Source organism: Acipenser ruthenus, chromosome 25 (genome assembly GCF_902713425.1).
Source record: "Acipenser ruthenus chromosome 25, fAciRut3.2 maternal haplotype, whole genome shotgun sequence".
NCBI lineage: Eukaryota > Metazoa > Chordata > Actinopteri > Acipenseriformes > Acipenseridae > Acipenser > Acipenser ruthenus.
Window position 1 is genome coordinate 4,762,740 of NC_081213.1, and position 72,089 is coordinate 4,834,828.

Below are 72,089 nucleotides of genomic sequence, written 5' to 3' on the forward strand. Positions count from 1 at the left end.
GGTGTTCCCCCATGGATCCTATTGTGAAGCAAGATGGTGGACGGCGAGGATAGCGGTATAACAGGGCAAAATAGCATTGGTTTATTTAGGTGCACATCAGTTCAGAAGGAATGTGACAGTGTCATTATAACGGGGGGTACATTAACTACATATAATTGCATTTTAGTTACCATTCACTAATATTTGCACATGCATTTGGCAGCACCCCGTTCTGTGATAGTGCGCTTGAATCCAGTCTGTTAAACTCTATAAATTCTATGGGATCTGCAGCTGGTTCCATCCTCAGAATACAAACAACAATCCAATGTGCAAACCACAAAACAATGATCAACATAATGTATCACGTTTTTTGTGTATTTGCGTGTATAAATTAATAAACCAACCTCCAATATTATAACATATTCAAAGCCTTCATGTTCAGCCTATATATTTTTATTCTGCAACCTGAATTGAAGAAAACAAACAAATCAACAAACAAACAAACAATTCCAATCCCAGAAGGGACGCTCATTATTAGATTTTTTAATGGGAAACTCCATTGGGAGGCACACACTCTTCAGATCAAATTAGTCTTGTCATTGGTGATCAGCAACACACAGAAGCAAGCCTCTCGATAGCAACATGTAAACAAAAGAAACATGCAGCAGATTAATCTGAAGCTTGCTTGATTTGAAATGTAAAACCCCTCACAGAAATAACACATTGTAAATAACCCAAGGTAATACATTTTTTTTTTAAATGACAGTGGTTCATAAACGTTGTCCAATTATCATCTCATTAAGGGAGCTAAGTGGCCCAAAATTAGGGTCAGTGACCTTCATCTGCAAGTAAAAAATAATTGTTAACCTTCATATTAGCAATAAGCAAACCATTAACTAAAGCAATGCTGCAACAAACTCTGCAATAAATTCCTGTCAGAAACGAAGCCGTCCCATTTCTCATTCTTGTCTTGATATAATGAAAAACAATGAATCAGATTCAATTCCATTGGAACAAATAGAGATGTACTGTACTATATACCTATCTTTCAACAAGTATTGGGGCACATAAATAAATGCAGAGCAACTGGTTATCAGTCACCAAAAATATATTTTTTCTTCAACTTTACGGTAGCCTTGGCATTGACTATTGCAGAAACACATTTTGAGGAGTTAATTTGAAAAATAAATGGCCCATCAAGTCATGAATTTGTGGTAACTGGATATAATTTGGGTAACACTGCAATTACAGCAAGAAAGTGTTCTGAGTTGGTTAAAAAAAACAAAACAATGAATGCCCACCCATATTTGTTTTTTATTGTCACACTGTTTTTTTGTGGATTCATGTACATTAGGATTTGTGTCAATTCTGAAATATTTAAGCTGTTTTTGGTACATAAGGTACTACAACTTTTACTTGGTGGATTTCTGAGTAAAGTTGCTCATTTGTATTCATTTGTAAAATGTATCATTCTGTTTTGCTTTTGCATTGTAGGGCAGCAGTGTGGAGTAGTGGTTAGGGCTCTGGACTCTTGACCGGAGGGTCGTGGGTTCAATCCCCGGTGGGGACACTGCTGCTGTACCCTTGAGCAAGGTACTTTACCTGGATTGCTCCAGTAAAAACCCAACTGTATAAATGGGTAATTGTATGTAAAAATAATGTGATATCTTGTAACAATTGTAAATCGCCCTGGATAAGGGGGTCAGCTAAGAAATAAATAATTTCAAAACAATGCAAGGCTTTGTTTCAGTTTTATTATTGCTGATTTACTTGTCGTAATTGACCACATTTGGAGCTTAGACCCTAAATGAGTACGTCTTCCTTAATAATTTGTCGTGCATAATTTTGACAATGTACAAAGAAACCTTTGTACAAATTCTTCGACAAAAGTTTCAACTAGAAGTCTTTCTCAATGTCTTTCAATTGACTTCTTGTCGAAACCTTTGTTTCAATGTTGAAGCTTTTGTCAAAGAAGTTTAACTAAGTTTATTTTATTATTACTACGTATTCTGCCACTGTATTTTTTAGTTATGGATGATATTTTTGGCAGTGGATAATCGGTTTAGTAAAATTCTAAACGTCAAACTCATGGCTGACATGCAAGGACTCTCACACTCTAATAGTATCCCTCGTTTGTATTATTATTATTATTATTATTATTATTATTATTATTATTATTATTATTATTATTATTGTTATTATTATTATTATTATTATTATTATTATTATTATTATTATTATACTAAACACTAAAGTGTAGCACTGGACTTGGTGGTTCATCAGCCTGACTGAAACAGATACAGGTATCAAGCACCATGCCAACCTATTCCTTAAAAAAACAGCTTCTGTCAATCAAGCCCAATACCAACAATGGTGAGAAATTCGCAATTTTATTTCCGCATAAAAAGTTAGAAAATTAGATCAGCCAAAATGAAGTGATATCGCCACCCCAAACATCCCGATTCATGACTTCTCTTTTTATTCACTTACAGCTTTTAGATATTCTATAGAGATTAGGTTTGCCTCCTAACATCTTGATTTTCCTTTACATTACAGAGCCAATTCATTTTAAGGCTCAATGTAGCGCTCATTACACCTCAAAGCTTTTATTAAAGGAGACACTAACATTACTGCTGTCACCCCAGAGAGTATCAGAATCTAGCCCCTAAGTAGGCTTTTTATTCAAAAATATTCCAAAAGAAGGTATTCACTTGTCAATTGTTTTACCTGCTTTCCCTCATAAACACATTTTTAAACACACACCCACACCCCCCCCCACACACACACATATATATATATCACTTTATAAAAAGCAATACTGAAGACCCAGCAGATATCAGATTTGATCTATATATTATTTAAGAAGGGCCTGAGGACTTTGACCTCACTTCCGACCTCCCAGTGTCTTATTATTCACTTGTTAGCAATGACCCAGTACATCTGGGACATGCCCTGTTTAATAAACTCAAGTTAAGGTACTGTCACGCTTAAATGTTCATACTGGGGAATTGAGCTGTGGTATTCTTAATGCGTTCCTTCAAGACAAGCAGTTCTCTAACTTCCGGGAACATGCGACAGCTATGCAACAAACTTGTGTCTCTATTAGAAAACGTTGAGTTGTTATTAAAACATCATGGATACAACATAATGCCAAACCACTGATATTTCCAGCTTCTTCTGTCACCTTGTGGTTTTGAATTCAGTTGCTCTAATACTAAATTTCATATTTTTTCTCTGTAATCAGAATCTGCCCACATGCCAGTAGAATCCTAGTAGTAGTCACCTTCTTTTAAGTACTTCCTGTTTCCAAAATAATCACATGATCAAGTGAAACTCTGCTGGGCGCTCGTCACCGGCTCTTTTCTACAGCATTATACTTGAAATGGAAACACTTTACATGAAGTTGCTTTAATTACTGAGTAATGACATAGTAGTTACTTAGTAAATACATGTGTACTTACACATAATTACAATGTTATTATGCATAGTTACAGTGTACTTAATGTGTAAATCTTTTTGCACCACATAACCCTAACCCTAACCAGTTTCTGATACAATTGTGTACTTACATATATCATGCAAAAAGATGTACACACATTGTAACTATGCATAATAACAGTGTAATTATGTGTAAGTACACATGCATTTACTACTATGTAATTACAGTTAATAATGTAAAGTATTACCCTTTCAATTTGGCTTGGCAAATTCATTTTAACAAGCTGCCAAATAAAAGTGTTATCCAAAGAGACCACATTTCAAGTACAGTGCTAAGATAGTCAAAAATGTTATTTTTCAAGCCAGTAGTGGTGCAAAATAGGTATTATTGACTATCTTGTTTTTGTTAAACTGAAAACATTTTACTCGGAACACTTACAGTACAAAGCATAAGGCAAGTACCTCAAGAAAAAACTATTTTAAAAAACCTATAGCGCCTTTCACACCTATATATAACCTTGCTATTCCAGTCATTTTGAAAAAGGCTGCTGGGGGAAACTGAAAGCTCAATTCGCGCTGCCAGTGTCTTTTTTCCACTGGGGGGACATGGAGAATATAGAAATCATGACGTGACCTTTTCTGCCTCTGTACCCCTCTTCGGATTAGCAAGCGGTCAAGAGTCAAGGTAATTTTAATCCCTATTCACTCTAGGTGCAGCAAAACACTGCACACTCACTTCCCCGTCTCACTGCCTAACTTTTCTACCCAGAGATTATTAACTATTTTAAATGGTAATTTATCTCAGGATAGCTCAGCTGTCAAACAAAATATGTAGATGCTGTGTCAAGGGTTCACGGAGGCTGAGGAATAATATGATGACCTGACCAGGAGATGAATACAGAAAATAAGGTGAGTGTCAAGTGATCTAATTTGGAGGAGGTCATTAGAATTAGAAAAAGCAAATGCCCCAAGCAGAAAGGGGAAAGGGTACTGATATTGGGAAACATGAGATGCAGTGCAGACACTGCAAATATGGCAGGTTTCATATATATATAGATAACTTTGCTTTGTTACTGAGATGCTGATTAAATTGCCAGAGTGGTATATATTTAGGTATTGTAGATAAATATCACCTGCGAGTACTACATTTGTTTTGTGACATTATGTCATGAAATGTTAAAAAGCTGCATTATGCATGCAGTGTATTTGAAAAGAAACAGAGTAACAAATCTCACAGGTCGTGATGACATTTTTGTATAAGTTCTTTAGAAATTTTATTGGAATTGCTCTATGATGTCTCGATGATATTAGTATGCAATTCAACATAAATGTGTTAATATTACTTCAAACTTATCATTGTAAATTCCCATAGAGCTATGAAGTTCCAATATTCCACATTTTCAGAATTGGATTCTAGCAGATATTTTAGAGTTTGGGTAATCTTCTGTTCTGTATGTTGATTAATAATATGGAACACTTATAACTGTAGCTGATATTAGGGTTATTGAATATAATGTAGTCGTAATATTAGTTTTGCTTATTTTATTTTAAATAGTACTTTCATTTTCTTATATGCCACAATGTTTAAAGTCTTGCATTAGGGTTCGATGTACTATAAAATACTCAATGGTGGAATGTGGACTACTAAATACTAAAATAAACTATAATTATTTGTTGTCAAATGAACACATTGAAAAAGACTTCTAGTTGAAACAAAGAATTTTTGTTTAGTTTACAAAACTGAGAACTGTAATTAGTAAGGCTGTAAGAGTTCAGTTCTTTTAAAAAAAAATCTACCTGTTTGCTCCAAAATAAGCAAAAAATCAGAACAAAAAAATGCAAGTGCACTTAAAAAATTAATGAGTGATGCAGCATGCTCTTGTGTTTTATCATGGTGCCCCTCGATGGAATTACAGCCTTACTTTGAAGAGATGAATGTACATTATTTCATATATTATTAGCATAATGCAAACATAAATATAACTCCTCTATAATGTTCATGGTTTCAATAAGTGTGTTCCTTTGAGAGGTATGTTAGCTACACCAAAACACTGACAGACAGACTGGCTGCTCTGAGTATTATTATTATTATTATTATTATTAGTATTAGTATTAGTATTATTATTATTATTATTATTGATGTATTTAAACAAGCTAAGCACCCACTGACATGTAGCATATTCTATTTAATAGAGCCACCCTGTTGACATCTGCTTTAGTTGCCAGTTCATCAAATCAAATCATAAAATGTATTTAAATGTTGTATTTAAAGCAGGTGCAATTTAAGCAGGCACATCTGATCCCAAAATCAAGTTTAAGTAAATTAATTTATGGTTTGACATGCAGAAGTGTTTAATAAGTAGTTGAATGTAGTTATCATGGAGTAATATGTAAAGCAGCGAGCAGGCGGGTTTGGAGGTGTCATCATACATCATGCTGCTTCTGCTAATTGAATTGGAATTCCACTTTTTGGGGTTTTTAATGCATTTAGACACAGTTATATTTAAATTTGTGTATTCTAGGGATGCAGCTTGCAGAGATCTCCTGTGTGCTATTGTGCTTTATCCACTAAAGATTTATAAAGATATAGAAGTATATGAAATAAATGATATATAATAATCATAGATTTATAACAGTATTATAGTACATTTTTATTACATTGTATGACATGTAGGACCTGTTTTTATGGTCATCTGAACCAGCCAGTAAACACCAAAGTAGAATTTCTTTTTAATTGTTATGTGTGTGTGGGGGGGGGGGGGTTGAATTCTGGTGCTTCAGTCAAACTGGGCAGTCAGAGACAATAATATCGATATATTATTTAAATATATATAATTATTTTTAGCAATAAATAAATAAATAAATAAATAAATTGTTAAAGCTTAGTAAGTTTCAGCTTTCCAGATTTACCATTATGTTTTTTTCTTTAAAATTGATTATTAAAATTCAACAGGAGATTAAAACGGATTTTCTCTATGCAACAGAGTTGTGACAAAGTGCCAGGGACATATTGAATAATATATTGTATATCATTATAAAAGAGCACTTACATCACATTTAACCAGACAGAGCTCCATTGGCAAAAAATATTATTCTCACATATAAGACAATTGTTACTATATTGAAGCTAAAGCACTTGATATTACTTTCCACGCAACTCATCATCAAAGTAATTACGACACAAACAAATTATTGTGAAGAAAAACACTATTTTTTTGTATTATTATTATCCTAGAACCAGTAGCTCATGTCTATTTTTGTTTTGTTTTGTGACAACCTAATTAGTTATAAAGAGAAAGAGAATACAAATAGGGCTATCATGTCCATGCTTTCTTTCTTTTTTTTAGGAAGCCTACAAAGAAGAGATTGCACACCAAACTGAAGTGGTCTTTGGATGAAGCGGACCAAAGGCGGCCTTAAATATGACCGCCATTGTGAACGTCTAATCATGCCCAACTAATGTAAACAATGTCATTTTTATGCCCTTAATGAGCCAATTTTCCTTGGATATAAGAGGCTAACAATTGGTGCACTGCCTTTGATGTGATTCATTTGAAGCTTTGTTTGAGATCGCTGGCACTTTTGTTGGAGGCTTGGAGCCTTTCATCTCATTGTGAAAGAAAGAAGACTAACATCTCAATAAGATGGACCACATTTTAATAAACATCCTCGTATCAGCTGCCCCCAAAACCAGAATAAAAAACAACACATCCGCTGATACCTAGTATGATCAAATACAAACTCATTAATACACATGCAAGCACTGTATAATTCAGTGAATGGCGGTTTTAATTAATATGTCCCAGACAAAGGGGATGGAGCCATTTCTCACAAGGAGAAAAATAAAGAGGAGCTCTTCGTTCAAAGAACATCAATTTGCCTCATTGAATCGATACATTAGGATGTGGTGTCATTTAAGTTTGAAAATAGATTCTCTGTCAGTTCATTGAATCGACTGTTGAAGTATCTATTTCACTAAGCCTTTGTGCAAAATCTGTTTTTAAAAAACCTGATTTATTTATTTTTGGGGGGAGGGGGGGAGGGGGGGAACCAGACACACCAACTGGATATAGAAGGCCAAGTAAAACCAGAGCCCTCTTTTAATTATGACTGTCCCCCATTTTAGATCATTAAAATATAACCTCCTGTGTATTTTCAAAGTTGTATAAAAACAAAAACTTCAGTTGGTGAGAAAATTGCATTAAGTTTTAGTTTAAGGTGCTGTGCCATAGAGTGCAAAATATTGTGTAGGGTTCTACATAATACAAATTGATATCCACCTACAGGCGGTCAGAGTGCTTGTCCAGGGCTTGCTGGGTGCTCTGACCTTGAGTACACTTAAAATCAGCTTGCATCCAACAGCACGCTAGGCTGTATAGTTTCAATATATCATTTAAGTAAATCACACTAGTATCAGGGTCTATTGTATTTTATAACACGTTATCAGTACAACAAAAGAAGATGATCCACAATCCAATTGCTGGTTTTCTTTCTGAGATATTAAAGAAAAATCTTCCTTTATAACCTTCTACTGCTGCAAGTCATAGCAGGGTTATGCCTGTCTGGAGAAACAAAAAACATAGTGCTCACACTTATGCTACAAAACCCTGAAGGTAGCAGAGTTCAAATCAATCCCTTCATTGTGATCAGTCTTCGTCTAATTACCAATTACGAACTCTAGAAAAACAAACCCTAAATATCTTAATCAGAGGCAACAAGAAGGCTAGACCTGTCATTGACAAAAAAGGTGACATTTTCTATTCATCTCTTCACGGACAGTTCTATAAAATGGTTTCATTGGAATAGATGTTCAAGGTCAATGGTTTGGTACCATGCAAATATGTTTAAAGCGGATTGATCTTTTTAATGTGTATCCCTGGGATATAAAAACTATTCAAGACTGTGAAAGACACACAGGAGTATAACCTGTTTGTGGGTAATCAGCAATGTGTGCCCACTAACCAGCATGAAGAGTGACAGATTTAATGGTTAGCCAAAATGGCATTCTGTACAGACAGTACAAACTGCAAATGACAGCTTTGCTGTATTCTTGAACAGCCAGTGTAAACTAGGGCTAAATTCTCAAAGCTATGTACTCGTCATTAACACATTTGTATTCAATAAGGAGAAAGACACCCAATAAAGTTACCAAACCAGATAAAAACAACTAAGACTTTTAACATAGCAACTTAGAATTAGTTTGCTATTTGTTTTAGAATTGTAATGGTGTTTTTGTTCTCCTTTCAGATAAATGATGATTTAGAGTAAATAACTTTGGGACTCTAGCCCTGTGTTCTGGAAGAAGCACTACATGAGCCAAACAAATAAAATTTTTGGTGTTTAAAAAGGTCAGAACAGCTGGCAATACAGGTACAGAAAACATTTTAGAAACAAAAACAATGGCGTGATATGGAATTTGCATAAGAGCAACATATGGGCTCCTTTGTCATTATCTAAGTGGATTCATTCATTTCAAACAGACTCATCTTTGTGTTCAAGTGTGAAGAGGCGCTAAGTGCTGTGTAATGATACCGTGGTACATGTGTCTGTGTTTGTGGATCCTATTCATTGTCAGGCCTTGTAAGTGGCAGCTCAACACTTCACCATCTGGGGCCACTATGTGTTACATGTTTGTAGGCTGCCATTCAGTTTGTTTTCGGTTTGGATTTTTTTTATCACAAAAATATTTCTCGATTTTAACCCTTTTAGAGTTTCAAGGTGTTATCCCGATATACTGTATTACTTCCAATTTAAAACGCCCTCGAATTTAAGACGCAAATTTCTCACCCTCAATTTGAGAAAAAAATAAAACATCAAATAAATATGCATTTACAAAGATACAACCTTGATTACGCATATGGATGCAGTTTGCGGCTGTCTGCTATCACACAGAGCATCACAGTTATGAGCTGCTTCTCATTTCCAGTCGCGATTACTCACACCTGTTTTTCTGCCAATTTGTGAACTGTGGTATTGCTTGGCGTGTTGAAAAACACAGGGGTCTGATCAGCATTTCCGATCTGTCCAAGCTGGTAGTGTTTGCTAGAAACGCTGAAATTGTAAAAGCTTCTCTTTGAATTCCTCAGGAAGCTAGATGCTTCTTTAAAAATGGCTGCCTGTATGTCATGGATGATTCGAGATTGGGCAGTAATGTTTTTGTTCGCCTTTTCTCCGCAGTCAGTCATGTTGCTGTTTGTGTGCTCAGGCAGTCACATCTATTGTTGACGATTTTAATGCATGCATCACTGTACTGTACTCGAACTTAAGACGCAGGCTATTTTTGAGAAGAAAAAAATGGATTAAAAAGTGCGTCTTAAATTTGAAGGAATAATAACACCCAGAACCCCTCAAAGGGTTGAAATCCAGACATGTCTGTTGGCAGGTCTTGTAAGTGCTGTATTTTATACAACATGTTTAGCCGTGGTCAAACAAACTGTGCTGGAAACCTCTTTAACTGATTGGTAAATTAAATGTATTATCAATTTACAGCCAATACTACCATGTCAAATTATAACGATTGCTGTTTTTAAACTACCACTGGAGTTCATCACATACAAGGCCTGGCCTCCGTTTACCCTGAGCACGCTTTAACATAACGTGGCATAGACTCCACAAGGTGCCTCGAGGGATGTTATAATCTATTCAGTCATTTATATTTCACGCAGTGGAAGAGAGTTAGAATGAGGATTGTGACGATTCAAGTTCACCCCAAACACCCTCAATTGGAATGTAGTGGCCATGGAAGATGTTTCTAGTCTCCTCAAACATTTTGTACCCAGTTCAGGTACGGTGTTGGGGTGACTTATCATCTTAATAGTAGCCATTGCCATCAGGGTACAAGTGCAACATTGTTAGGTGGACTTGATCTCCACATGCTTGATGAAAAATCCATTACGACTAAAGGTAAACAAAATCACCTTAAAAGGAAAGAGAGTTATTAGGTTTTTTGTGTGTGTGTTTTTTGTCCTTACACAGCCCTCTATTAAATTCATCAATCTTCCTGGATGAACCTAAAGCTGCCATCGTGCCGAATGAGGGAATCTGCTGCAGTCAGTTTCCTTGTAACCATGAGAAGATCATGTTGTCTGTAAAGCTATCATGCACTCATTTCTTCTAGGCATGCCGTTTCATGTACATGTCAGCCCAGACAACAGGAGTTCGGCTCAAAGACAGATGATATACCTCCCGCTGTGAGCTTGCAGCAGACGCGCAACAAGACCTGACTTTCAATGCTAACAGGCATGGACATGGAACTCAATCTGTGAAGCTAGCAAATGCAGCGAGGCTGAGGCTTACGCCCCAGCACTACAGATCTCATGTTAGAAAGAATATTTAATAGGGCAACACACTGAACCCTCTCTCCATAACAAGATCTCAGGTTTATTTGAAAAATACCAAATACAGAAGGGAAAGTGCTGTAATCCATTCTGTGGCTGGTATTTGTAGTACCGACGGTAGTATTTTGAAATTGATTTTCTGAATGGACAATAGTGCAATACTATAAACAAAAGCATGCACCTCTTTCGTTAGGTTCAAATACATTAGTCTGCCACAACAGGATTTGAAACTCAAAATAACAATGTTTGTGTTACAAATTTAAGAGCGAACTACAGCAGAAGATTCATCAAAATCGGTGCCTGGATAACTCTATGAAACAAGATCTATGAACTCTATAAAGCTCAAAGTTCTCTTTGTAAATTAGCTTTATTACTGCATTGCCGGGTTAGAAAGATACGGTATTAGTCAAGCTGACCAGGAGAATAATTGTTTATATGGAATAAATACAAGACAAGTAACCACGGTAACCTTGGTAAGGTCAATAGGCCCTTTTTTTAGGCCACAGCTGGCTTGAAAAAAAAATCATTCTTATGTTATTGATAGTTGACAATAGGTAGAATCAAGAACATGCAGTAAACCTAGCCCTGCACCCCCACAGTTTCAACGGCACAGTTTAACCACTGCTGAAATAGCAACTGCACTTTCAACACAGTTTATAAGACAACTGTAGGCAACGTCAGTGCGGTTTGCCTTGTGGTGCCAACCTGTCAGCAGTTTACTCTGCTTTGTTTATCGATAAAAGTCTGAGAAATGAAAAGTTTGTTTGGGTCCCAGCTGGTTAAGCCTGGTGCCACACACCCTGAGGCGAGCTGGGTTCAGATCTCGCTCATCAACTGGCTACTGAGTCACTTTGAATTGAGCTCTGAACTGCGCTGCCAGGTGCCAACAAATAATTTAACAGTGCCGTCAAGCCCAGAAAATGTACTACCATGGGCTGGATGTTGCTAAACTAAGAGCACTGCTGAATGTAGTGAGTCTACAAAAGACACAGTAAAAAGTTTAGATTAAAAAGTTTTGGAACACCCAATATTACCATTATCTCTTAAAGGAGCGCCAAGGCATTCAAAATCTAATTTCATACATTTTATAAGGGTTAAGTGTGTTATTGCTGGTCTTTTGGTGAAGATCCTTTGGGTAGTTACTTGGTTTTTTATACTTGAATTTAGGAAATACAGGTTTTTCAAGTACAACAAAAACAGTTTGTTCCTGCAATCCAATCATTTCCTGCAGAGAAAGAACATGTAGTGATGAAACTAGCTGAAATAAATTTGGTACTAGTTATAAAATTACATTTCCTTAGCTCGTTCTATAGAGGCCATGGTCTATGACAGTGGTACACAACTCTGGTCCTCGAGATCTATTCCAGTCCTGACCTTTATTCCAACCAGGTCCTAAATTAGTTTAATTGCCTCTTAGAAGCTTCAAGTAACTACATTAGAACCTGCTTGGAGTAAAAATCTGGAGTTGAGTACCACTGGTCTATGACTAGGTTACTGAACAAGCCCAGAAGACCTAATGGTTTTTTCTTTACTGTAATCAATTTCAAGCACACCAAAAAAAGAGCCTTTTCTCTTTTAAATCAACAGTACATTTTGATATGAAACTTCTTTCAATTCACCCTGCAGCTCAATCTAGTAATTTCCCTCTCATAGGAACGTGGTCTTGTTCTAGCTTGTGGATTGAGCCTTAGAAACGTGTGTTTAGGCTCAGTGTGTATTAACTGCATATTAACTTTCTCCTGTCAAATAAAACTAGACAGTCATTGGTCATCTGCAAAGTAGCTGTGTTTAGAAAAGCATTTGCATCAGTAGTGCGTTTTCATTCACCGTTCTTTAAAAGATATTGTTACTTTTTCCCATCCCCACCAGAATATTAATGTTGCAACTTTATCATTCTAATACATACTTATTGAATTTTGAGATTGCTTGTATTAGATCGAAATGCACACAGTGGGGGACAGTCTTAAATTCATGTGATTGAGGTATTTTGCCAGAGTTGTTGTGGTGCATTCTTATCACGTAACCTGTAGGGGGCACAAACCTCAAACGTGTTCAGTTTATTTCAGGTGTTTGGAGTGTTTAGGAAGTGTTTTTTTTTTTGACACAAAGAGATTCTCAAAGCAGTTCACTCCAAATCGTCATTAACACATAGACAGAAAAAACATGCACAATAAACATACCAAAAAGCAGAACTACACATCTCAGACATTTCATATACTGGCCTTTAGGGAATTTTATGTTGTGAATTATTACTTTTAGAATTGTTATTGGGTTTGTTTGTTTTTTCTTCCCTTAAAAAACAAATTGCGCTAATGACGATTTTGAGTAAACAGCTTTGACAATTTGGCCCAAAGTGGTGCAAATAGGAAAAGTCTTAGTACGCTAGCATTTATATTTTTTGGTCTTTTTATGTTTTGATACATTTGTGATTAGAATAAGGTGTAAAAAAAAAAAATAAAAAATAACAAGCAAACAATTTTCACCACAGGCAACACAATAATTGAAATTGCACAAAAACTAATAAAATAAGATGTCTATTGCCTGTGATGGAGATACAAGTTGTTATGCTTATTTTACAGTAATGTGCATGAAAACAAAATGCATTAAACTAGTATGAATCTCCTAAACTGTAAGTGCCTTAATCTCATTTAAACCTCTCCCATTATTACACCGGTCTCATTATCCACACCAAATGCAGGGTCCTCAGGACAGTGTTGTAACAAGTCAGCAAAGCGATGACTTGTGTTCAGTATGCCTTGGGTGTTAGTGCCCTCAGCATCAAATTAATTGCAGCATTACAGAGCGCTAATGGATAATAACATATAAATTGGTGCTCTGTCTTTTTTTGAATTAACAAAGGCCGGGGAAGATTTGAAACCAATTAATACATTCAGCATGAAAACAGCTCTGTGGCGGTGCCTTTCAATTGGAAAAATGAGGCACAGAAAAAATGTTTTATTATTTATATAGCATAAAGGATTTTTATTTTTTATTTACTGAACATTTTTCTGGTCAGATGGTTCTACAATTAGGGGACCTGTAGAACCTAATTTAATGTTAGAGCTATGTCTTTAATAATATAAAGACGTTTTGAATATCCTATCAGGTCATAAAATGTCCTGTAAGTCCTGCATTTGTGTTTCTTTTTTTACTCTATATTGCTGATGTTATAAAGTGTATGAATGACACCCTTTTTAAAATACACTCCCTTGTTAATTACATGTTTTGTTACACAGTGAAATCTCAATTTTAAACGGGTTTAGTGAAAAAGCTGCTTTTTTTTCCTCTGCTCTTTTTAATTTCTATACTGTGCTTAAGGTTTCATAGGGAGGGGGGTATAGGCAGGGTCCTTTATCTATCACAGTTTTTAATTACATTTTTAGACATTAAGGGTATTTGGAAAAACATATATGGATTATAAACAAAAAGTATAGACACTTAACATGTTACAATACAATGTATATTTTTACACCATATGTAGCTTTTCTGTTTATCAGTTTTTTAAATGGTTATTTCCTACAATTAGTTTGCCACCTTTGTGATCCAGATACCCTTTGGATAAAGAGTTTTCAGTGCATGTAAACAGCTACATAGGCCTATATATGACACTAAAAGGTTGAAGAAGTCTATATCTTCATTTAAAATGTAATTACAGTACATAACTCTACTAGCATTGACATCTCTCTCTCTCTCTCTCTCTCTCTCTCTCTCTCTCTCTCTCTCTCTCTCTCTCTCTCAACATTTAAAGACAATTAATTAAATTCCAATGGGACTGAAGAGTTATGTACTGTATTTTAATTTAAAATAAGTATTTTATATGGGAGTCGATCAACCATTTTACAGAAAGGTACAACTTATACTTCTCAAATTCCTCAAGAGTGCTGCATCTTTATCTTAACAGGAATAAACTCACGGAAACACTCCCTGTATTTAATTCTGTCAGGTAGGGGCTGCTCTGTATACAGGCATCAGTGAGACATTCCCCCTTTCTTCCAGCAAGCAGCTCTGGTCTGGTCCGGGGATGTGACAGTGACTTTCCAGTCGTGGCCCTGTCTCACCAGGAGGCAGCTGTCAATCAGCAGGCTGGCTCCCAGTCCCGTTGGAGTTCATTGTTGCCCGGAGACGGTTGTGGAATAACTGCTCGGAGGCAGCGGGAGCGGCAGATGGAGTGTAGCTGTCAATCATTGTCACTAATTATTAACTTCTGTCACTCAGCCCGTGGCGACGCACTGCTGGCAGATCCTGGGTGATTTGATTTGGTATGCCACCTCGAAGATAGAGAGTTCAACCTTTCATTATGTGTCACACCCAACACTTGGGAGGGTCAGTCCCCTTGACTCTGCGCTTCAGCAGAATTGTGTTCTGCCTTGCCACCAAGTATTCAGGAAAGGGAGGGGAGGCTTGAGATGAGTGATGGGCCTTAAATGTTATTAGATTAACTAACCCTTAATTTGAGCAAGCTCTTTTGTTTAAACAGATTAAACAAGGACTTGACCTACCTTTACTGTACTTCACAAGCGCTTTTTTTTCACCAGGGTCACCCTTAGCTGCTGCCTTGGTGGAATAACTCCCCCCTCTTTTTTATTTTTGTTACCTGTCTCTGTTCGAAAAATATTCATACAGAATCGTGTAACTTAAACCTTATACTCTCTGAATCTGCCTATTTTGTATTGATTAATCAAATCAAGTTTCACAAAAAAAAAATACAAAATTGATCGAAAATAAATAAATAAATCAAATTACTTTAAAATTGCAATGCCCCACAAATAAGCTTCCATTAGCAACTAAAACAGAATTTGTTAGTGTCAGTTTTTTCCTCAATTGTTGCCATCTGTGCGCTCTACTTTATCAGACAGGAAACCTTCTTGTCAGCCTGTTTTGTTTACTGTCCTGAAAGCTAGCTGTAGGTTCTCCCTCAATTCAGTGTGCACGCATCAATAACAACAGCACTGATCTTAGCTTAATACCATCCTTGCTACATGAAGATTGTAGAAAACCATTGCAGCTTTGTCATTTTAAATTTAAGCAGGCTTGTTATATGGGAGAGAAACATTGTTCGAAAAATCTGACAATTCTGCTAATACAGCAATTTACATACCCCTTTGATACCCTTTTCCACTACCTCTCTATGAGCCAAATAGGCATACCTGCAACTGCCTGCAGCCCTTTGAGGTAAAAAGATACAATTAAAAGGTTCAGTGGCACACAACCTGCGACCAGGGCCTCATAGGATGAGGCAGACTCTGCCATAAGCAATTTGATAAATATTCAGAATAATGATATTATTCTCAAGAGATATAAATGACACATTGAGAACACTTGGTAAGCAATCGTTGTCGTTGCTATTTGTGTTTTTGTGTTCGATTGCCAATGTATTTATCTATTTAGGCATTCTTATGTTTTTTGTTGTATTTTATTTTATTTGTATGGGGGATAAATGTTGCCTGTATGGATAAAAAATGACTTGTGAAAATTATCCAAAAAAAAAGAGGATGGTTTTCTTGTTATAGAGAGAACATTTTACAGGACATAATATATTTCCAAGGTGAGCTTTTAAGTTAATAAACTTTCTAAATGTGTAAACAAATAATTATACTGTATGATGGTGTGTTACACTTCAGATGTAGAAAGTTTAGCCGTTTGACGTCTGAATTAAATAAATTATACACAACAATAAATGCATTTCAAACCACAATATAAAAAAGAAAAAAAAAAGAAACAGGTTGCAAGGCCACCTCAGTGAAAAGACCACTTCACAATTAAGGTCACCATATTACATTCCAGATGTACTCCTATTGATGGTAGTGTAAAGCCACCTTCAATATTAAGCCACCAGTCCAGGTGCATCAAATCTTTGATAAATCACCTATAAGACCAATGGGATGTCAACTGCCACCCTTAAAACCTTTGCATGCATCACAATGTAACTTATTTGTATATTTGATTTAGAATAAATATGCTAATAACCTATTGTATTCATTTTTTACAATCAGTTATTTGTACGGTTGGTCTTGATAGAGAGGATTCACAGTAGTATCCTGCACCTTTCTATTTTCAAATCACTATTAAAATGAAAAAAAAATGGTTTGAGGAATAAAACCCCGGTGTGCGCAAATTTATACGTTTCCTTTAAAAAAAAATAACAAATAAAGCTGTACTTTTTTATTTTCCTTTGTATCCTGACACAAGGGAGCTTACTATTAATATTTTGCTGAAGGGCTAAATAATAAACACCCTTTCCCTTTTAAATTGCATTAGGATTGAAGAAATTTATACATTTCATAAATACTTTTTGACCCTTTAAGGCTTAGACCAATAAAAACGTATTGAAACTTAATTGCATCTGCTGTCTGGTCATATATATTAAACTTTAAGAGAAAACCTAAGCATTTCACTCTCCTTTTATTTAGAGTTAACGAAATTCTATAATGATCTAATAATAAAAAAAATGAAATGCAGTTAACACACTATAAGCCTTATTGAAAAGTTTAAACAATGCGATAAAGGGAACTTCCACCGCATTATAAACTTTGCCAATATTATTCTAGTTTGCCGGTTGTTCCTCCTGGGACCGATCACTTTGTTACACAGCGCAGCAGAAAACGTTCCATTATGTTACTTCTATTTGCCTCATGGACCTGAATTAAAAGGCATTTTCAGAAGGTTTATTGTGCTCTCTGTAATCACATTGAGTTCGAAGCCGTTTATTTTTCAGAAGTAAAAGGGTCCCTTATTGATCCTGCTTTGATATGTGCTGAATCATATACACCACTGACGAACACTTAAATCCTGAAATGAACAGTCGAGTCTGTGTTACCATCGGGTAAAAATAAATAAATAAATAAAACAGCAACAAACAACAATTGGATTGCAGAAAATACAAAGTAGGCTCGCCAGTGAGTGACTCTGCTTTTTTTTCAGCTCCAAATCGTGCTTAAAAAGGATTTAGTTATGGATAATTAAAGAGAATCTTAATATGAACTGTGAACTATGAATGTTATTCTTCTTGTTGTTTAGATTCAGTTTTAATCATTCATATCCTGGAGCCTTTTTAAAACTTAAGTTTTAAACACTCCTGTGGCCTCAATATAGCTCCCAGAATCATGTCATCTGGCACACCAGGGTGTAACCAGAAACCTGTTCCCTGGCAACATCGGCCCAAACTGAATGTAAGAACTACAGCATTAAGAAATACTACATAAAATAAACAAGGCTTCAATCCTCAAGTACTGTAAACAGGAGCAAGGCATCCTTTAAAACCAGACGGTCTTTGTATTTTGATGCCAAAACGTAGTCTGGATTAAATCAAAATGGTGGTGGCACCATCGTCTTGAAGTAAAGTGATGTAAACTTTGATATATTTCTGCTGTGGGTTAATGAGATCCTAACAACAAATGTGAGACCATGTTAATATAAAACATGTCCTCTCTGTACTGTACAGTACAGTACGTCAGTGTCATTTTGAAGCTCTGGTTCTAATATACATATCCATTTTATTCATTCTAAAAGCACCCCTGTGGACAGTTTGGAACGTTAATGTTAATTTAATGTCAGTTGTAACGATGCTATTAATATATTTTCAGAACTTTACAGAGAAAATAAATGGACGTGTTTTTATCCATAATAAAAATGCAAATGCCGAATGTCATGTGTTGAGATGTGAAACTCTGAACCAGGCTGGTGGTCTGTCAAAGGGAATCTTTGAGCTCTTTAAGCACATGGAGAATCCCTTCTGTTTGTCAGCAGCAGCATCTTTCTATTCTGAATTGTGAGCTGTGAAACAAGTTTGAATTCAATAGTGTTGCTAAATCAGGAAATCCCATATTTTGCAGTTTATGTTTAAAGGGGCAGAAGTGTCCAATCCTAATTCTACACCAGGTTGAATAGGTATAATTAAATAATAAACTGCTTTAGTACCTGGATAGCGGGTTCATTTACTCAATGAAACACTTTAGATCAGGGTTAGACCAAAGAGCTGGACTTGAAAGGAACCACTTTGCTCATCTGAGCTATTGGTAAAGTGGGCTGTTTTCTGTGTGTTCTATACACATATGTAAACCAGTGAGGCCTAATACACTATTATACATATTTGAGGCCAGTGCTGACTATTTTAAGAGGTGTAAATTGAGCCAGTACAAAGAGCTGTTATTGAATATTTATAAACATTCTCTCCGGTTTAAAAGCGCTTTGAAAAATAGAAAGAAAAAAAAACATATAACCCTCCCTATACAGTTAAAAAGGTTTTTGTGAAACTTGATTCAATTAATCAAAACCGGATTTAGAAAACAGTCCTTAAAGCTTTGTGAATGGGCTCATTGGTTTACGTTTTTATGTTCTCGAAAGCTGTATCTTTTTTCGCTGCCTGTCGGGTTTGCAAAGTGTTGAATTGTGGCTGAGATGTCAGAGTACCCTTATCTTCCTATGGATGTGGATGTGAATACTGTTGTGTTCAGGTTACATGAAAATGCTGCAATGTGATGAATTAAAATACCTAATAAATGGTTTCAGGAACTTAACCAATATCAAACCGGAATAAACCAGATGTGACAAAACTAGAAGCAAATGACCAAGACATACTGTAATTGTAGGTCATTTAAATGGCGGCCAATGCTGGTGGTGGATACTGATAACATGACTTTTAGATTGTGACTTACCATGCACATGTTAATTGCAACTGCTTTACTCAGCGCTCATTGGAGACCACATTAAAAAGTGGTGGGGAAAAGCAGTTTTGGATCCTTTCCAAGGTCCAGACAGGTAAAAGCCTGCTCCTCGTCATGTCTGCTGATTCTGTACACATGATCTGTATTCACTCGGTTCCTAAGCAGCCACATTCATTCCAATTCCTATGACAGACTTGCTGCTTTTTTTTCTTCTCCAGTCAGATTTTTAATTTGCATTGTAAAGCACTAAAAAGGTAAATACATAATCCATACAAAAAGATGTGTAAACCCCAGAAGGAATGAGCCGGGGAAATAATTGCATCTGTAGCCGTCTCTACCACTGTGAGTCTCACGTGGGGAGAGAAATATACATTAAAATATATCATAATGTATTTCATGATGTAAAATGGACCCATTTCTGATATTGCAACATATTTAGAGCCAACTTTATATTTTCTGTAGGTTTCAGAATATCTTTCAATATGTTTCAATAGGGGCTGAACAGTATAATCATACAAATAGGCACATGTGTGGGAGGTTAGATTATACTTGAGATGTTGAAGAGAAAAAAGGTATATTAGAAGGCATTCATGTGGTCTTTTTTCATAACTTACCATGCTGTTGTATAGTAATGCATTATAAACACCTCAGCCCCTAAATCTGGCTTTGCAGTTAGCTGTGGAGGCACCTACTGTAGACTCAGACAAGGCAAATATATGAACCCAAAGCATTAACTACATTTTAACATAAAACCATTTACCCAAGTGTAAACCCTAGCTCCTAGTTATATGGAATTTACAAGGCTTTAAGTAATGAGCTATTAAACACTAGGGATAGATTCTCAAAGCTATTTACTCTGAAGTGTCATCATTCGCACATTTTTTTTCACAAAGGACAAATTAACACAATAAAATTAACAAACCACAAAGAACAAAGAACTCAGAGATTTAATTTAAGGGCTTGTAAACAGTCTTTGTAATTGCTTTCCCCCCCTTAAAGAAAATAAAGGGCTTTATGTCAGTTTGGAGTAAACAGCTTTAAGAATCTAGCACTCATTTTTTAAAAGCCTGTTTTGATTGATTGAGTAGTCTGGTATTCATGAAACTATATCTCAACTATTTCTTTAACTACAGTCAGTTTCATTAATATCAAAATGTATTGTAGAAATACATTTAAAGTTATAGCTAACACTTGTGAATAGGGCCCTAGGGGCCTAGTTTCATAGTGTTAAATCCATTTGAGACCAAATACATTTGTATGAAGAATATGTAGACCACCAATACTGTAAGAAAGCCAAAGTCTATTAACGAGAAGCCATTTTGCCCTTGGCTTCAAAGCCCGAGCATTACCAGGAGCTGCAGGGTGCTGGAGTTTGGGTGCAGGAGTCAAAATAATGGTGTTCCCCTAACAGTAGCCCAAAAACACCATGGAGGGGGAGAAGAGGAGACTGCTTGCAGGTAATACAGCACTCCTGCTTCATTCGGATCCCTTCTCAGAAAGACTGGGCGAACGTCACTGTTCAGACACGTTTCTAAGCAGATGTGGAGCTTGAGCTAAGGAAGGTGATTTTCCAAATTCAGCCGTCTTGCTGTAGACAACCCACTCAGAGTGTGGAATAACCACAGTGCTCCATGAACGTGCATGGTGTATCATCACTAAGTACTGCGTAAAACTTATAGCCAAATCAGAAGTCATAATGAATAGGAATTGTGTATTATGTGAGGGCTGCTGTGAGACGTGTGTTAAATGCTGTCACTGTGCCAGACAAGGTAGGAGCAGAATTTGTTGGCAACACTATAATATTGAACAGTATTTTTACATGTGGGTGTATTGAAGGGTCCCAGTACTAACCCTCCAAAGACCTTGGATAATTGTGAAATGTAAAACAGACAATCAGTGTGTTATCACAGTACTGTATCTTGCTGTAGTCTCTCTCTCTCTCTCTCTCTCTCTGTATTCTCCAGAGGCAGGAGAGATCTCAGACTGATGAATTAGTTCCACTGCGGGGCTGGTTTGTGCTACGCACTGCTGTGCGTTCCAGGAGTTGCTCTATGACTGGTCAGGTCACGTTTCAAACATGTGTGTTCACAGCCATCAAACACAACGGTATCTGAGTCTGCCCTAATCTAATGGGGAAGGGATCACTGGTCTACAGGATAAAATAGCAGTGTATTAATAACCGAGTCAAAAGGATTTGCTTCATGTTTTTATTCAATGTTTTAGGACTTGGCATGGGTTTATTATTATTATTATTATTATTATTATTATTATTATTATTATTATTATTATTACTACTATTATTATTATTATTATAATAATTAACAGCAAGGGATTACTTACATTAATATACAACTGCTTCCTCGGGTGTATTTCTGGTATGACGACCTAATAACATATTATTGAAGTATTAAGCAGAATCATTGCATTTGTAAGACAATAATAATAATAATAATAATAATAATAATAATAATAATAATGTTATTTTCCTATATCAAGCCATAAAACCAACACCACATACGCATAACATGCATACTTGGTGCACAACAAGGTTGATTTTGAAAATGTTTCCCAGAATACAGACCTCTTTACATATTCAGCATACGCTACGTTCTAATTCCTGCGGTAGTATCTGCATTATTGTTTTAGGAGTCACACACTACTGCTTTTCCCTCCTTCACGTACCATCCAGGACTCCTGAACTGCTCGATTTTTAATATCTCTGTTCTGATGCAAGAGAAAACCTTCAGCATCTGAAGCTGGCTGATTAGTCTCACAGTCGCTGCGACGAGCTATCAGCTTCCCAGCAGGACGTTGCAGAGCCTCGCTGCTCTGAGCCTTTAGGCAAAGGCTTGTAATAATGAGTCACAGTGCCATGACTGAGGCCTCGCTTCTTGTCTTGCGAGCCGCTTGCTGAGAAGGGCTGCACGCTCACTGCGACTGGATAGATGTTGTTGTTTGTTATTCCGATTCCCTTTTTCCCCAAACTCCCCCTGTTATGCCACCAAAGTCGCTTTAGTTTTAGGGGTTGAATGCAAATTGCAAATGCAATCTAGTAGAAATCAAAAACTGACAGTATTACCCAAAATAATGTGTAAAGAGTTCAAAATATTGTCGCTCACCCCATTAAGGTGTTATTGTTTACCATAGTTTTTTGGGTTTTTTTTATTATGCATATGGCACCACTTGGAGGGCAAATGTTGTAATTGCAATAAAACATAAATTCAATGTTGTTTTTTTATGATGGCACATTGTTTTCTTGTATTCATAGTTTATCTGGTATACGTTCTCTTCAATTAAGTAGACTGCTGCCATATCAGATATAGAGTATGATCATGTTTGTTCCACTAGCTCTGTGCAGTGTATACATATTGCTCATTCACTTGCACAAGGTTACCAAAAAGTAGCTTGAAAATGACATTGCAAATTACCTTTAAATAAAATTAAGAGAACTGAGATTATTATATACCTGTATGTACACCTATATAACAGATGTGTAACTCATTTGAATACAGTTTCAAATGTTTAGTTATTGTTAAAATGAGTGTAAAGCGCTAGCTGAAATACAGTTTACGCCTTTGTGTACCACAGGTATCCACTGTGTTCAGGTCTGGATACAGCAGGCGCTGCAAGACTAACTTTACATCTCCAATGTGCGCTGGTTACAAATCCTAAGTGGAAGCTGCCTTTCTGCCAATTATCTGGAATCTAGCAGCTCTGGGATTCTCTCATCCAGTACTTTGTATCTACATGAGGTTGAGATAATGGGATCTGTCACTACTGGAGTGCCACTTTCCAGTACATTCCCATTAAGCTGCAATTGGCTCAGTGCCTCTACAGAACATGGTCCGCTGACTGACCAAACATAAATTCAAAACATCAACTCTGTGTTCATTTTTATTCCATTTCATCTCGTAAGTTGGGCGGGGTGGGGGGTGGGGGGGGGGGGGCAGTTTAAATGCTAAACATCCCATTCTACTAATTTTTAACATGTGGCTTACACAGTACCAATGTATTACCACCTCATAGGTCAAGCTTTGAATAACTATAAAACTATATTTCACATTTCATTCGAAGATGGGTCTTTATTTCACTTTGTCTTTCAACTTGGTACATGCTGCCCTAAAAACCAGGTGGCTTATCTTTCATAACTGTAGCTCAGTTTTTTTTGTTTTGTTTTTTTTTTCGTGTGTGAGAGGTATTCTTTTCTATAAAAAGAGCATAACAAGTGCACCCTCTTGAGGAAGTAAGGTGTTATTGCACAGTACTACAACAAGTCCAGGTATGCTTTGCCACGCTGCAATAGTATCAAACAATGCACACTGGTAATCCACTGAATACCATTGCACTGTATCAGAACCATTATACAAGTTACTTTTATAAGCTTGTCTAGAATAGTCTATTATTTAGTACTGCTAGCAATAATACAGTCCCCCCAGTTTCTGATATGTACAATGGCACACACATTCAGACTGCAGGTTCAATCATGTAAAAAAAGCCATTTCCTGCTCTGTAGTTCCTATTAACTCCAATGGTCTTGCTACATTTAGATCACAAGACCTACAGCACAAGTAGCAACACAAATAAAAACACAGTTGTATTTGAAATAAAGTAACACAAAATTAATAAATAATTAAATAAGATATTTCAGTACAATGAAAGAGGGGCTAAGTGACACTGTTGATAATGCTAATAAGAACTACAAAAATTGTTTTAGTTTTTTTTTTTTTTTTTAAATCTCCAATGCCAAACAAGTTTACTGTGAACTCATTAGGCACCTATCCACATTAGGGTTGGTACCTGTCCCTGTTTTCCCTGGATCGGGTGTCCCAGGATTTCAATATGTGTTCCCAAGACACTAAAAGATCATGTTTTTAATCGAATGCTTCCACATCCATGTACTACAGCAACATCACAGTGCCAGCACCGTACTCTGAGAACAGGTTACATAAAGACACAGGATTACCGCAATGGACGCACATATTAATTGGTTGTCAATACTACAGTAGTGATATTTTGAACGTTTAGCATGAATATAGGATTTCTAGAGGGTTTACACTTTGAACAACCCCCTTCTGTTTGGAGGTCCTGTTTTCTTGTACCTCAGGAGTAAAACCCTAATCCACATGGGTTAACAATAGTGAAAGGGAAACTGGTGCTTCCCATGCTCTGTTGTGTAGGCTGCTCAGCACTGTGGGATAGAGCCATGTTGCTATGTACTTCAGTTATATTATCACACCACTTCCAGTTAATAGAAGTTCCCAATATTTCTGTAGTCCCTCCAGATAATTAATTGTCGAAAACGTTACGCTGTTTTTGTTTTCTGTTATTAAATTAGCAGCCCTTTTATTTACATTTCCAAATGTAACCATGGCAATCCTACTTGACTTAAACCGTACTTCTGTTATGGATTGAAAATATTCTCAACCACAGGAAGCTATGAAAGGATTAATGTACAATTTTTACAAGAAATTAGTAGCTTAATGAAGTGGATAAAAATGCTGTCACCATTTTTATTGCATCTAAATTGTGCGGTAGTGGAGTTAAGTGCTTCACATATAGTGACATAATGAGTCATGACTGACGCTGGGAGGCTAATTTGCTCTTAACCAGCAAGGAATTAGCATCACAGTACTTACATACTGCAAGTTAAAAATGGGATGGACTGCGAGTCCAGTGTCTCATCCACCAACCTGGCAGGCATTCTTTTATTACACCTTGTGTGGTATTCACTTATAATAGCTGTTAAAAGTTAAAGCAAATTACTCTTTAAATACAATGTATTTGGCTTAGAAGAATAAAAAATGTGACCAAAAAAAAAAAAAACAACCCTGACAGGTGTTATAGGACATATTGTGCTAATTACCTAATTGCTCAACTTAGTAAATTGTCAAACTCATTATAATGCCAGTTCAATCAATGCATGTATTAGCAATGGCCATTAAATTAGGGTAATACTTGAATGCTGAGGGCTGGAGTTTGAGAGTGTGCATAGCTGTACAGTATAAAAGTAAGGCTATTGAAGCAAGGCCAAAGCTGCATAGATACAGACTGTTTTAACTCAAAACCTCAAAAATGCTTGATCAAAACATAATGCAAGACAGTTAATATTTTAACCAACAGTTTGTCTTACCTATGAGGGACACTTCTAGCATGCCCTATTACACATACTTCGTTTGACTCAGATTTCTATGGATTTAGGGGGGTTGTATGCCAGATCTTAATAAAAACACTTATCTAAAGTGAAAAGCGTTTGCAAAGCCATGTGCAATACTGCCATCTGCAGGAAGTAATTTGCAGTTTACAATGCCACTGGCATACAGCATGAACCTTCTTCAGCAGCAACAAATTGCAGTACATTTAGCCTGAACTCCAGATCTGGCATCAATGTTTATTTCCACCCTGCCACCCCCTTCTTCTCTCTCTAGCGTAGCATCATCTTATGAGGTTTTTCAAGTGAAACATGTTTAGTTAGGACTGGAAGAGAGCTGCTGTTTTTTCCCCGATCATCTTCTGCTGGCACATAATATTTATGAGTGTTTGAAAGGGACACATTAGTGCCAGGGCTCATTTGAATCATGAGTTGGTCCCTTTCCAGCATCCCGTCCCTTGAGGTCAGGTTAAAATAATTCACCCACATATGTAACATTCGGAGAAGTCATTGGGCACAAGAACTGTGGAATACTTCTGACTTGAGTGTACAAACTTATTGATTGCACAGCCTACAACATAACACTTATTAACCAAATTTGTTCAATCATAGAATTAATCAACAAGAAGATCAAAGAACTACACCTCTGAATGTATTAACTGCACATAAAATCAAGGAGAAAAAAAAACATATGTGAAGCCAGTAAGATTTATTTATACCCCAGATATTTTTTACACTTGTGAAAGAAAAAGAAAAAAAAAAATCTATAAATATAAAAGCATCCATTTCATTCAGTTGGCTGTCTGAATGGTCCATGTAAATACTGAAGCAATCATAACCACAGTATAATCATTTGCAGAAAGCACTCGGAGCGTGAAGCACTGTTAGGTGTATAGAACTCCTATATACATATTTAAATATATAAAATATACAGCAGCACTTAAACTTTATGATAATTGGGCTTGAAACAGATTTGCAGATCAATAGCCCTAACAAATTTCATCAGAAGTGCCCTTGGCCAGTATGAAATTCAGTTGCATCGACAGGGAATATCTTGCTCAGCATCTGCACACACAGTCTTTTTTGACACACATATATACACACACACAAACCAAAATGATCAGCAGCCACAACTAAAAGTGATGCTTGATTTTCCAGTAATGGTGTCAACGCACCTCAATTCTTAACAGTCACAAATCTAAGTAACTACATATTGTTAACTACTGCTTGTGGACAGGAGGCTGTGTAACTTATGCACAGATATGTTATAAGTCCAACATCTGGATTTTAATCCTACAATATTCTCTGCACCCCTTAATTTACAGCTAGAATTATGCCTAAACCAGGAGATGGGTATTAACCCCCCCCCCCCCCCCTTCACCCTCCTCCCAAAAGGGCTTTAAACCAGGTGAAAAAGGTGAAAAACCAGCAAATACAAATGCCCTCTTGTGTCATCATTGAGGTCATGACCATGCCAAAATAATGGTGATGTTCATGTCAAGCTTGCAAGTATAAATTGAGCGGGTTGGCTGGACCATGTTTTTTGTGCTTTAGAAAGTTGTGATTAAATGAGCGAGAAGATTTAAATCATTATACAGGTATGGAAAGAACACCCATGCCAGGTTTTAATACAAGCTTGCTGTGTGTCTTCTTAAACTCATAGTAAAACCATGAATGGATCAAACTGCTATGCAATGGGAGTTTTATTTCCATACTGTTACAATCCTTATAACAATCAATTGAACTGCATTTCTGCTTTCGAAAAGCAGAACTAAGGCAGGGTCTAATACACTTAGATGCCTAAACCCATCACCCTTGTACATCCATCTAGTGAACTCTGGTACCCGCATCAACCATTCTTTCTTTTGATATTACAAATGTAATTATTTTCTTTAAAAAAAAAAAAAAAAGCAGTCTATGCAAAATAACCTTGATTTTTCAATACAAACACTAAAACCATTATCATCTGCTCCACGGAGATATAGATTAGATTTAAGAATAAATCCCAGGTCCACTATTTTTTATTTTCATTTCTTTAAAAAATAAAAAAGGGTATGATGATAACTATGGTACAATTTATAGTTTTATCACATTTTACAATTAAAAACAAAACACAGAAAAAAGGACTCTCTCAAACAATATTGCCAATGTATGAATCATTTGATTAAACTCAAATATCACTTTTACTAGTCTCTGGATGCAACATGTTTTCATTCAATCTGAAAACAGTCAATAACATGGTACCAACATTATTCAGAGAAATGGATTTGAAGTACAGTTTTATAAATGTACACCCATTTAGCTCAGTGATAAAGTATATAAAATACAAACCAGAACAGTCTGTAGCACACAAGGGAAACAAAGTGGATTATATTATGGGCCTCATTCACAAAGCATTAACTTCTTATGACTAAAATACAATTTGATATTCATGAAAACTCCTCTAGACTGCTGTTGGCTTTTTATCAACTGTTTGCAACAGTTCTATGAAAATCTGTATTAATAAAAACAATTAAATAGCGCTTGAGTAAAAGCTTTATAAATGGGTCCCACTATCTGACTGTTCTTTCCTGTCACAAACAAAACATAGTACCCTAATTACATGTGCAACAGCTTTTTTTTTGTGCAAGGCAAGACATTTGGCAAAAAACACTAGGGTCATGGTGAAAGACAAAAAACCTAAACTTTACTGAGCCTGTGGTGACATGTATACTGGTTAGCTCATTTTCTTGTGGTTATGGAGATACTACAAATTATTTTGGTCATCTTTCTGGAGGCTTATAATTTTACAGTAAACTCAATTTTAACATGTTAAATTAATACAAAACCATTTGTTTTGTTTGTTTTTAATCCCTTTACAGCTCATATCACCCTTTTATCGTTTTTTAAAATTGTTTGTTACTTTTTTTTTTACATTGGATCATAAGAAAGTAAAAATGAATAGAGAAATCCTCAATAAATTGATCATCAATTCCACTTAAGTTACACTAGCCCATCCTGTGCGTTTGGGGTTTTTCATGTGGTCTATCCATCCCACCTATTGTGCAAAACTGCAGCATTGCGAATTACCAACTTTGACATGAACCCCAAAAGCAAACAAAAATGGGTTTGAATTAAGCTGCTTATTGCACTCTTTTACTGACTTTCTTTTACCGAACCAGAGACAAAGGGTTAATATTTCCACCTGCAAACTATTTTTCAACAGGCATCACATACGGTATGCAATAGTCACTTGACAATATACCATTACTCATACTGCTTTTACCTTTTTGTTTTTTTTCACAAGCGTGCAGAAATTGTTTTCCCTTTTATTCTAATGGGATATTACTTGCAAATCAAAAAAAAAAATAATAACTGAACCAGTCATTTATTCTCAGATGAAAGGGTCTTTGCTGTTTGACCTGCAAATGGTACTCCTTAGATAGCGATTTACAGTAGTTAGGCCTTTAAAGTTTGTTTTTTTTTGTTACACAGTTCAAATGATCCAAAGCAGTTATCAAAGTGCTTCATTTCACTGAATGAGCACCACTTTAACAGATTTGTATTTCCATTAATAGTTAGCACTCTTGTAAAAGGCTGTGGTCTGTCTGTGGCTTTGGACTGAGGACAGGGTTGGTATAGATGCCGGTCTGACTTCTTCCTACACTGCATTCCTAGGTGTGCCATTGTGAGTCACTGCTTTCAGGTTTGGTGTAATTTCTTGTAGACTGCCTATTCTTTGGGAGATCACACCAACTTCAAAAACTTCATGGATGGCTTTGCGGAAACAGTGGAAATTGTAATCAATTAAACCTTTAAAAAAAATGAGGAGAGAGAGAGAGAGAGAGAGTGAGTTTATAGTTTGGGCATGTCCACAAATATTGTACTGTAAGCACGTGCATGCAGGGAGCGGGATTGTGTTGGAAAGTGCATTGCTACACTTTTGCTGTATAATTCAGACCTTTTACTTTTTTTTTGTTATCCTAACGCTTTACAAGAAGTATTGTTATTATTATTAGTTTATTTAGCAGACGCCTTTACCCAAGGCGACTTACAGAGACTAGGGTGTGTGAACTATGCATCAGCTGCAGAGTCACTTACAACTATGTCTCACCCGAAAGACGGAGCACAAGGAGGTGAAGTGACTTGCTCAGGGTCACACAATGAGTCAGTGGCTGAGGTGGGATTTGAACCGGAGACCGCCTGGTTGCAAGCCCTTTTCTTTAACCACTGGACACATACACTGAACCAATTCTTTAACTCTTACAAAAAAAAAAAACACAAACAAACATTACCTTTGCGTTCAAAACTTTCTTCCCTTAGAATGCAAACCAGTGCAAGAAACTTTGTCACCTCCTTTAGATAGAGGACTGTTGTGTTGTTGAGTTTAATAATTGCCATTGACTCCTTGTCATAGGCACTTCCACTGCCATCTTCTTTTAGACTGGTAAGAAAAACAGCACACTAATCAACTGTGTGTTCTGGGTTACAGGTTGAAGTTTGTTTTTATTTTTAAGCAATATTCCAACACCATGTGACTTAACATTGAGCAATTTAGTTTAACTTCATCCTTTCCATTTAGAAATTAATGCTGCATACCGACATTAGTTAGTTATCTCCTTCAAACTTAAAGTAGATTACACAGTCGGAATGCAGCATTAAGCCAAAGGAAAAAACAAGTAGACACAAGATAAAGATCCTAATTATTCAAGTGCCACACTACTCACCCATAAATACAAGAAACATCTATGACCACATCTATCATGTCACAGCACAGCTCATAAGACTGCATGTCCACAGGAGAACTGTCTGTGGCGATGTAGATTTTACTGACTACGTCGAACAAAAATGCCTTTTCGATTCCTGAATTCTGGAAAGGGGGAAAAACAAAAAGAACAACGCTTTCATACTGCAAGCACACACACGTCGGGCATGTAAAAAGCACTGCATCTGAACTCAGAATGCCTTACTTCAGTATGTGGCTACCCACCTCTACACACGGTGTGTCTTTTCATTAGAGCTACACTTAATGTTACTCCAATGGGATCAGCTGGCAAACCCTACCCCCTATACCAGCCATTTGCAAAGGCATCTCTGGCATCGACTACAATACTTAATTTATTTTTAGAAACACTCGAGTGTTAGGGCTCACTTAAGTGTGCCAAGTTAATGGTTTTTCACATTGAGAAAGCATGACTAATTGAGCATAAACACTCAAGTGTTGTTTGTTTCAGAATATATGAGGAGAACAGAGCGGTTTGGTTATCACAGCCACAGATGGGCTCTAGATGGAAAGATGGCCCACAGCACAGGTGTCTCTGACTACATGTATAATTATATACTGCATTTACAGCAGTTCATAATTCAAGACAGTCCAACAGAGACCCCACATCTGCTTCTCCTCAGTTTAACAAATGGGAAGATTTAAAAAGACCAATTATTTGGCCATAACCCCTGGGATTGGGTTTAGGACAGTGGGAACACAGCCAAAATACACTTAAATTGATCAGACCACATTGCTGTACTTGGGTAAAACTATTCCGACCCCCACACAGAAAAAAAATAATAAATTATAAAACACAGCAGAGGAAGAAGAAGGAATACATACCGATATAAAGATGTTTAATAGATTTTCCAGCGTCGGAAGCTGTGGGATGAGCTTTTGTACAACTTTACTAAAAGCCTCGAATATCGAGTGGTCGTAGATACTTGTCAAGTAAAAGCTGAAAAACAATAAAACGAGCAAGGAGGGTTAAAATTGCGTACAGTGTGGTTTAGGCATTGCGTGGAGTTTTGCAGCTAGCTGCTTTATCCTGCTTCTTCATGTTTGAATTGGAGTGCAGTACAAATGACTTCATAATGCATGACCTTTTTAAGCGCAGAGAGATAAGCAATCCAAAACAAGTCTAAAGTGTACTTGGCAGCTTTCTGTGTAAACCCACAAAAACATGTCATTCGGTACTTGGCGAGACAAGTACAAGAATACTAACCGTTCCTCATGGTATAAAATCACCAAAATTGTGATGCACATCTTATGTATTCACAAAAAAAAGTGGTGCGTGTCTATCTATCAATCAAGTGAACAGAGCTATTTATAATGCATACTTTATATAAAATGCACTGCTTATTGTGTATGGAAATATGCTGAAATGCCAAGCGTCTAAAGATTTTGAACTCTAATCTGGGCCTCTGAAGAATTTATCCATCTATTCATCCATCCATCAATAGCTTTCTCGATCTATCATGTATCTATCTAAAAACAATTTTAAAAAAAAATGTGTAATAGATTCATTAAATAAACCATTTTCAATACAAAGGAAGGTGGTTATGACAACATCCAATTCTACAAGCAATATGTCAGTATTATGTATTACTGGCAGCTGCCATGGTTTTCTACCTATTAAACACAGCAATATGTTGCTCATTTTTGCTATCTTGTAAGATCACTCAAATCATGCAGGGTTTTTGATTACAGGACACGAAAACCAGCAACTTTAAACGTTCCATTTTTTTTTGTTTTAATTAAATCTATTAAACATACATTTTTAATCACATATGTGACATGAGTCTGCCTTTTAAAACAGATTATGTTTCTGCAATACATATTGTTGTAAAATTCAGCGACATTCACACGGGTTATACAGCTTGGGGTTACTCAAGTACCATTTTCAAACACACAGGCAATGATGACAACATGACATCAATTCCTTCCTATATATGTGTAGTACTTTAAATCTAAAAACAAATGTTGCCTCAAACACAATTGCTTTTAACAAACTTATTTCTGCAACTTAACCTGGATCAGAATTTTACTATTTTAAGGAAGTGTTTCTTCAAAACATTTAGAAATGGTTACCTGTATTAAGTATGCGCCCTGCTTTAAGGCTTACATTACCATGTATGGTAGAAATAATAGGTCTTGCAAACTGGCCCTAATGCACTTAAACTGGCCTAAATACCACCTAATCGTCCCCTTTCCCACAATCAATTCCTGTTAAGCAGCAGTACCATAGATATATTTAATAAATAAAGAACACAGGCCTACAAACATTGCAGGTTCAGCAAGTGGACAAGCACTTGTTTTTGTTTTATTCCTGCAAAATAAAAAACTGTGTCCTGCTTAGAATTTGAACAAAAAAAAAAATATTATAAATCAAAAAATACGTGCGCACTGACACACTTACCTAAGGTGCAGCTTTTCTAAGCCAGCATCTGCCAGGTCATCGTTGGCTCTCTGGTGGATGTCTCTTTGGGTTTCTATTTTATGGTCATCCGACAAGCCATCCACTTTGTGAATAAAAACTTCAAAGTTGATCTCTGGATTGACTCTGTATGCCCTGGACACTGTGAGATGAAGTCTTCCCAATGCTTCCACATAATCGTCCTAGAAGACCACAGAAAACACTTTTTTTTTTTTTTTTTACACATTCTCAGGTATGCAAAGGCATTTGCAGGAGAGAAAGATAATGTACCAAACACTCAAGAAGTGTAAGTATAGACAGCTACCTCAAGTCTAAAACATACTGTAACATCACACCAGATCAGAAAGATACACTAACCCAATCCCCTGGGCCTACTGGAGTGTGGACAGAATAGGGGCGATATCCCTCGGTACAGAACACAGGCCTTTTATGTTCTAGGTTTAAAAAATGAAACCCTATCATAGAGGCGGTTATCTGCAGGCAGCCAGGACAGTTTTACGGAAGCAGGTGGATTTTTCTTTAGCAGTCTACCAAAAAAGTCTGAATAATGATTTTTGTAAAGGAACCACTCACAATCACTTTACTACATACGTCACAAAACACATTTTATATCAGGGCATCCTCGTCTTAGATGGTTACAAGTAGTAATTCCGATTAGGGTGCATTAATTTCTCCCCGTTCTCTAAAATTATTATTTTATAAGCTTAAAATCTAAAACAAGGCCCTCTTTATTTCTTCCTTGTATCACCAAGGTCCGGTCAGCTCAGCTCTGTAGCAAAGTAATCTGGACCATGAGATCTTTCTTTGCATGTTCAATACAAAAAGAAAAGTACAGCATGTTTTATTAACTTGAACATCACAAAACAGTTTAGATAACCCTACATAAAATGTGTTCAGTGGAAGACTGCCCTCAATCCACAGGAACACTGGAAACGGTATTTGATTCTTGTTTACTGTATTCATGAATCTTTTTTTTTTGTTTTACCTGTGCATCAATAACAAATATCAATGCTCCGGTTCCCCTGAAGATCATCTCATAGTCAAACGTTGGATCAAAAAAGTCCACCTGTCCAGGAAAATCCCAGATCTGGAAATTGACGAAAGAACTACTGGATATGTCATCTTTGTAGATCTTGTTTGTGCTTTCTAAAAACAGGGTTTCGTTTGGGGACATCTTATGGAATACCACCTACATTTAAAAAAAAAAAAAGACAATAAACATTCTTCACGTGTAGACATTGAATAAGACGAATACCATCAAATTTAAGCCATGATTTTTTTTTTTTTTTACTGAAAGAATAAAATGAATTATGCATGTTTGTTTTCTAACCTGCCTGGTAACTGAGATTCGTTTATCAGTTTGCGTGATGGGATGTTTTCTTAACTATTTCTTACAAAAAATATATTTTTGGTGCTATGCAGTAAGAAAACATTTGAAAACCCAGGTTATTATTAATATTAAGCAAACAAACTTGGGTAAACTCATCTACAGAGAAGCTTTGCCGGGACCCCCTTGGAAAAAGAGATGCAAAATAAATTAATTAGAAAATGGGATATCCAGTGTGCATGTTTAAAAAAATGCAGCATGAATTCTCTTCTTGATTTGTTACATTACTGTTCCTTGTCGCTGCAGAGTAGACTTTGGTATTCCAAAAACAAAACAAAAAAACACACCAGCATTGGCTTGGTCCAACATTGGCTTGTGAGAGAACCAAACAGATCATCTCACAACTGTCTCCTTAATTCTAGTATTCTATTTATAAATATATGTATTGCTAAATATTAACTAGGAAATAAGCCCAACAAATGATTCATCAGTTTCTTGACATGGATGCCGCATTCATACACAAAAATACAAATCATCACTATGTCACCAAGGTATGTGGCATTATTCTCGTCTCTTCTGTACGCATATTATTGATGTGCCACTATAACCATCTAAATGTAGCAAAAGACACCCACGCAGTAAATCGAGAAAAGAAAGGCGTACATAATTTAAACAGTGTAAAACAAATAAATAAATAAAAACTGCATGCCTCTATTGTCTAGAATTCAGAATAATAAAGGGAGACTGAACTAGACTGGACTGCCATATCTCTGCCTGTAAACTGTTATAATTAGGTAAAGCACAACAACTCAAATAGGGCGTTTAAGCACAATGCTACGCCTCGTATCCAACATACCTTCTGTATGGACGATTTTCCGCTTCGTCGGAGCCCCATAAGCAGTATTCGTGGTTTGCTGTCCGAAGGAGCCGAGCTCTCCTCAATATCGGCCTCCTCCACCCCATACCCAAAATCTTTCGGGAAAGAGTCTACTACCCCGTAACTCCCCGCCAGCGGCTCCTCGAACTGAATCGACATTTCGACCAAAAGCTGACTCCCCCAAACCCGCCTATTGCATTTGATTATTTCAAATTGATAAAATGTAACAAGTTTTAAATTCACAAAATAACTACTACAAAACCTTCTCTCTTCTCCTTTAAATCTTCAGCTCCGTTTCTCTTTCAACGCAACCTAATCTTAAGTCCCGCCCCGTGCTCGCTTATTGGATAGTTTCCAAAAAGTGCGCATACCGATTCGTTAAACCGCGTCTCTGTTAAATTAGCACTGTTGTTGCAGTGCTAGCAGGGTGGGTTAGTCTGGCGTCATGTGCTTTGGAATCACCTGACTATACTGGTGCAGCTTGTGTACCCTGACCTTTCACCTGCAGTGTGGGAATATTGTTGGGGGATTTGTAACAATGTGGCATGTGCCTTTCCGCTAATTACAACTATAAACTGTACGATGCATTATGCAGCACTTTTTTGGTATTTGTATTATAAAATTAAACTACTGAAATGAATAGAAACCATAAAGTCATTTGGCCTTATCATTTTGTATTTTGTTTGAGTAAATAGGTGAAGTATATGTACTTAATATAGTAATGTTGAACTGGGAAGATCATTTATATTTAATTATAGATTCTAATGTAACAAATTATTCTGTTTTAACGACCTTATAATAATACTCTGTTAGCACCAGCAATAATATCACTGATCCTGCTTTTCTTGTGTTGGAAGACCTGTTTTTGTGTTTGTTTGTGTGTTTGTTTGTTTGTTTGTATTTTATACTCCAGACCTGCCAATGGTAGGAAACCCATTATTGTAGTGAATTTCAGTTTCATTCCAGTGGTATCTGAAATCGGCTGACCTGCTGCACAAGTAGGGATTAGAAATACCTGAAAGAAAGATCTTTAGGCCACAGCTGCACCCCAGGAACTGGAAAAATATTGCCTGTGTTTTCTACCTAGAGATCATTAAAAAAAAAAAAAAAAATTTGGCAAAGGTGGAATTTGTCACTGAAAAGTACATTTCTTTTGAACTTTATTACAATTTCAATTCATGTTAGCTTCTCTGGTATTTTTATTTTATTTTATTTTTTAAAACTTGTCTAGGCAACAGCCTTTTTCAGCCGCCAGTCATTGGTGGTTTTATGATGTGCGGTTTAATCCCTATAACTCAGAATAAATACATTGCCAGATATTGCTGATTAAAGAGAATGAATTTAGGGTAATACTCAATCATGCATTATCAAATGTATTCAAAATGATGTTGTAAACATAATTAGACCATTATTAAAAATATGAGTTAGCTATAGCAATATATAAGAACATGTAACATTTTTGAGTGATGTTATAAAAAAAAAAAGTAAAACCTTTATAATATGACATGAAGATTTAAACTAGGAACGTGTTATTACAAAGTTATTGTGGTAACGTGTTATTCTTTGCCAGCTGTTATTAACACACGTGTCACTGTATATTCTATATGAAATATGTTCAATGTTCATTTTGTAGTGAAATCATAAAGCAGCTCCTATTGTTTTTTCCAAAAACATTAAATTAAATGAAAGACAGCAAAGCACTGCTCTCCAAATCTGTAGTTATGTTGTTGGTCAATACTAGCAATAAAACAATAATGTGTTTTAATACCATACATTTCATGTGATTTTTTTTTTTTCAAGGTTTAAATTGGATCTTAAACTCCAATTGTTTTAATGACAGTGAAGATAAGCTTGCATACAAGTTTCCTAGAGATGCTCATTTTGTTTTAAAGCCAGCTATCATTTAGAGGGCTAGTGTTTAAGCAAACATTTCGGTATCAACGTTATCAATTTATAACTAATTTATATGTATCCTCATTAAACTGTCCCGAATCCGATATTTCAACGCGAGCAACAGTAACCAATGGTTACCGCTTGTTGTCAAACACAGGCTCAGAGTCTTGTGCGTTGTACGCACGCGCTACAGCTTGAGCGAGCGATGGAACGCATGCTCAGTGTGAGTTTTACCCACCTGGGAGCAGTTTGGAAACAGAAACCGAGAGATTGTGGGTCGTATAACATGGCAAATTACAGGGTACGTTTTATTATTAAAGTAAAATGTTTAAGCAAAATTCGACGAGACTACTTATTTTCATGTATATATTGTAGTGGTTCTAAAACGGAACACTGTAGCTAGTTTCCGTACTCGTTAAGTTTGTTTGTATATACCGTGTGGCGACGGATCTCGAATACTGCCTCAGTTCACAAACCTTTGGTTAATAACATAATGTTATTAATGTAAGTTAACTGCAATTATTATTATTATTATTATTATTATTATTATTATAATAATAATAATAATAATAATAATAATAATAATAATAATAATAATAATGTATATATGTATTTATTTATTTATTTATTTATTGAGAGGATGTGTTTTATTTTGTATTATTGTCCTTCGTGTTGTTGATTATTATATAGACTTCGGAATCCAAACGGGAACAGTTTCGAAGATACTTGGAAAAAGCCGGGGTCCTCGACAGCCTTACCAATGGTTTGTATTCAGAGACTTTCGTGATGCTTTAGTTCCAACAATGCTGCGATGCCCCAAAACGATGTTCTTACGTTTTATACTAAAATACTGCATTGAGATTCAGTGCACATCTATGATTCTCTCAGTGAGGTTTTATCTGGTCATACTAATGATAAGAGGCAACTGGCACTGAGACAATGGTATACAGCTATGTTATTTGGAATGCCCTTGATTATTGGCGTGTTTCAATTAAAAGCATTAGGTGATGTCAATTGTTCTAATCGTCAGCTGTATTTCAGTAACATTTAATGATTCAGCAGGGTTAGAAACTTTCACGAGTCCTGCAACCTGTCCTGGCTTTCAGAACTCCCTTTGTTTAGATATATTATTGAAGTCAATAGATGCCAGGAGTTTGAACAATCGGGCCACTGCTAAATCTGCTCTGAACTGATTGCACATGAATACCTCTCACCTGGGTCTGTAGGTTCACTGTTAGGAGCTGTTCATGCACCTATAAGGGAAGAAACAGTGGGCCATTTGCAGCATACCAAATTTAGTCCACTTGATGTGTCTAACTAGTGGATTAGAAGGTTTTGTCCTCTTGATTGGACTAAAAGTACACCTGCTAATCCCGATTGCAGTGAATACGTTTTAACTAATGGTCCTTTATCACGCAATTAAACTTCTGTGCCAGCGCAGCAGTGTCGGCAGCTTAAATGCAGGTATGATCTGCCAGTTTGAAATGTGCACAAAAAGACATTACATTTATTTTAACTTAAATATGTTTGATATAATAAAAATGTCTTTCTTTTTGTACAGGGATCCCTTTATATATTTATCTGACACTGAATTACACATATCAGATTAATTCAGAAGAGTTTATACAGGTCTAGAATTTTAGGATTAAGCCATAATTTAAAATTATATATATATATATATATATATATATATATATATATATATATATATATATATATATATATATATATATATATTACTCCTTCACAGGAGGGTGTGTGGTCCAGTGGTTAAAGAAAAGGGCTTGTTAACTAGGAGGTCCCCAGTTTATGTCCCAGCTCACTGACTCACTCACTGTGTGACCCTGAGCAAGTCACTTAACCTCCTTGTGCTCTGTCCTTCGGGTGAGATGTTGTAAGTGACTTTGCAGCAGATGCATAGTTCACACACCCTAGTCTCTGTAAATCGCCTTGGATAAAGGCGTCTGCTAAATAACAAATACTGTAATAATAATGTTGCCATTCCCCTTATGCCATGCCTGTAGGGACACTTTGTTGAATTTAAGTTGGTGAGTAAGAACCACTTGTTAAACAGAAAAAAATAATAATGATCTTTTCTTTTGTTTGCAGTGTTGGTAACTCTGTACGAAGAACCAGAAAAACCAAATAATGCTTTGGAGTATCCTTTTGAAATATTTACAGTTACTTTTGCCCATTTCCGCTCTGATGATACAAACAGTAAATTGACCTGGTTTTGAAAATAATTCCAACTGGGTGTTAAAGCACAGGGTGTAGATGCAGAGAAGACCTTTGTATGCAGATGTATGTGGACACACTGTTCTGTTGATGGTAGCCTGGGTGATGAAGCAGATCCTGTGAAAATCACCATCCGAACAGGAATATTACAGAGTATATACCAGCAGCACTATGCTGGCAGTTTTCTATAATTCACTGAAATTAGAAACCTGTTAAAGCATTGGAGAACTGCTGTGACTTATAGTGGCTTTCACCTCCTGTACATATTTATTTCTGTACCACAGTTATGACTGGGTTGTTTATCACCTTGCAGATTGCTCCTGAAGCAGCTTCACTGCCAACTTTAACTTAGAGAATCAACTTGGTGGATGCTTTGCAGCAAACAAGCAGCAATAGTCATTTATATATAAAAATTAAAAAAGCAACAAATTTAGATCAACCTTAACTTACTAGTTTTCTAAAGCAACATTTGGGAGTCGTTGGTCCTGAAACAGCAGACGTGGAAGCCCTGCGTCTGGAAGTTGTAGAACTCCGACAGAAATATGAAATGGTGCTGGAGGAAAACAAAGAGCTAAAAGCTAAGGTACCGGGGACCTCATTTAGTTTTAAAAAAATATATATCAAAAGTGAGGTACTTGAAGTATGTCTGTAAATGTCATATCCTGCATTCAACACAACATTGTTTTCTTGAGTAGAGTAAGGACAACATCAAATATTCTATCAAATTTAGAATGTATACTAGGTAAATGCTGCAACAGTCTTGCATAAATACATTATGGTTCATTTTAATTCATTTGTATTATACATAAGGTTTTTTGTTTTATAAATGTGAGCAATGATAAAATAAAAGTAGTCATTTGTTTTTGCACTTGTGGCTAAATTCGCAAAACTTAAAAATAAAAAAAAAATAAGTTTGGAGCATCACCTGGGATTTTATGTAATGGGGAATCTCAAGACATTTGGGGTCATCATTGCAAAAACCTATTTTTGGGGGGGGGAGGGGGGATTAAATAATCTTAGTGAGCAAGAGGTCAGAGTAGATTAAATGGTCAGTAAATGCCCCACCCCCAGTTTGGGGTACCATTGCACCTGTCGAGTAGCTTACTCATTGCCTTTTGTTAAAGAGGGGGCATTTATTAGTAGGGTAAAACGGGCAATACATGACCCGCCTCCAATCATTCTCAAAATCATTTGTTGTTGCTGATATATTCCATATTTCTGTTTACAGCTTTCACATTATGAACCTCAGCAAGATGAAGGGCGCACTGAATAGCCACTCTGGCTTTCTTCGGGAAACACAAATCCTGATGACAAAGCCGTTTAACACTGACCTCACAGTGGGATAGGTTTGGGGTAACACTTGCTCACTTGGAAAAATGTAGTAATATCATTTATTTGGTATTTTTGTGTAAATATTATTACGGGGCTGTATATCCACACAAGTGCCTGAAATAAAAATAAAACCATTTTTTACAATTTTTTTTTTTTTTAGTCTAAGGAGAATTGCTTTAATTACAATCATTTGTGATCAGTGTTGAGAATGAATGTCACAAGTTGCTATGTTTGCACACACTGGCTTACTAGGCAGATACTGTGTTGACCATGTAGCCTGAGGAATGGACATTTTACATCTACCAGGTGGCTAATATTGCTATCATGATCCATCTAAAACCCTACGATTAGTATATATTGTATTTTAGGCAATTCACTGGAAAATGTACATTTTCAGTTTCGGATCTTGGTTGTGTATTTTTTCCATTTGCAGTATACGTTAATAGTTCCTGATAATCTTTTGAGTTTTTTTTTTTAATTAATTGATCTTATGCATTTTTGTTCATTGACAGATATTTAATTTGTCTGTACACCTCATTTCTGAACATGCGTTGTTTCCATATGTTTGTGTGTAGTGACTTAAAAATAAATAGAATTAAGTGTTTGAGACAAGTGTTTTTTTTTTAATTCTATAGTTAATGACCTAAATGGTTAAATAAAAATACACATTTTAGTGGTTGATTTGATCAACCAGTACCCAACTGGGATATTTTCAGCGGTAGTTAATTATTTTACATCTGATCTGTCTCTAAAGAAAAGCTCTTACCTTAGCATTCATTTTTCTGCAGGATAAAAACCTTAAGGTCACAAGGTTGCTGTTAAATCCTCTTAATTATGACGTTTGAGATGTGAAAGAAAACAGAATCCCAGCAAAAGCATTTTTTTTTTAATTAGAATTTGTCATGATTTGCCAAGTACGTGTAATCCAACAAGGAATTCTACAGATTTAAAAAAAAAAAAGCATGCTAAATAGAAGTGAAACTGTACATTATAAAATAATAATTGGGCACAACAGGCTTAACAAGACAGTATTCAATCCTTGTCACCTAGTGTGTGTATGCATCAGTGACCATTCCAAATAGCCAATAAATATGTATGTATTGTACATAAACTGTTCAGTGAGCTGTAGGCCACTACTATATCAATGCTTTTTCATGATGGTGGAAAGCTGCAGTATGGTGATCTGAAAGAAAACAGAACAAGTTGAATTTACTTATGGTATACCCTGCATATTGATCTAAAAGAGTCTAGTATTATTGTTACTTGCTGTTAACGTACTACTTGTTAAGACTCCATTTGCCTAAAATAATCCCCCTCTGAAGCTTTATTGTAATTTAATCTATGTAGAAACAATGGTCCAGCACTGGCCTCTATTATTTTGACAAATGTATGCCGTGCCAAACACAACACGACCCATTACGTTAAAGCAAGACATGACCACGGAGATCTTCCAGAGCCTCTAAACGACGGCACATATAAACACAAATTATTGATTTCTTGGTTCAATGGAAGATTTCTGCAGGTACGTACATACGTAAAATAAACTGCAGTACTTTACATAAGTGTCATGGCATCTGTTATCTCGAGACCTTTGACATAACGGTTTCAGAAATCTGATACATCTTGAGCATCTCTCAACCAATGTTCTCACAGTAGTCACAGCAATGGAAACAGTATGAGTAGACTGCTGGGTTAGTTCTTGCTGGCTGAAATTTACTATATGCTATACCCCTGTGGAATATACCCCATTGCTAAGTTTAAGCCATTTTTTAAACTAAAATAGATGTCACAAAATGAATTTAAGGAAGTTAAGAGTTTGTTACCTTGTTAAAAAAAAAAGGTAAAGATCAATCACATACTATAAATCTTAATTTGAGCCTTAATAGTAGCTTGGTAACCAAATCAATGTCTGGTTCGGACTGTGAAAATATTTAATCACACTAACAATCATTACCCTGTGTATAATTTAATTATTAAAAACGGGCCAAGGGGGAGTGGGGAAGTACTGCAGTTTATCCCTTCTAGAAAAGACTGATACTTGACCACAACTGAAACAAAAATCTGCGGCGATACTGGACTGGAGTTGAAAATCACTTGCTCCAACACAAGTACTAAAGGCAAAAAGTTCCCTTTCTATTGCCCAGCCAAATGTGCATATTAGTTTTAACATATAGGTAAGGTATCAAACTAACGCTTAGATCTGAAGATCGGTGGGGGCGCGCCTGCTGCTGGCGTTACTTGCCAATGACATTCGCCGAGCGGGGGAGAGGGCCTGTGGGCTGTCACAATTACGACTCTGCTTCGACTCTGAGCTTGATTCCCCAATTGAGTCCGGGGTATCTGGCCGGCTGAGTCGTTTGAGGTCAGACTTAGAGGCCGCCCTAGCCTTAGTGGCACTGAAGCTGCATCTTCCCTGGTGGCTGCTGCTGACAGCCCCGTCACCGTTGGATCCGTTGCTTTCCACCACCGTTGTGCAGTTCCACGGAGCACTGACGCGTCGCGGCTTCCGGCTGGAACTGACCTGCATTGTCGGGCAGGATGACAACTCCCCCTGGAGCGCAGGGTACAAGGAGGATCCAGATTCCCCAGGACCTTCAGAAAGACGATCCCCACCAGAATGGCGGGCTGTGCTGTGGGAATGATCATCTTGCTCCCCCTGCTTTGGCAAACTGTTGGCCTTGGGGGACTTGTTTAGCACTGTATTGTTTGAGCTGCTGTTCTGTTCCCCAGCGCTCTGATTTGAGCTCTCCTTGTGGCTTTCTGGACAGCTCTTTGTGTTCCCATTTGGATCACCCTGAATGGGCATGAAAGCAGAAGACGGGTTCAGGATGGGGTAAAGCGGTGCATCTCCTTGCTTCTCCATCAGTAGGGTGTACCCACTGGGTGCCGTGGGGATGGTGGCTTTATGGCCCGTAGACATCCCGATGCAAACCTGTTGGATCACAGAGTTCTTCTTAGATTTGCTCATGTCGTAATCATCCAGATCATCTCTAAGGTTTGGATAATAGTCTAAAATTCCATTTTTTAGCTTCTTGTATCCTAAATGGATGACTTCAAGAATGTTGAGGAATAACGAGAGTGCTGCTATGCACTGCATAAACATCATGAACACTGTCTTTTCAGTTGGCCGTGACACAAAACAGTCGACTACTTCTGGACACGGTTCCCTCTCACATTTAAAGAGTGGGTCAAGCTGGAAGCCATAGAGGAAGTATTGCCCGACCATGAATCCAACTTCGACCCCAGACCTCGTAACGATGTGCATCACGTACGTGCGGAGTAGAGATCCTCTGAGCGGGGCTTTGTTCAGCTTCCTTTGCTCCAGTTGTCTAAGTTCTCGCTCCAGTTTCTTTCGAACTTCGACCAGGTCTATGTCCACAGCCAGCTCTCTTCGTAGTTGTGCCTTCTTTTTTTGTCTTTCCTTCTCCAGGGCCCTCAGTCTGTACAAAGCATGGCCCATGTACACCAAGGAGGGTGAGGAGACAAAGATGACTTGCAGGACCCAGTAGCGTATGAGTGAGATGGGGAAAGCCTTGTCGTAGCAGACGTTCCTGCACCCAGGCTGAGCCGTGTTGCAGATAAACTCGGCCTGCTCGTCGTTCCATACATCTTCAGCTGCCACCCCGAGGACCAGCATGCGGAAGATGAAGAGGATCGTCAGCCAGATCTTCCCGACGATGGTAGAGTGGATGTGCACCTCCTCCAAAATCCCTCCCAGGAAGTTCCAATCACCCATCTTTAGTCTGGCATTCCTGGGTGTTAACCTGTCACAAAAGAAAGTGTTTCAAATGTATAACTAACTGAACCCTGAAATGAATTCAAAATATAAACAAGGTCCACCATGTCCTTATATACTTTACACAGTAAGTACATTTATCTTATAATAACATTAAATATATACTGTTTATGTTTTACATACTTAATACCTTTGTAAATTCTGAATCCTGAAGAGCTGGGGGCACAGTAGGCTGAAAGCCTCTGAAATTGACAACCTTTCCAATATAGTGATCTGATCTTAACTGACAGTTTTAAACAGTGACATAAAAATGTAAATATGTTATAAATATAAATACCTGAGTTTTCGGCAATATACTATGATAACAGAATAGCAAACAGTAGTTAAGCTCAGTCAAGGTATTTTAAAAGCAGATAAAATATACTGTAGTAAAAAAAAAGTATTGTAAAATAAAAACATATTTATATTACTTTTTTTTTCTTAAGCAAATACTAATATGTAAGTGTTGTTTGTTTCATTCTGGTAAGCTAATACTCTAGCCCCTGTAACCATACAGCTGAGCTCTCTGTATATGAGCAACAAGATGTACGGGTCAGATATTTTTCTGTATAATCAGTTGCTGTAAAACTGTGATCAATTAATATTATCGACAGTTTAGACACAAAATGCAGATAAAAAGTACACCCACACACACAAAACACACACAAACACCCACATACAAATATGCATAAGCACATATTGTGATTTATCTATGTTTAAATAGGCATAGTACTTAAGTTTGTTATTTTTAGAAGACTATCTAAATTCAATTTTTAAGAAGTTCAAGTCAAATGGAAATGTATGTTCAAATGTATGTACAGTAAGAATCTCTTTTTCCTCCTCTTCTGTTGATGTCTTCCCAAAGAAAACATATTTTCTTTGTATGTTAGGCAAGAGCAACAGTGGGAGGAGGGAAGGTATTTTCTCGCTAAATGTAATGCTTAGTAAAAAGTACTAATTCTTTTTTTTTTTGTACCCGGGAAAGGTAACTGACGCTTGGGTATAGATGTGCTGCTGTGGCACTGTCTATTGCTGATCAAAAAAAAAAAATTAAGAAAAATAAAATGCGACCCGAAGCGCTGGTATTTACAGGGCTACAGTATTACATTGAAAGTCTTAAATAGAGTGTATGCAATCTACGTCAATAAACCATTTGTATGTGTAATTTGTACACCAAAGTGAATTTTCCATTTCAAGGTTACTCATTCCATTTGAAGTAGTTTCCATGTTTTTCCATTTCATATACCTACAATTTGATATTTATATCCTGGACTTTTACTTTCAAGCTACGTTGTTCAAGTAAATGCCAATACATTATTTATTGTTATTTGTATTTATTTTAATCAGCAAACAGTTAACAGAATTAAAAAAAATATTAAATGAAAGAAAATAATACTGTAGAAATCGATTTAATGTTTACGGAAAATGCAACAGAAACGAACTTCAAATCAACCGTGTTTGAAATCGCAGTTCTCGCAAGCGCATTTTTAAAAATGTATATTTTATTTATTTATTTATGTATTTATTTATGCACTTGTGCATTCTCAGACTCTTTAGTTAATGAGAAACAGCGACATGGGAAAGTATGAATAAATAAATAAGGACTGGTTGGTTCCATGAATATTTTTAGAAACAAGGTTTTGTTTTTTTTGTATAAAATGCAAAGGAAAAAATTGAATACATGAAAAAATAGAAAGCAAAATAAAGCTTATGGCTTACCTTTTCTGTATTTAAATTTGCTACCAATTAATACTGCTGCTTATATTTTAATTTAGAAATTGCTTCACATTTTTATTCTGTCTCACTTGGATTTATTATTATTATTTATTTCTTAGCAGACGCCCTTATCCAGGGCGACTTACAATTGTTACAAGATATCACATTATTTTTGACATACAATTACATATATATATATTTTTTTTTTACATACAATTACCCATTTATACAGTTGGGTTTTACTGGAGCAATCTAGGTAAAGTACCTTGCTCAAGAGTACAGCAGCAGTGTCCCCCACCTGGGATTGAACCCACAACCCTCTGGTCAAGAGTCCAGAGCCCATATAATGTGACATTGTTTTTGTGCCTAAAATATAATTTCTTTGTGCCTGATATATAATTTCTCTGTTTCACTAGTGTCTGGTTCTGGCTTTCTTTCAGCACTTTTTTCTGTGTGTAATTATTGCAAAACCAAACTTTTGCTTAAATATGTGTACTTTACTTACTTTTGAAATTACTGTGTGCTAAGACAAGTTTGTGGTTTTAAAATTCTAATATAAATACATTATTTTGTAATTACTTTTCATAGACACAAGTAACATTTACTTGCTCTTTAAATCTCAACGCTTAAAATAAAATTAATAAAGTTATACACTTATTTTGAATTTTGGGTCTCTATTAAGGCACATTTAGGCCCAGGATATGCAGGATTTAGACCCCTGTAATTCGTTTTCGGTGGGGGGCTTTGCCACTTGCACCCGCGCTGGGGGTGGACCCCCATACCTCCCTGCCTTCTACTTGGGATTTCTAGCCTCCTAATTTAAATGAAAATGAAAAGACTGCTTCTAGAAGAGCATAAGTACATAAACACTTACCATTAAATCCAGCGACAAATACAGATGTATATATAATAAATAACATTGAATCACTCCATTTTTTTTTTCATCCTGGTAACATTCTGAAGCCACATCAAACTACGCTTCACCCCCAATCAGACCCTGCTTGCTGTTCCAACCCAGATAAAGCCGTTTGCTGTTTGTGCAGAACTTATAGATGGCAAAAAAAAATCAATCCACAACGGATTGCATTTTACATTCCAGCGAAATGAAAAAACAAAATCCCCACGGGCCATGTAGGCACAACAGGGCACCAACATGTTCAATTGTTACTCAGTCTATTGTTTTTTTCAACTTTGGTAACCCTCAAAAACTGAGAACAGGACACAAAAGTGATTGAAAAGAGTTGATGCAGTTCCTGTGCTGGCTTTCACTACCAGCACCAAGTCATGGTATAAAATCATTGCATTACAAAGTCAATGATCATAACCTATATGCATTGTCTGGTTCCTAAGGTTTAAATAGATGGTTACACATTACTAGAAGTTTAAGAACACATGCTTAAATTGTAGGATTGCTTAAGTTGTAAGACCTGTATGAAGCTGCTGCTGTGTCGTGCCATACAGTAACAACGAAACTCATTCAACATGTCGCGTGTTTAAAAACAAAATCTGTTCTGTTGCATTTTGACTGTACTTGCTTCAACACTTCTTAAAGCATAGGTAAGTGTAGTAGAAGACACAATGCTGTTAAAAAAGGCTATCAGTTGGAGAGTTTGAGACTGTTGGACTGCTGGAGATTGGAATTTCTCTCAACTTTCTTAGAAGTAAATCACAGACAGATCTGAGAAATTCCCCTCCCTGTAGATGTTACAGAATAGAGCAGGGGAGGGGCACAACCTGAGACCTGTATACAGCCCATACATGTAAGCCCTGCCTACTGGGATGATTCATTAAGGAATACAAGAAAACAAAGGTGGTAATGTGGCTGCACGTGTGGCTCATTGGGTGAGCTGAGGTTGCTCACCGCCAGAGTAGAAACTAGAATAAATTGATTATCTGAGCTTTTAAATGCATAATTCTGGCCTGGACATATAGCTAGTAAATGTTTACACAATGTTCCTCCAATATTTGAAAACTGTCTTCATGGCAGCTAAACTCTGCAATGTATTTGTAGAGTTCTGTTTCCCAAAGGATACACTTTGCAGATCAATATGTTTTCCTCCGTGCTTTGATCAATCGGTCATGTCCGATTTCATAGTCCAGTGGATCCCACTGCATGTAATTAAATTATTCATTGCAGCACCAGTGCTGTTTTATTCCATTTACAAGAAATCAATATACTTGGCTTGTTGGTTCTGGTCTAACTCTGCAGGTTAATTTCAACAGTGAAGTGGATACAACTGCAGCATGTTTTTGTGTCATTTCACTAATATTAAGAATAATGATTGTTAAACGTTGCAATATGTTGATAGTTCAAATTTAATTAACTAACTTTTTTATAAATTTAATTCTGTGTACAGTATACTTCTATGGCTTTGCCATATTAAAATGCATTAGATCTGACCCAAAACTATATATAATGAAACATTACGATCTACTTTTTCATCAGGATAATGCAACCTGAAGAAGCAGATATGAAATTATTGAAATAATGTTTTTTGTTGTGCTGACAATATTTGACAGGGATCACTAAAATGGAAAACATTTCTCGCTGACTTCTCGTTGTAATTTTTATCCAACTAATTTAGTTTTCTCATTTTTTAACAGATTTTTTTTTTTTTAAAGGAGTCAAATAAAGACTGGAGTAATCACTTTGAAACTATGGCCAATTGAAATATATTTCATTATATATAGGTTTTTACTGTATATTTCAATCTATTTGCTCTCCAGCCCAGCAAGATTAAATCTGCGTGAACCAAACCACAGTTAATTGTTAGGTTCAATGGGGTCAGTGCATTCATCCAGCATAAACAGATGGAAACAATCGTATCTGGAGCTGGGCTGCTGGTCTAAATGAGGTCAGGCACATCTTTCCACATAGACCACGCTGCTGAAATGATTTTATATTGAGGTCAGATGGGGCGATACCGGGCTAGCCAATGTTAATGCAGCAGCCAGACAGGGCACTTGGGGCATAATCTTGAATGTTCTGACAGCAGCAAACAAGAGTTGACCAGCACCACCAAGGTAAGACACTTGGCTTTATTATTATAGGGGTAAAGGCTCATGCCTGATGCTGTACCATGAAATCAAGCTGACTGAGGGCAGGCAAAGGAACTGAGCAATAGGTAGGTACTGTGTATTATTCAATCTCAGGGTCCTTATGTGATGAATCGGGCAGAGGCCTTCATGTGATTTTTAGATAATTATTAACCAGAACTGAAGCTGTAAGTAGAAATACAATACAAAGCATCCCAGAAAGTTGTACAAAGTAAAATATAAAACGGGAGAGCTCATGTGTACAATACACTCCAGCTACAATCAAGTATATACAAGCACATTCATGTGAGAAGAAAATAAAAAAGGTAGAATAAATTCTGTATCAATTTGGTTGTCCTGAAAAACAATGGAAAGTTTCACACAAAGTGTTGGAGGTTGTCTGGGTGCCAGAATCAGTGGCCCTCTTCCAAAAAGCAGTCTGCTAATTAAAGGGAGGTGTCAGGCAGGGATTGAATGACGGCTGGCATTAGAGGTGGACAGTGGCAGGATACCTCTAGCAGACCAAACCTTGCATGTCAAATCTATTCATTCTTCAGGAACTATTGATTAAAATGGATTGATTTTGAACGAATTTTAGTTGTACATGTTGTACAGTGCCTAAAAAAAGTAATTCTTCAGTGCGATGAGGTTGCATTCCAGGAGAGCAAGATATTCAATAAACAAGGGGTTTGATTAGGGTTAACAGACGTTTGTCGTGCCGAGAAAACTGATAACGCTGACGAGCTATTTTTTGACATTTTGCTCATTGGATTATTTTGCATTTACAGTATTTGGACAGGGGGTACTAAGATATTGGGTAAACAAGGATGCAAATCACATGTATTCCTTTTCTAAAGACATTCATTTGGTTGTGGTGAGCTTATCTTTTCCAAGATATAGTACCTTTTTTTTTTTTTTTTTAATAAAGGATTCTTAGCAAACCTGTTTAAAGTGATTTTAATAAAACATAAAACAATCCATGCATTTTTTAAATTATTTTTTTGTTTTTAAAAACATTACAGAAGTACAAAATGATTCCTGCAACTCAATTGTTTCTTGTTAGTTTTAGAATTGCATTTCTCCTTCTATTGATTTATGCTACATGATTAAGTTTACTGTGGAAAATGTAAGGCTGTACTCTAACGTAACAAGCAACACACTACAATCTATACAGAATACTGTATCTATGCAATCTATTGATACTGTATTGTATTCTGTATCTAGCCCATCCAACCTACGTTGAAAGCTTATCCTGGTTTTATACAGACTACATACCCTCCTCAATCTAAAACATTATGATAAGAAAAAGTGTGTGGAAAACGTATCCAAATTGTGTAAAATTTGACATGCTACTGTCAATATCTTTTAGATACTACACTGAGCACCATGAGGAGTGTCTTAGAAGTGTCTTTTTGTATTTTAAAAGCACACATGGCAGTCTTAGACAATACTGTGTAAACGTTACAATGCTCTATGTATGTAGCCAAGGGTGTATTTTCAAAAATCTGCTTTGACTTTGTATTTAAACCTGCATTGATATTTGGTAACGTTGTTCAACTAGATGTTTGTTCAACATTACATTTGACCAAGTTTTGAAAAATGTGATTGTTGCATTTATTATCTAAAAAATAATGACTTTGGTGATGCTGAGCTATATTTTATCTGGTTGCCTGGATGAGGTTTGCTGTATATCCTACTTAACCCAATCCAGACACAGCTTGCAGATACAGTGACCTGCATTGAACTGAATCTGTGATCGGGAACCATGTAAAAGTTTTTTTACAGAACATTTTCTTATTCTATCTAGAATCAAAAAAGTCTCTACGACAGGTCTTGCTTCTCCTACGAGGCGGGAGACAAGAAGATATTGAAAAGAACCGCGAATAGGAAGCAGACAACATAAGCGACGATGCAGATCCAGAACCTGGGGTCCTTCACAAGACTCTGGTTGTAGCTGCTGAAAACCACATAGCCGATTGTCATTCCAGCCAGGCCCCCTCCAATATGGGCCACGAAGGAAACCTGGGAGAAGAAAGGGTGCGTTTCTTAATAGCCATCCCTTATAGAGGTGTGCCATAGCAAAATCACTACAAAGAAAGAACAATACAAAATAGTGAAAGCATGGTAAAGCATAGGTAAGCATTGGAAACCTCAGAGAGCTATGGCAAACCATGGTAGAATGACCATATGAAAAGCACAGTGGAAATCTTGTTAAATGGTTTCTGTATTACAGTAAGTTTGTAAAATAGAAGAGCAGTAAAGCATTAGTAGAGTTAATGTGTATGGTAAAGGCATTGCAATGTGTATCAGTATAAACAGAAGTATCATATCATGTTTTTATCTGGTAATTGCAAACCTTCCAAGTTAATAGTTTTTTTTGTTTTTATTGGTTTTCAAATCCGACATTGAAACAGACCGTTTTCAAGATGTTCCGCATCACTCGGATAAGATGAACCTTGGCCCTTACCTGTGTACAGGTATGGCAGCTGTGCTAACACAGGTTACATGCAAAATAACAATTAAAAAGGACATACTTGAAAAGAAAGAGATAGCATTCATTTCACACCAGGGAAAGAGGAGAAGATCCTAGTTAGGCTGCCCAGCTACCAAAAACAGAAAAAAAAATCCTTAATCAGACACATCATTTGGTGCTTCCACCTGTTCCATTGATCACCTATGCAATACAGACAACTTTCTTTCTAATATCAATAACCCTGTAACTGAAACACGCCCCTTTTAGAAGAGACACATTCTACTCTGTCTACCCTTAGTTCCAAATTCCAAACTTAGAATGTAACAAGGTGACCCGCACCCCCTTGCTGCCCCCCAGGTCCCCTATTGATCCCATATTCCAAGCTCTAGGGTTACGGAATCCAAAATCTATTGATACCACTTTGTCTTTGAGCTGCCCTTGACACTGCCCATTTTGAGAGACTCCATCCTCTCTGTGCCCAGGGCTAATGAAATTCAAAGTTTGGCTTTTATCCTAATTCGGACTGGTAAAGTGGTGACTGAAGCACCCAGGCTACTGCCCATCTCTTACATCCCATTCGACTAGCTAAACGATCCGAATGTACTTACTGAATGGCCAACAGCGTTGGATAAAAATCTTCTGTAAAGGGCAAATCCCACATCAGTCCCGACTGTGAAGGAAATAAAAATGGAGAACAAGTTCACCCACGCACACCCCAAAAAATGATATTTTGTATATTGAGATGTTTGGAGTTCATATATAGAAGACCCATAAACAAATTAAGCAAATTTAGATGACATTAATTAAAAAAGGGACCTGTGTGTACCAAGGTGATGATAATCAAACACCTAACAGAACAGGGATGATCCTTTCTAATGATTTAAACAATGGTGGTATTTAGATACACCACTGATAAGATCAATTGAATAGACCGAACTTTCAACGTTCAATCAAGCGTTTCAAAGATGCAGTTTATATACTTCTTAAACCACATGCATATTTGTATCTTGATGGTGTTATGGGTTCACAGTACAGAATTAAGGCAATTTATTCTTAATATAATGTTGTTGTTGTTGTTTTTTCTAATTAAATCAATCAGATAGCAGGAATGCAAACTTACCAATGGCCACAATAGACAGTAATCGGAAAACTCCAAACAAAGGAATCATTTTATCAAAATTCTGGAATGCAGACAAAGCAAATGTTAGAATTCCGTTCTAATCCCGTACGGTACAAAGCTTTGGTATCGTGAACAAGTAGGTGACTTGTATGTGGAATAACTTATTACAATGTGTATTTAAATCTGAGGTACCTGTGAACTAGGATCCTTGACTAAGGAAAGTCCATGTTTCATGCACCTCTACCATATAATAGAGGATTTAAAAAGTGTTAAGGAACACCCTATAGAGTTTACAAAAAACACATTACATTACCTTTGCTGTATCAGTCATTTCCAGGATCATAGCAATATATTTCTCAACATAAATGTTTTGAAGTTTTTTATTCACACATCATGGGCAATAGTACAGTTGGAAAAAACAGAGGTTGGCAAGCGCTGGCAAGGAGAAAAGATAATTTAGCAGATTAGCACCTCATATTGCTACCAGCAACAAATCTGATCCTTTGACTGAAATGCTTGACTTATGGGAATAGACAACACAAGCATGGTTGCAGGAGGGAGCAGGATCTGGAAACAATATGATGATTAAAAGATCATTTTTTCTTTTTCCTTGTGGACGCTCCTGAAAAGTTGATACACTGTAAAAACCTAATGTTTTTGACAGAGCACTGCCGAATGACACATCAGAGATATTACGCATGATTAGCACCAGAACCACAGAGTGGGTTTGGTTTCTTGTTGCAATATGTCTTGTGAAACCACTGCTTAGTATACAGGTGCTGTTTTACTAATCTAGTTATAATCTATAAAAATAAAGTTTGATCATAAAAGCTGATCACACTTGCAAAACACATCTTAACACTGCAATTAAAAAAGTGGCAGTTAAAATAAGACATGCCTAACTTGTTTTAAGCCCCAGAGAATAAAGAGTCTATTCATTTATCTTACCACAATGACATTCATGAAGTATCCACCAATGAGGGCATACACTCCCCCTGAAGCACCGACAAGGGTAATCAAGGGGTCAAAGATAGAGCTTGCCAGGGAACCTGACACAAAGTGACGGACAGAGGGAAAAGATGATAAGAAAGGCTTGTCAGGTCTGCAGTATTAATGCTTGAATGAATTGACATCCCTTGAGACATCTCCCAGAACCTTGAGTCTACTCTACATCATGACAAGGCTGTGATCTGGGCAAACACCATACACACACAATGCCTGCAGACTTTTTCTTATTTATTTTTTTTATTTTGAGTGCCCAATTATTGTGGTTAGTCCCTTGTGCCTCCAACCCGTTTCCTCCAGAATTACCTGGCTCTGCACAGCCAGGACGCGAATGCCTGGACACTATGGGCTATGCAATACTGGCTGTTCATGGTGGTGGGTGTAATATGATATTTGATTCTTTACATTAATTCAATAGTTAAGCAGCAGCCTTTATGAGTTATAAAAGGCTGTCCAGTACTTGAACTGCTACTGCGCCTCATACCTGCGATGACTCCAGCAATGTAGACCAGGCCGACTCGTAGTCCCTTGTGAACCAGCTCCAGTTGGATTCCCAGCAGGAGTTGCAGGAACACATTCCCTAAGATGTGCTGGACACTAAAAACCAGAGTGCATGGGCTGTTAAAGTGATTGCAGCTGAGAAAATATTGCCATAGAAACACATGTTATATCAAACATGGATTTTCAACTGAAACACAATATAGGCTGCTACACTAGGTTAAAGAAATCGCAGTTGGTAAGCTATGCTTTTAAATAGCATTGCACTTGCTTCTTTATATATATATATATATATATATATATATATATATATATATATATATATATATATATATATATATGTATGTAGTTTTTAGCAACAGTAAGTTCAAATGTAAATTTAGTGTCAGCTCTGCTTGAACGGTTCTACAACCTAAAAAACACAATGAGACTTCTGAGAGAATATTACCCAGCATGCACTAGCATGTATGAAATAAACCTCCAGGCTTCCTGTCTCTTGTCGGGCCGATAAGTAAAGGGACTGTTCCAGATGCCTTCGTCCAGTGTCATCAGCTGCTTATCAGTCATCCAATAAGCATAATATATAAAAACAGCAACCTGCAAGAAACAGAGAACTGGATATAAACAGAACAGAACCTCATACTCCGAATCAAACCCCTCCAGGAAGTCAGAGCAAGACAAAATGGGATCAGTTACTTGCATAACATTTCTGAAAATTCAGATATTCTCTGTACTACATAATTCACATTAAGCCTACCCTCTCTACTGCATCGGGGGAAGCACTTGTTTTATTGCAATTGGAAAAGCAGTTCTTTAGATACATGTTGGAACTTTAAATTGTGGCATATGGATGCTTGTACAGACTTTTTCACAGAGTTCCTGTGGCTGGGGATAACAAAGCAGACAGGAATGTAGACAGTACCTCAGCAATGCTTATGAGAATAATGAAGATGGGTGGAGGTATACAGTTTGCTCTTTCTAAGTAGGTGTCTCTTGAATGCTCAGGAAGCATCCATTTGGACACAGTGAGGTGAAACTTCTGGCACCCAGAACATGCTTTACAGTTTCCTTGCACCTCCGGCTCTCCCTGCTGGCTCTCAGCATCGTCGTCCACTGGTTCAAAATCCATGGTGAGGACTCACCTTTTTGCAAAAGAAAAATAAGTTTTTTTTTTTTTTTTGCAGATTTCCATTAACTAAAGCAATCATGTATGCACCAATCTAATTATTAGTACACAGATTTCAAATATGCATTCAAAAATATTGTTATTAGCTGAAAATCAAAGCTAAACCTATACTTTTCATGTAAAGAGTGACATACATTATAGAGGACAGACACATACCACGGAACTGTGCATTTTGAAAAGCCTACAGTAAAATGCTAATAGCATGGCGATTTTTGCTAAATCAAAGCTGAGGTTTTACTTTACTCTGCTAGACTGCAGAGACAGTGGCAAGAGAGGTACATGAGGATTAGTCAAATTAGACACAAATGACAGGTGATCTATACATGCAAGAGGTGAGTAATACAGGTTTAACACATTTACAATTGGTATATTAAAGCCTGCTGTTCAAAGAAAGCTGTTATCTGAATTGTGATCGCTGACTAATGTTTGTTTGCACCATATTTAAACAGGGTGTCAGGCACTAAATGGCACAAATTCTGGTTTAGGTGTGTATGGATACCCCATATACAAACCCCATATACAAAAGTAGAGGCAGAAACACTGTAGTTTGCTATATAGTGTACTGTAGTATGCCAAACATAGTTTGCCTAACACTTAACAATTTTATATGGGGTATTTGTTTATTCCTCGGAAGAAATGCTGTTTTTGCTTTCACAATAAATGCAGTGTCTTCCAGGGGTAGTTCAGTCCACATTGCAAAGCCACAGTATAATTCAACACATCTGGTAAAAATTCTGTTGAGTCTCAACTGAAGAAACCAACGTGGATATTGTGTTATCATCCTTTTCCAGTAGAAGCTTAACTATTCCCTATGAAAATCCGTTTTAAGAGAAGTAGTTAGTTACACTTTAGTGTAGCTAATGTCACAACTGGTGTGCAGTACTTGTTTGTTTTCTCTAGGTATAGCCACTTCCTTGGAATTAGATTCTTTCATTTTCAGAACTGTGAAGTTCCTCACAGAATAGGAGGTAATACTATTTAAGAAACAAACTTATTTACATTGAAATGTATTTGCTTACGATTGTAAGTCGCCCTGGATAAGGGCGTCTGCTAAGAAATAAATAATAATAATAATAATAATAATCATTTTAAACGCTTGAGAGATCATTCTATTGAAGCATTACCAGTCAATTATTCTTTAAACAACTTAATCTAGCTACAAAAAACAAAAACAAAACAAAAGAACATTACCCAACAGCTTCAGCAAACAAATCCTTTCAGTTACAGTTTCTCTTCTTAAACTTCACAGCCATCACCGCTATAAAAACTTAAATTAAATTAAATTCTGAAACATCCCAAAGGTTTTCAAATGCAGTAAGGAAACCAGCAACGCTAAATTGTCGCTCCCTTCCGGGTCACTAATTATAGGGAGTGTCCTGTTTATCCTCAGGGTTGTTTCGTGCAATTTTAAACTCAAACAACAAGCTAATATCCTTTACGTTTCAATAGTGTCCAGGGAACTCACAGTTAAAGTAGCTTGCTATAGCAAATACTGTCCCTAATAATCCAGACTTTTCAGTACTACCTTAAAAGCACAGTACATCTAGTTTAATGATTAATGTATTCATCTTAACTGCTGGGAAAAATTATTTTAAAATTGCTCTCCTGTTTTTTTTTTTTTGTTTGTTTTGTTTTTTTTAAATCTGATGTGATCCTGCCAACTTTTGAAATCTACAGACGGAAGACTGGCTTTATTGTCTGTGAACAATCAAATTAATGTTTGCAAAAGAAAAAAAAAACAGCTCATTTTTGTCGTTTGTAATCTGTCAGTAAAGTTTGTTTTAGAGGAAAATACCTTTTCATTGGCGCCATTTTCTGTTTCCGTGTAACACACTGCAGTTTTTTCTTGTTATTTAGATTCCCCAAAACAAACGTTATTCACTGCCAAACTCCTTAAAGTAAGTATTAAATAAAGTGTTACATTCCAATGAATATGCCTAGGTTATCGTATGTGAATTGCTACATTCATTTTTCAATAGCAGCATTTAGTGGACTTCAGAACCCCCCTTCATGACTGGGAGTACAGTGTTTTAAGGTATAGGCAACACATGACAAAAACTACAGTGCGTGTTTACCTCTTAATATTCTGATTTCTTTATCCTACCACTTACATGCACAAAACATACAAACTTGCAAATCTTTTACATGTTCTTAAAAAAAGAGTCTATGTTGAATTGAATTCGGTAATTAGTTTGGTGTTTATTAAGGACATTCATTGATTATCCATTCTCCCAACAGCTGACCTCCCAAGCTCCATCGTGTTTTTAAAGTGAGGAGATGCGAAATTATCTCAATCGATATCCAGTGTACTGTAATTAGAAACACGTGCCACATTAGAAAAATAACCGCAAACGACAGCAGACAATACATAACATCTTTATCTTTTTTTGTTGTTTTTTTAAAGCTTGCTATGGTTTTATTGATTTAAAATAAATAATTTGTTCAGTTGCTGCCGCTTGAAGTTTTCACCTGGACTGCGTGTTAGCACCAAATACCCCCGTTCAGACAGGTAAGCGTGAATATTATTTACATAAAATGAAAACAAGTCAAACACCATATACAATATATAAATTTGACAGAGCCTTCTACTAGGGAGTCAGTTTGAAGCATCCTGGACAATAACTAGGTTCACACATATACAAAATGTCGTTTAATAAAAATGTTAATTTAAGGTTGACACGTGGCAACACCATATTTATCCAGTCTGTGTCGGATGTTAATATCATACAGCCTTGATTTGGTTCGAGTCGGGTGAGTGTAGATTGACCAGAGGACACAGGCAGCAAAGTATTTTTATCCTGGTCTATCTGCCAGCTCTGACCATGATAAACCAGTGCTGGTCGTTGCTGGAATCCCCATAACTTGACATGCACATGTTTCGAAACGAGTAACAAACATAGAATGTTATTTGACTCTTCCCTAAACCCATGTTGTTTCATAGCCTTTAATGGAGGCAAACTTTCCACTAGTAAATACAGAAAACAAAACAAAACAAAAAACAGGCCCAATTTGTTTCAAAAGTAAGTGAAATCAGGTATTTTCTAGATCATAAATACTAGCAGATTTCATATGACCTTTTAGTAAAAAGGTCCCAAAGTTGTAAAGTCACTGTTTGGTGCAGTGGAAGCAGAAACTGTATAGACGGTTCATTGTTAAATATAGCATGGTTACAGATTCTGACAGAGGGCAAGCTTCCTTGTTAGAAGTTTGGTTAGGAGCTTATTCACAGTTCAGTAGCAACTCAGTACTACATCCTAACAAAGTGGCTTAAAACCAAGCAACACTGAGTTATCAGGTTCAGCCTTTATTTGAACATGCTCATGGGATTGTTGTGCAATACTTTACTGCCATAAAATTCCTTTAAGTGTCGGCCAGTAAAATTCAGTATGTACATGAACTACTTTTTTTTAGATACGGACAGCATAACAACTGTTTATTTTAGAGTTGTACAAAACTGAAGCAAACTTTCCAGTAATTCAGGCATCAGTAATTGTTAAGTTGAAGTAACACTGTTAATGCTGATGTTGCTTAGTTTTTGCTTGTAGCTTTATACAGTTATTTAGTTTACATTTTAAAGTGATCTTATCACAATGTATGGATATTGCTGGAATTCCTTATAGTATTAAATGTCCTAGCTCTTTTTCAATCTCCCCACTAGGGGGAGCTTATGTTTACTATTTTAGTGCCACAAGGACATTACGACTTAAACCAGAGAAAGCTTTCTGGATGAACAGCCCTTTTATGGGTTGAAGGAGGTTTAAGCTTCATGCATATACATTCTATTTCTGACACTGCTGCCTACCCATATGATACTATTTTTATGCTAGAGAGTGGCAAAACTCAGGAGACAGCATCTAAAGTGTAAACTAATGTAAACTAGGGCAGCAGTGTGGAGTAGTGGTTAGGGCTTTGGACTCTTGACCGGAGGGTCGTGGGTTCAATCCCTGGTAGGGGACACTGCTGCTGTACCCTTGAGCAAGGTACTTTACCTAGATTGTTCCAGTAAAAACCCAACTGTATAAATGGGTAATTGTATGTAAAAAATAATGTGATATCTTGTAACAATTGTAAGTCGCCCTGGAAAAGGGTGTCTGCTAAGAAATAAATAATAATAAAGTGTTTTCCGGACAACTAATGGTTATCTTTAGAGCTGTGCAAAGATATTTAAGTGTGATTAGAAAGCAAGTTTACCGCATGAGATATGCTGCATTGATGTGGTAAACTTTCTTTCACTTTCTAATCACCCTGTATATATATATATTTAAAAAATCACGTTTATTTTCTTACTTTTACACAATTATTACTTCCAATCAAAATGGAATTTTATATTGAAAGTAAACTATCTATAATTGCCAGCATGCACCAAGAGTTAAAATACTTTGTTATTTTTTTCATAAATATGACTGTGGTAGTTTAGTGATGAGGAACTGGAGATAACCAAGCCTGATGCATTAACCCACAACACCAGCCCCTGGAAGAAAACATACATTATATATATATATATATATATATATATATATATATATATATATATATATATATAAAAGTTTCTACAGCATAGTGTGTTATATGGTTTATTTTCCCCTAAACAAACTACCTGCCACCTCGATGAAATAACCACACCACACAGGCACACGCTGAATTATTATTCACCCCCCCCCCAGCTAAGTCTGTTAACACTACACAAGGGGAGAAAAAAAAATCTGTACAAAGAGCAAAGGTTGCAGTTTTTGGTTGTCCAAAAACATTTGTTGGTAGGCATCTTTCACAAGGTTCATCGACACAGAACTTCCATCGTGTTATATGCAACAGCAGTTTGCTTCAGAATGACAATACCACATGCCTCAAGGTAATACACAATTCAGCTCTCATCTAAATAAAACAAATTTATATTAATTACAATTTTTTAATGAATTGGTTTAGACAGCAAGGTGGCATTGCTACAAAGCGTGGTCTAGTAACAATTCTTTGCGATGTAGTACAACATTCTTTAAGGGCCAGTGTGGTCTTTATGCTGTGCTTAACGGAGGAAAAAAAATAAATAAATGCTGTCTGGACAACATGCAAATCAACCATATTTAACTAAAAGGTAGACAAGGTGGTTTCTTGCTTACTTTCAACTTGCATTTTAATTTAATATGTTTGACTTAAGAGATCTGTAGTTTAAAAAAGGCTCTGGTTAGATCAGAACACACTGGTATGAGAATAGACAATTTACCTATATATAAATAAATTGCCGGAGAACACAAAGGCATACATGGATTTTTTTTTTTTTTTTTTTAAATCCATTCTAAATTCTAAAACCTCAGAAGATCACATTTAGATCCAAGGGAATAAATATCTATAACATATCCAGATTTGTCTTTTGATTCACAAGCATTGGTCAGGTTTATTTTGTGGTTCCCCATCTAAATAAAAAGGTTCCTCTAGAGCAGGGATCTCCAGGACCAGGGTTGGAGAGCCCTGCTCTAGAGCCAGTAATTTGTCTTGTTCAGTACAGCAGTGTGGTCTTCTATGCCAGCTATTTGTACATGCAAACTGTCCCTTTAAAAAACAACCCATTAAAATGTGTAGTACCTCTTCAGAAGGACATTTCTTTAAAATCATGCTCCACTTACTTGGTTTTGTATATAGTAGGTTTATAAAAAAAACAAAAAAAAAAAACAGTTGCAATGCAATCTTAAGACAATGAACAGTCCTTTTGAAAGTTACACATTTGGGAAATACTGCATCCCAAAATAAGCTGTAAAGTAGTAACACCACCATTATCTGGGCACAATGCTCTGGTTTATGTTACCAGAGTGGTTTTGGGATGGGTAGTGGGGCAAAGATGGGCGTTAGATTAATGACTTTCACCAGAAAAACTCAGATTGGCGATGTTCTACTTTATTAGGACAATCATACAACTGCTAGACATTAACTGCATATCGATATATTGTCTGGTCCTCCCATCCACTACAAAGGAAAACAAGTCTGTACAAATGAACTGTAGTGCACTAAAACACAGAATCCTGAAAAATGAACAGTCTACATAAAAGTACCTCATCACAGAACTTTATTTTTATTAACATTAAAAAAAAGAAATAAAAATCCCACATATTCAGTGCCGCTTGCAAACAAAAAGGCAGGGTTATTTTATCTGCTGCAGCAAAACCATTTTGACTTTGAGATTTGGCAGGTTACAGTAAAGTCAAAAAGTAGCAGAGTAACACAGTAGCATTGGGGAAATTACTTTTTTTTCTCCTTTTTTAGTACAGAGGTGAAAAAAAGGGGCCTGCAGCAACAGTTTGAATTATATCTTCATGGAATTAAAAGATGGATAAATCATGGCACCAAATAGTTTGAAAGAAACAAAAAAAAATAAAACACAAAAAAAAACACCACAAAATGTACAGCAGCCATCTGGTTGAGGTGAAAGCTGGTACCTATTGATCAAAGTTCTTCAAGAGACATCTGCAAAAGAAAAGGGACATTTTGTAACTGCTAGAAAAAAAATCTACAGAAAATGCCTTCCCAAATGAATAAAACTCCAGATATGGGTAAAATACCCCTGTATTTAATACACTATAGTAAATACTAAAGAGTGGCTGTTCAGATACAGGCATTGGGAATATTTTACTTCTTGCCCTGTGTAACGTAGCGGGTTATGAGAAACAGCAGGGAGGGGGTTAAAACCTCCCTGCGAGGGATGTGTAACGTAGCGGGTTATGAGAAACAGCAGGGAGGGGGTTAAAACCTCCCTGCGAGGGAATGCACTGGTTTGATTTTGTGTTGCTTTATTGTTTTGTTATTTGTTTAATTGTTTCAATTAGCAAACTAAATGAAACAATTAAACAAATAACAAAACAATAAAGCAACACAAAATCAAACCAGTGCATTCCCTCGCAGGGAGGTTTTAACCCCCTCCCTGCTGTTTCTCATAACCCGCTACGTTACACCATTTAATTTTCCATTGTGTGTTTTGTACAATTCTATGTTGCCAATTCAGAGACATATTGTAGTTTTGTCAAAAAATAAAATTAAACATTTCTTACAGCTTGCTGGCCTTGCCCCGTATCGTCGCATGATCTGGTCTTGCGTAAATTTCACAAAAGATTCATATTGTTCTGAAAAGTAAGATCAAATGTGCATCATCAATTTGCCATTATTTAAACAGAGCACAGATTAAACACACTCATCCCCCCCAACACTAGCAGTTCATGCTTACGGTAGAAACCCTTTCCCTTTGGGCAATCCGGATACCAGGATTAAAATGTCAACATGCATCCAAGGATACATCAGAGAATTACATGCAGAAGCACAGTCAAATGCTGTACAATTGCTGTTGCTGCTATGCAAATTGCAAGCCACTGCTAATTGCTGAGGAATTCTCAGCTGCCTGCAAGGCATTTCTCTCACACCAAGAATCACATTTATAAGAATGATTTTCCATCAGGGCAATTCAAGTCGAGTGCTAAAACATTCACTCAGCACAATGCAAATCTGTTTAAAAAATGTTGTACAGAAGGTACAGGGGAAAATACATGTGACAGGTCCTCAATTATGACTGCTTCCAAATTTGCACTTCTAATGGGACTCTTCAAGATGGGAGCTTATTGTCCATGTTATTGACAGGACCTGTGTTTGATTTCTGATCCTCTGAAGGAAAAAGAAAGACACCTTCTTCAGCAATGTGACCCCCTAACATCATACTGGGAAAGCGATGGAGTTCTTGCTTAGAGGTATGAATGCCCCCCATCAACACCCCTTTCTGCAGCAACTGATGTTCATTAGAGGTCACCCACATAAAGTACTAACCAGATCCAAACCTTGCTTGGCCTCAAGACACCTGACAAGATCACACTGTCAATCACAAGAGTTTTCTTACCTGCAAGTTTTGTGTTTAAAATGTGTTCGTATTCTTCACGGATCTTCTCTTCATGGTCTTTGAGCAAACATTCACACAGGAACCCCACCTGCCGTAATGAGAACGAAGGCTGGTCCTTCTTTACAGAGGATGCACCTGGGCAAAAAAACAAATAATACATTTTCACCAGATCTGACAAATAGAGGTCTCGTTTTAAAAGTTATGCAAGGGGAGTAGTTCTAAGTAAAAAGTTCAAAACATATTTCACCCTGAATGTCTTAAGTGCCTTATGTGATTGGATAGCAGCAGAAGAGTTTAACTGGGGAAAAAACCAAGCAAAGCCGACGTGTTCTTTCCCACAGCTGTTTCTACTGCCAGATAAGCCTACAAAATCACAGATAATACCTAGAATTTCCCAGGACAACTTGACAGTACTACAGCGAAAGCTGTATCTGAATTTTAAGATTCTGTTCAAGTGAAGTCGTATGGTTTTATAAACTGCTGGCAGTCGCAACAAAATGACTGCAGGAAAACACTTGTCAAGAGGTATGGTGTGTGTGTGTGTGTGTGTGTGTGTGTTTCCTTCCCAGAGACTAACTGTGCCCACGTTAAAAAAGGTATATGGTATTAGCCCTAGGAATGTGATGCCTCAAAGGAAATATTATTCAACCTAGGATGTGCATAGAAATATCTGGGACAGGGTTAAAATAACGGCTTGGGTGACTACAGCACACCAACACATTTCAATTCTAGCTTGCCCTACCTGGTGGTGAGCTGGGTGCCGCTATCACTGTGCTTGGAGACTGACCATCACTGGAGCTACAGCCGGCTTCACTCTGATTGAAAGAGATCTCCAACTGCCTTCTCCTCTGATAGCGGCTATACTCCTGCTTGATGTTCTGAAATATCTGTTCTGTAAAACAAAAGAAAAAAAAAACACCACAAGAAGTCGTCAGTCTATAGTAATGGAATTGTACCTTATGGAAGCTTAACAGGCATGAACACGTACACTTTTAAATTTGTTCAGTACCTTTTTCTGAATTGTACACCACTTTAAACAAACCTGATTGATGAGAAAACACACAACCATGGGCTGAGCTGTATTGTATCTTAGGGCCTAACTAAAAACACTGGAAAAACATGCATGCGAGAACAGTTACTGACAACCAGCAGAACAAGTCATGCAAATTCACTCAGAAAAAAATAAAGAAAGATGTGTGTCCTGTCCACCACCCTCCAAAATCCACAGGGCAACTGGCTTCTGTTTTCACTTGGATACTCCCACACATGATCTCTAAAGCAGTACAGACTGACTTTCTTTCCAGTTAGTAACATGCTTCGACACTACTACCTAACAAAAACAGGACTTCTTGCAAGTAGGGCATATAGCAAACTTTCTCTGACCAACAGTAGTAACAGAAATGATGTTCAAAATGCACCAGTGGATATATAAAATGTGAGGCTTGGATTTAGCTATACAACTACTAACTTTGAGCAAAAGGCAAATATCTGTGAATCAAGTATAGACTGAGGGGGAGAAAAAAAAAAAAAAAAAAAAAAAAGAGGAAATTTGAGGTATTACAAATCAAGAAGCTTTGGAATGTACTCGATTGGGAAGGGATGGCTCCTTTCAATGACCCATTTACTGAAAGAAAAATGCAAGGGCTTTGAGTCAGTTCAGAGACTGCAGACATTTAAAAACTAATGGTTCTCAGGACTTTTCAACACTGTAAAATATTATGATTTATGGGCGTACTGCAGGTGATGTACGGGTAGCCAGACTACATTTTAACAGCACCCTGACAGTAGTACAGAGAGACTGTCAAATAAACCTATACTGAAGGCATTCCAAGATCTCATCAAGGCCTGAAGAAAAGAGGCACAGCATCGTTAGTTACACCTAAAGTAGTATGTTTTCTATACTGCAAGACAACACTACAGCTACTCGGTATCTAGAGTTATAAGCTATAGTTAAGTTTAGGAAATCGGATCCATTTGCTTCATTTCAGAAATGTCTTCCAAGTCTTGGTTCTTCATGATCAGCTGTGCAGTAGGCATTTTCAATGTTACTGCCATTACTGTGGGCTCTAAAATTACATGTAACTGTAAACCTTTCACCAGTACACATGTCTTCATGCACAGGGAAATGCCCCAGTTAAACTGTCACCAAAAACTGCTTATTTGTTTTGGTCAGCAAAAGCAGGTGACCACATAGATCAGGTGCCCATGAAGACACGTTTTTGTGGGCATCAAGGCAGAGCTAATGCCAACCATCCGTGTTTAATGAGGCAACTGAACTTGCATCAACATCTGACTTCCGGCACACAAGTACTGCATTGCTGTAACGTTGCACCATTATTTTGTCTTGCTACTTCTCTAAAAATAGTCAAGCCAAGGTGGCACAGCAGCTGGGATTTAACAGGTTATATCAGCACACCACAGGGCATCATTGCATTTTAATACACTGTATTTGCCATGCCACAGCAAATCCAAAAATGCTTGTAGCCGCTGTATTTTATATTGTCTATTTTAAAGATTGCAGTCCTCTAGCCACAATGCAGCAACAGCACAAGAAGTAATAGTGGGAACTTCCCACATTCGCCCACCTGTCAGGGAGCAATTAGATTCCCAACCAAATCACTGCCCTCTCTGAGAAAGGTTCCCAGTCAGTGGCAACGTCCTCTGAGGTGTAAGCAAAGAAACGCCTTGTGATCCACCCTCAATTCAAACCTGTACCTTCATTAACTCTGCATCACCTGTGCAGCTCCCCAACCCATTAGCTGTTTGTTAGATGGTTAAGTGTGGGCTTACTGTACTGTGCCAAACTAGAAACAGCATGCACCTTTTCTACAAATAACTTATATAAGGCTCATAAGAAAGCCTGGCCTGTCACAAACTCCTATGCCATGGGATGCAAACATTTACATTAGAGCTATTAAAACACACTCCTCTCCATAGAAGGACTCAGTCCAGGTCTTGTTTGCAGTCGTCAAACCAGCCAGCATTAGTTTCATACGAGAGGCAGGAGTCATACATCACCCAGGAAGAGATTATTAAAACTTTAACCAGAAATACAGGACCAAGAGCCAGACAGGATTTGACTCGCACTACAGTGCATTCTTCCCATAGCAATTCAAGAAACCTAGGCAGTCCACTCTTTGCATTGACAAAGCAGTTTAACAGTGTTACTTGTGTTGATTTAACTGTATTTATACTGTTCCACAGACACAGACCATCATATCAAAATCACAGAGGCCATGCTGGGAATGTAACAGTACACGTTTCATGGAAATAATAAAAAATTAAATTCAAGTCAACTGGAAAGATCCAGGGCTTGGCAGCCTTTCCACAACAAGGCAACAAGTTGCTGCCTGTCGCCTAGACTCCACACAAATGAATCCATCCACCCAGCTGAACACAACTCAGACAAACAGCTCTAATGTGTCTCCAGTGTGTGTAGGCTGTTTGTTTTCTCAGTTATAGGAGGAGCTAGGCTATTTACTGCAATGTACTACAGCATCGTACATACAGCTACATACTGTAAGAGTCTATACAATTAATCTCACCTACGTTTGACTCCAAGGTGCTTCGATAGATTTTTGAAGTCTGTCAATGGACCATTTTAAAGCATAACGGCAAACTTTGACTGTCCAATATTTGTTTGTTGACTTTCACATTGCACACAAGTGTCCATAATTAACTTGATATAGTACAGTTTTAAACTTGGTTGCACCCTAGCAAGTCCTTATGTTTTCAAGCACTTTTTAAATGAAAACTAAAAAAGAAAACAAACTGCTAGCGTGGCTTATGAAAGTCCCTCTCATGCTCCCCGTGGAATGGCAATGCAAACAGTGGCAGAATCCCATTTCAGGTGTTGCCTAGCAACAAAGGTGACCTCCCAGTGGCCAGAAAAGATGATCAAATACAGCCACTTCCAACGATGATGGGGAAAGCAAACCTAGAATTTGTATTTATTTTTTTAAATAGCAAGATCATGTATTACAGCTCATTGGACAGGGGAATTTGTTAGATACACCAAATGACCAAATTTAGCCTCATCAATGGCGACTCGCAATGCTTTTTATCAACAGGCAGTTGCTTCCTCTCACAGCTCTGCAAGACGGTGCATCTCAACCCTGCCCTTCAGTTGAGTATTTTATTTTTTATGTGGGAATTTTAAGTATGAATGCATTACAGTTTAGCAAAACAGTGACACACCATCTCCTCAGCTTTGTTTAACTACTGGTAACTGAATACAGTAGAATGTTTCATTGCAGGCAGTGTGTACAGTATACTGTAGACTGTGTGCTTTAGGAGTGTACTCCGATCCCCTTTGGAACTCTAGGAGCCCCTTTGGTATTTTCATTGCAGAATAAAAATAGCACAGTTAAAAAGGAGCGTTGAAAAGCTTTTTTGAAACAGACAATTCCTGACATGTCTTCACCCTTGAGATAAGAAGAGAAACTCACCAGCAGGCTGGAGTTTAAAAGAAAGCCTTGGCATTTAAAGCAGAGTTGCAGGAACGGGCAGTGATTTGCTGGGTTTCAGTTCATGTTAGACGGATTACAAGCTCTCCAAACAGCTCAAACCCCAATGCATTTATTTTTCAACAAAGGCGGTTGAAACGCAATATTGCCAAAAGTAGTACAGGAAACCACGGACTTCCAAATATTAGTTCTGCAATGACCCCTTCATGCCAACTTTATTTGCAGTTGTTTATTCCAAAAATGGCACACTGCCTTTGTCTTCTGGTATTTCAATTTGAACAGTGCGTAGTTCCAGCCAATTCAGAGTACAAATAGAAGATTAAAGTTGGCAACACACTAAACGCTTAATAAAACCCTGCCACAACCTATTAAAGCTGCTTCAACAACCCAGTGCTTCATACAAGTACTTTCAGTAACTGAAACTCTGGAGTCCATGTGGCAGTCTCCATAAAACTAACCACTCTGTTTTCCTAGTCTATGTTTTTGTTTCCCCTGCAAATCACAACAACACACTCAACCCTTTACTACTTATTAATTGGTAATTTAGCAGACGCTTTTACTTAGACGGCGTATTTATGCAAATAGCAAGAAAGTACTTAATTTGGTTTCTTGCTTTTATTAATTTGTTTCCTTCACTATTCTTAATTTAGGAGTCTGAAATCCTATTTAAGACACTGGATTTAACAATGAATGGTTAATAAAGTCTTATTATGCCCACCCCCACTTTAACCATGAGATTAATTTTATACTGTAATGGCCTTGTATACATGCCCCAAAGGTTGCAAAACAGCAAATTCATACCGAAACAAATCCTGACATTTCTATTGTACAGAAAAGCTAAAGGAGATGCCGTGGGTGACCTTAACAGCTTGTGCCGATTTTAAAAAGGGAAGGGGATAAAAAAAAACAAAAAAACACATGACTAATCCAACACGCACATTTATCAATTTGGCAAGAAAACTAACATCCTAAAACAATAAATGTTGTGCAATCACAGCTTACAGCTTTCTTTCTTTAAGAGAGTGTCCCCGTTGACCTAGTTGGCAAAACAACTTAAGGCATGTTTTCAGTTCAAACTCACCCCAACCCAACACTGGAGGAAAATGAGAACAAAGGGAATCCTATCAGAGTAGTAAATGTCAGATAGATCCCATCTAGCAGGGCAAATGCACCATGCACTGCACACGAAGAAAGAAAAGAAAGAAAAAAAACACAATGTTTATTTCTATAAAGAGTTACCTGATGATTAAGCAGTCTCCCAAAATATCTCCTAATCTACAGCAGAAACAATGAGGCAGCTCCAACCTTTAAAATCATGCACACAGCACACTTTACAAAGACAGTGTGTGCATCTCCAGAGGTTCAGGGGCACCTGGGACCGGAATCTCAGGTTACTGCAAGCTCCGATGACCTAGATTTATCTTTAGATACAGAATTACATGCACAGCAGGATATAGCCTCCATAGGTAGAAAAACACACATTAAGCAATTTTATAAAAACAAGCTTTAAATATGTAAGGGTAAAGGATTAAATAAATACATACAAATAAAATGTAGGCTTTTATTTGATGCTATCTGAATATGTGTTTTGTTTTTTTTCACCTCAAGTCAAAACATCACCGTTTCAATTTGCACCACATAGAAATTTAGTTAGAAACATTTCTCCAGTGTTTTCAGGGTTTATGGGGTTCATTTTGCTTTGGAAGGAAGAGGAAACTTGAGAGAAAAAAAGTGCCTAAAACCAGAGGCCACAAGTATTCCACATTTGTGGCACTGGCAGTCCAAGACAATATAAGCAGCCAAGTATTCATTTTGTAAAAATGATACACAATTTTCATTCACTGCTATACAAATTGCCAGCGATTGCATATTGCCACAGTAGGCTGTGGTGTATTAATTGCTATCCAGGGAAGCCAGGTCCCAGATTGTAAGCGTGCATTTACTGTAAAACAATACAGTGTAAAGGGAATCCAGCAATCCAGAAAAAATAACCATCTCTATGGAAACGGTCTACTGTAACAAATTCAAGCCACTGCTTCCAATATCATCATATTATGTGGCCTCTTCTGTTCTCTTACGTGTCGCAATATTTTGACAAAATAAAAACGGCAGTCATGCACCTAATAGATTTTATTGCCATTCCTTTTTTTGCAAATTAACACATTCGGATGTGTGTGTACGACGGATGTTGGGTCATATTCTTTTCTAAAATGTTGATGTCATGAACAAAAAGGCAGTTGCTGGGCAACCCTTTAAATACAGTACCCTTGAGCACAGTGCTGAATATACAATGACCTCATACTTTAACCACTTCTGCAAATGTATTTTACATTTATAAAAGTGTGTATGTCAAAACAGTTTCACAATCATGTAGCAATCATCCAGCCCCTTAAACATGTCTTAAGCAAAAGAGTTCTGGCACACACAATGGAAATGAATCCAGTGTATGCATTGCTGATACTATATACATGTTTAGAGGGCTATTCTCCCTTCAGTATAGGTATAGTAAAGAGCTCCGGGCATCAATTACAGTGTGTATGGGACTGTCCAGCTGTCACACACTGACACGGTCAACAACGTTTCTTAATTAAATTATATTATCCAACGATAAAGAAACGAGCTGAAGAGCTAATTTTCTAGCTTATATTCCTTAAAGGAAACTGATCACTTTCCTGTGTAAAGGATGTAGTCACTACACACCACACTGTTTGTTTCATAAAGACGTTCTGTCTGAAGACACACCTCTTACAAGTAAGGTAGAATTAGCAAATATATAATTGGGAGTATTAATTATGCATTTACATTTTATCCTGGTTATTGTAATGCCAGTAAAATGCTAAACTTAATTTATCGTGTACAGTAAATATAACGAACATCAAAAGAAACTTATCACTTATATTTGGATAAAATTCACTAGATGTGATCGAAAAATGACAAACTCGTTTTCAAGCAGGTGCAGTGACTTTCTATTGTGCTGATTAACAATTGACATTACGAAGATGCTGCAAAATGATCTGTCGATCTTGGGCAGGTGTTGTGACTCTTGGTCTCCCAGTTGGTGGCCTGTCATTGACAGAGTGTGTCTGGTTATACCGTCTCGCCAGGTTTGAAATTGCTGGCTGTGAGCACCCAAGACGGCGAGCCACAGTACATGCCGATTGTACGAAGGCGCTGTTCTCTTGACAGACGTGGCATATTGTTTTTTTTCTGAGATTCTTTATTGCTTTTATGCAAGCTTGCAATTCAACAGCTGAAATCACTCCATATCCAGTGTCCAATAAACACTCTCACTAATTAGGTGATTAAGTGCATCTGCTTCAGTCACAGTCACTCAAGCGGGTCATGGTCTAGGGTGAATGACGGAGTGATTAAAAAGAAACCAAAAACATTGTCAATGTCTATCATTTATATACCTTTTTTTTAAATAAATGTGTTAATAGTAATAAGTTTCTTTTGATGCTCGGTATAGGATTACTCTCACATGAGATTGCTGGACTGTTACTTAACTTTCATATTTGTTATTGTAACACCAGCAAGACGACAAACAGGTCTTTTCAATATCGTTATTTGTAGACTGAACTACAGTGTGAGTGGAAGACCAAGTATGCTTCTCACAACAGTGCTGGACATTTGTTTTCTGAACTGTTGTAATTTCTTAGGTTGTCCTCCTTTTTTAATACCAGCAATGAGCCAAGTGATGATTATAAACATCGACAAGTGACTTCAGGTGCTTTACTTACTACAGCAACAAGAGTCTGATTGAAAATCTTGGCTTTAAATTAAAAAAAAAAAATGAAAAAAATTTAAGAAAAAAAGAGAATTGTGGTAATATTTATAAATGTACTCATTTTAAAAACTGTCAACATTATATTTATGTTCAAATGTCATGTTTAATTAATACATTGATAAAAAGTGGTAAACTGAAAAAAAGCAGCCTTAAATCAGCCACTGATACATTATGTAACCCGTTTATATTGCCCACCAATCAATGCCTCCAGCTGCAAGGTTTCATTGGTCCCCTGACTTAAAACGCTGCAAAGCGACCATCACTACGGCACCATGTTTACTAGAAGGAGAACATGCTGGTCACTGGGTGTGAAGCTCTGTCTACTCTGCAGCTTTGTTCTACCATTTTAGCTTCCCTTTTGAGGCAATCTTGTATAGGCTTGCCACTAACAAGCTGTGGTGTCCTGGGCATTTGACGGACAAAACTCAAAGAGCTGAAGACAGACACACAGATTACCGCATGAGAACAACTACAGCTAGCCTCAACTCTCTCACAAATCTGGAAATAAACTGAAAGCACATCCAATTTTGGATGGCAACACAAAACAGCTTTTGCAGAACAGTCATGGTGGAGGGGGAAGAAAAGCTGGGAACAAACATGATGCTTGTCATGTGAGACAGCAGGGTAGGACCAAGAGCGATCTGGACATTAACAAAACCAGCTGTCAACCACTCATCCAGCAGCAATGTGCACAAGAAGCTGTCCAGGCACTTCCTGAAAGGGCAGCAGACAGTAATACATTCATTTCAA

The 72,089-nt window shown here is 36.9% G+C and overlaps 5 protein-coding genes across 10 annotated transcripts in view; 1 reads left to right on the forward strand and 4 right to left on the reverse strand.

The window, feature by feature from the left end:
• Positions 1–26,259: 26,259 nt before the first annotated feature.
• LOC117413642 (ras-related GTP-binding protein C) lies at positions 26,260–35,319 on the reverse strand. The gene is made up of 7 exons (XM_034022876.3): positions 34,930–35,319; positions 33,732–33,935; positions 32,729–32,928; positions 31,153–31,267; positions 30,272–30,414; positions 29,840–29,988; positions 26,260–29,357 (listed from the first exon to the last, which is right to left on the reverse strand). The coding sequence occupies exons 1-7, from the start codon at positions 35,107–35,109 to the stop codon at positions 29,206–29,208; spliced, it is 1,143 nt and encodes a 380-aa protein (XP_033878767.1). The 5' UTR covers positions 35,110–35,319; the 3' UTR covers positions 26,260–29,205.
• A 1,662-nt stretch (positions 35,320–36,981) lies between these two features.
• LOC117413727 (c-Myc-binding protein-like) lies at positions 36,982–41,014 on the forward strand. Its single transcript, XM_034023021.2, has 5 exons — positions 36,982–37,144; positions 37,534–37,606; positions 38,953–39,001; positions 39,532–39,661; positions 40,307–41,014. Exons 1-5 carry the CDS (start codon positions 37,049–37,051, stop codon positions 40,349–40,351), a joined length of 393 nt encoding a protein of 130 aa, XP_033878912.2. The 5' UTR covers positions 36,982–37,048; the 3' UTR covers positions 40,352–41,014.
• Positions 41,015–41,258: 244 nt separating this feature from the next.
• Positions 41,259–47,150, reverse strand: LOC117413726 (gap junction alpha-9 protein-like). Of its 3 annotated transcripts, none has more exons than XM_059000191.1 (3): positions 46,776–47,150; positions 42,932–44,174; positions 41,259–41,593 (listed from the first exon to the last, which is right to left on the reverse strand). In XM_059000191.1, exons 2-3 carry the CDS (start codon positions 44,144–44,146, stop codon positions 41,552–41,554), a joined length of 1,257 nt encoding a protein of 418 aa, XP_058856174.1. In that variant the 5' UTR covers positions 44,147–44,174; positions 46,776–47,150; the 3' UTR covers positions 41,259–41,551. The 3 variants fall into 3 exon arrangements, with proteins under 3 accessions (XP_058856174.1, XP_058856173.1, XP_034762376.1); XM_059000190.1 differs by having other exon boundaries at positions 42,653–44,174; positions 46,776–47,145; XM_034906485.2 differs by having other exon boundaries at positions 42,603–44,174; positions 46,776–47,143.
• Positions 47,151–49,879: 2,729 nt separating this feature from the next.
• LOC117413833 (rhomboid-related protein 2-like) lies at positions 49,880–57,403 on the reverse strand. 3 transcript variants are annotated; one of them, XM_059000232.1, is made up of 9 exons: positions 56,411–56,713; positions 54,956–55,175; positions 54,482–54,630; positions 54,020–54,132; positions 53,479–53,579; positions 52,531–52,591; positions 52,019–52,080; positions 51,472–51,540; positions 50,821–50,959 (listed from the first exon to the last, which is right to left on the reverse strand). In XM_059000232.1, exons 2-8 carry the CDS (start codon positions 55,160–55,162, stop codon positions 51,493–51,495), a joined length of 741 nt encoding a protein of 246 aa, XP_058856215.1. In that variant the 5' UTR covers positions 55,163–55,175; positions 56,411–56,713; the 3' UTR covers positions 50,821–50,959; positions 51,472–51,492. The 3 variants fall into 3 exon arrangements, with proteins under 3 accessions (XP_058856214.1, XP_058856213.1, XP_058856215.1); XM_059000231.1 differs by lacking the exons at positions 51,472–51,540; positions 56,411–56,713 and adding an exon at positions 57,015–57,403 and having other exon boundaries at positions 49,880–50,959; XM_059000230.1 differs by lacking the exon at positions 51,472–51,540 and having other exon boundaries at positions 49,880–50,959; positions 56,411–56,703.
• Positions 57,404–61,084: 3,681 nt separating this feature from the next.
• The window catches only part of LOC117413617 (akirin-1B-like), a 13,334-nt gene continuing 2,329 nt past the window's right edge, over positions 61,085–72,089 (reverse strand). Inside the window, exons 2-5 of one of the 2 annotated variants that reach the window (XM_034022831.3) lie at positions 63,829–63,978; positions 63,087–63,221; positions 62,254–62,325; positions 61,085–61,672 (exon numbers count right to left, since the gene is read on the reverse strand). In XM_034022831.3, the coding sequence (XP_033878722.1) occupies positions 61,662–61,672; positions 62,254–62,325; positions 63,087–63,221; positions 63,829–63,978 (368 nt within the window). In that variant the 3' untranslated portion in view covers positions 61,085–61,661. Of the gene's footprint in view, positions 61,673–62,188; positions 62,326–63,086; positions 63,222–63,828; positions 63,979–72,089 lie in introns of those variants that run through there. The other variant, XM_059000087.1, reaches the window with a different exon arrangement.

Excerpts from the sequence above, each read along its gene's own strand:
- LOC117413642 (XM_034022876.3), bottom strand. The coding sequence starts at position 35,109 with ATGTCGATTCAGTTCGAGGAGCCGCTGGCGGGGAGTTACGGGGTAGTA. Across the intron at positions 33,936-34,929 it reads GAAAATCGTCCATACAGAAG|GTGGTATTCCATAAGATGTC; the intron begins GTATGTTGGATA and ends TTTTAAATGTAG. Across the intron at positions 29,989-30,271 it reads GATGTTTCTTGTATTTATGG|TCTAAAAGAAGATGGCAGTG; the intron begins GTGAGTAGTGTG and ends TTTTCTTACCAG.
- LOC117413727 (XM_034023021.2), top strand. The coding sequence starts at position 37,049 with ATGGAACGCATGCTCAGTGTGAGTTTTACCCACCTGGGAGCAGTTTGG. Across the intron at positions 39,002-39,531 it reads AAACCAAATAATGCTTTGGA|TTTTCTAAAGCAACATTTGG; the intron begins GTATCCTTTTGA and ends TTAACTTACTAG. Across the intron at positions 39,662-40,306 it reads ACAAAGAGCTAAAAGCTAAG|CTTTCACATTATGAACCTCA; the intron begins GTACCGGGGACC and ends TTCTGTTTACAG.
- LOC117413726 (XM_034906485.2), bottom strand. The coding sequence starts at position 44,146 with ATGGGTGATTGGAACTTCCTGGGAGGGATTTTGGAGGAGGTGCACATC.
- LOC117413833 (XM_059000231.1), bottom strand. The coding sequence starts at position 55,162 with ATGGATTTTGAACCAGTGGACGACGATGCTGAGAGCCAGCAGGGAGAG. Across the intron at positions 53,580-54,019 it reads CATTGCTGGAGTCATCGCAG|GTTCCCTGGCAAGCTCTATC; the intron begins GTATGAGGCGCA and ends ACTTTGTGTCAG. Across the intron at positions 50,960-52,018 it reads CCAACGCTGTTGGCCATTCA|GTTTCCTTCGTGGCCCATAT; the intron begins GTAAGTACATTC and ends TTCTTCTCCCAG.